General features: G+C 35.8%; 4 protein-coding genes across 4 annotated transcripts; 2 read left to right on the top strand and 2 right to left on the bottom strand.

Moving 5' to 3' along the window:
* The first annotated feature begins 310 nt into the window (after nucleotides 1-310).
* LOC132557203 (uncharacterized) lies at nucleotides 311-1,174 on the top strand. Its single transcript, XM_060221733.1, has one exon. It carries the CDS (start codon nucleotides 311-313, stop codon nucleotides 1,172-1,174), a length of 864 nt encoding a protein of 287 aa, XP_060077716.1.
* Nucleotides 1,175-6,737: 5,563 nt separating this feature from the next.
* On the top strand, nucleotides 6,738-11,980 carry LOC132557104 (monocarboxylate transporter 9-like). Its single transcript, XM_060221625.1, has 6 exons — nucleotides 6,738-6,948; nucleotides 7,756-7,899; nucleotides 8,286-8,717; nucleotides 9,255-9,524; nucleotides 10,959-11,084; nucleotides 11,760-11,980. The coding sequence occupies exons 1-6, from the start codon at nucleotides 6,738-6,740 to the stop codon at nucleotides 11,978-11,980; spliced, it is 1,404 nt and encodes a 467-aa protein (XP_060077608.1).
* A 7,732-nt stretch (nucleotides 11,981-19,712) lies between these two features.
* LOC132557016 (protein shisa-5-like) lies at nucleotides 19,713-34,507 on the bottom strand. The gene is made up of 4 exons (XM_060221515.1): nucleotides 34,453-34,507; nucleotides 25,348-25,510; nucleotides 20,691-20,848; nucleotides 19,713-20,068 (listed from the first exon to the last, which is right to left on the bottom strand). The coding sequence occupies exons 1-4, from the start codon at nucleotides 34,505-34,507 to the stop codon at nucleotides 19,713-19,715; spliced, it is 732 nt and encodes a 243-aa protein (XP_060077498.1).
* A 1,686-nt stretch (nucleotides 34,508-36,193) lies between these two features.
* Nucleotides 36,194-53,040, bottom strand: LOC132554376 (uncharacterized). The gene is made up of 6 exons (XM_060218721.1): nucleotides 52,644-53,040; nucleotides 47,563-47,694; nucleotides 43,691-43,794; nucleotides 43,072-43,128; nucleotides 41,017-41,236; nucleotides 36,194-40,764 (listed from the first exon to the last, which is right to left on the bottom strand). Exons 1-6 carry the CDS (start codon nucleotides 52,706-52,708, stop codon nucleotides 40,677-40,679), a joined length of 666 nt encoding a protein of 221 aa, XP_060074704.1. The 5' UTR covers nucleotides 52,709-53,040; the 3' UTR covers nucleotides 36,194-40,676.
* Between the last annotated feature and the right edge of the window lie 7,908 nt (nucleotides 53,041-60,948).

Below are 60,948 nucleotides of genomic sequence, written 5' to 3'. Positions count from 1 at the left end.
ATCGATAAAAGTGATTTTAATCGATAACAAGTCTTGTTATTGACCAGATTTCACTGTGATCATATTCAGACCCATATTTAGACTAATATTGATAGAAAATATCAGCTATACATATAGTTGTACATTATACGACGAGGAAACATGTGGCCATGAGGAAGGGAGGGGCTATCTAGTAGTGGAGAAAATGTTTAAATATTTGGGTTAGCCGTAGTGAGCTCAATGTTATTTTTCTATACTGCTTATTTTCATAGGAGGAGGATGTTTCAGATATGGAGAAGGGGCTTAGGATATTGTAAACAGAGGGTCAGAAATGGCAAAGGATATTGTGAACAGAGGGGCAGAACTTGTTAAGGATATTGTAAACAGAGGGTCAGAAATGGCAAAGGATACTGTGAACAGAGGGGCAGAAATTGTTAAGGATATTGTAAACAGAGGGTCAGAAATGGCAAAGGATACTGTGAACAGAGGGGCAGAAATTGTTAAGGATATTGTAAACAGAGGGTCAGAAAAGGCAAAGGATACTGTGAACAGAGGGGCAGAAATTGTTAAGGATATTGTAAACAGAGGGTCAGAAATGGCAAAGGATACTGTGAACAGAGGGGCAGAAATTGTTAAGGATATTGTAAACAGAGGGTCAGAAATGGCAAAGGATACTGTGAACAGAGGGGCAGAACTTGTTAAGGATATTGTAAACAAAGGGTCAGAAATGGCAAAGGATACTGTGAACAGAGGGGCAGAAATTGTTAAGGATATTGTAAACAGAGGGTCAGAAATGGCAAAGGATACTGTGAACAGAGGGGCAGAACTTGTTAAGGATATTGTAAACAGAGGGTCAGAAATGGCAAAGGATATTGTGAACAGAGGGGCAGAACTTGTTAAGGATATTGTAAACAAAGGGTCAGAAAAGGCAAAGGATATTGTAAACAGAGGGGCCGAAATTGTTAAGGATACTTTGAACAGAGGGTCAGAAATGGCAAAGGATACTGTGAGAAGAAGGGCAGAATTTGTTAAGGATACTGTGAACAGAGGGGCAGAAATGGCAAAGGATATTGTAAACAGATGGGCAGAAATTGTTAAGGATACTGTGAACAAAGGGTCAGAAATGGCAAAGGATACTGTGAACAGTGGGGCAGAATGGTTTTATACGGTGAAAAGTGGGATAGAAAGGGCTTAGAATACGGTAAACTGAGGTACAGAGGTTGAGCAATAACTCTACACACTGTACACGGACGTAGTATGCTACATCATGAAGTACTTCAGTTGATTAAAAAATATTAATGCCGGGGCTCTAACCTTTTTGTGATATTATGTGTTGTATAATACCTTTCATTTTTTTAAATAGATAATCCAGATCTCCGAGTTAGTTCATCCATGTAGTAGTCACTAGGGTAATGTAACCTGGAACGCTTTTCATTGGCTGCGTCGAAAACCGCTTCCGCTGTTCGATTTCAGTTTTTACCTAAAACCCTGTCAAAATGTAACTTTTATAAGTTATGTAATAAAAGATTTTTATTCATCGATCTATTTTTTCAAAGTAAATATATTTCTTCAAATTGACATTAAGAAGACAAGTTAAGCATAACATGCAATAGATGATTCTTACATTTATTCACGGGCTCGCAAAAAAATCAATCAATCAATCAATCAAAGACTCAAAAATCTGTATGAAAGGAAAACTCCTGTAAAATCCTTTATATTTTCGTTCGTTACATTTATACATATATGTATATAAATATATATATCTAATAAATGTATATTAATTTCTTTGTTGTTGAATTTATTGGCTATCTACCTATTTTTTGAAGCAGCGATATGATCCTCTGTTGAATGTCCCATCAGTCTTCACAAAAGCAAAATATCCGTTCACCTTCAATGTTTAAAAAACGACCTGCACCCAAACTTTCACATGATATCACGATAACAGCAGAAAAGAAATTATGAGGACCAAGGGAGGCGACTCCACTTCTACAAGAACGACAGTTTCTTATTCATTACTTTAATCGCATCGCATCCGAACTTGGCAACTACTCTGCAACAACATGATTTGTAGATGACCGAAGAACTGCTCTGCCATCAGCTTGTTCCAACCCTGCTCATAACCGTGGTCCAACAGGGGAAACATATTAAGCATTATCCAAAATATTTAAGCTACGACGGAGCTTTTCATGAAGGGTCCTAAATATAGTGCACCCCTGTCCGTTAACTGGAAAAAAAAAACATGATACCTATGGATTCTGTTGAAACCCATGTCAGAGAATGGGTGAAAGAGATCATCCTGTGTTGGATTCGCTTCTTGAGTAAGTTAAATCCACTCGATCCATCATTCGTAAAAAAAAAAATAGACGCTTGAAATTTAACATGAAAACAAGACACGGGTCAGCGCTTCCCGATCCTGATATTAAATCCACATTTCAATGTTTGCGTGACAGGTATGTTATCGTGCCTCCAGATAAAGCGTCCAGTAACTTGATCATGGTCTGCCGTAATTGTGATTAAAAGGAGACGACTATGGAAACCGAAAGGTCAAAATGAAGATCGGGAGATATACTAGCTCCATACTGGTATCTCAACACAATGATTTTTCAAATAAGTAGTTCTGGAAATTTGAAAAATGGATAAAAGAGATTGAATCTTATACCTTGATCCAGGAACACCCCAACCCCCAACTACCTAGATCTTAAGGCAACTACCATCTTCAGAATGACTTGGATAATTTACCCTCCATAATGTATTGAAATATTTACTTAAGTCAAGGAGAAGCTTTACAGACAACGCTATCATGTCGTCCATTTAGTGAATACTTAGTTCCAAGTCCTCTTGTCTGGATACTGAAAGATATACAGGGTGGGTAGGACCCAATAACAGTCCATTGGACAAGCTCATGATGACATTACTTACCTAGCTGAACAGTTTCACAAGGGCTTCTTCAGGTCCTATAATACAATTCAGTGGTAGAAATCGTTGTACAATATTTGTCCCGGAGAAGCCAAATGAGAGGAAGAAACAATTGAATGATGCAGTTCAATTCATAATATGGCATTACTTTATCTAATTCGAAATTTGAATTGAAAGGTGCATGGACTTTATGAAGTTACATAAGAGTAGCTATAAGGTAAAAACTACAAGACACACCATTATCACTTGTACCTGTTAAGGTATGGTCTTTTCAAGATGGCAGACCTAGACGGCCTCGAAAGGTAGGTGCTCTCTTTAAGCTACAAACTCATTGGTTTATGAATATAATCTGACCGTGACAAGTACCTCGCGAAACTCAGATATACTCAATTTTTTTGTGTTACAATATTTGTATGGTGCTATCATGGTCATAAATAATTGTGAGCCCTTCACGAAATTGAACGAACTGTTGAATTTTGGATATGCTGTGACATGTTGCTCATATAGAAATATCTAAGCAGTCTATGGTATATATTTGTCAGGTCGACACATCGATAACAGCCGCTTTTTATCATTCATGCTCATCGCCCTATAATATTAACAAAAACAAAGGAAGCAATCGTGTTTACGTTAAGGACTGGTCCTCAGATATATATAGCAACTTTGACAGAAAATGTTACTGAATGGTTCTTAAAACAGTTACATTTCGGAACCGTCGCGAAGGGCTTACACATATCTATGACCATGACAGCACCATACGAATATTGTAATACAAACTTTTCATGTGATTTATGATAATAACAAAGTATGAATTTCTAAATTTAATAAATATCGATAGAAGATTGAAGATCAAGTACGACAAAGTGAACCTCACTGATAACTATAGATTTATTTTCAGTTTTGTATCTTGTCAATTCAACTGTTGTGTGTCTTGTCAATTCAACTGTTGTGTCATGTCGATTCAACTTTTGTGTCTTGTCAATTCAACTGTTGTGTCTTGTCGATTCAACTGTTGTGTCTTGTCGATTCAACTTTTGTATCTTGTCAATTCAACTGTTGTGTCTTGTCGATTCAACTTTTGTGTCTTGTCAAATCAACTGTTGTGTGTTGTCAATTCAACTGTTGTGTCTTGTCAATTCACCTGTCGTGTCTTGTCAACTCAACTGTTGTGTCTTGTCAATTCAACTGTTGTGTCTTGTCAACTCAACTGTTGTGTCTTGTCAATTCAACAGTTGTGTCTTGTCAATTCAACAGCTTGTAGGATATCAAAGATTCAAAATGACAATTTTTCAGGTAATGTTACATTGCGTCGAAATGTAAATCCACTACACGGTCTTACCTAGAACTGTCGCCAAGAGATACCCTCTCCTCCCCAGCATTCAGTGCTGCAAGACTTTACTGTAGGAGCTAATGAAATTAGTAAACATACAAAAAGTATTCATTTGTCAGCAAATATGACTTTGTTTGCATCAATGTGAAACACTCTTAATTGATTACGGTTATAAGTGTGAGATATTTTGACCAAACATTATGATGTTTGCATGATTTATATTGATGTTTAAGGAAAATAACTGTTAGCAGTTAAGACACATCCAAAAATGCTCCAGTGTGTCAGCGGCTGTACAAAATGGATGGATGCTCTTATTTCAATTTCAGACAATTTTATTGACTTATTTATACATATATGATCAAGGATTCGACATTAGGCAGAGCCTATTTAAATCCTCTCCCACAAATAACATTACAGTGGTACAAGATAAAGTACGTTACCATACAACATAGTCATTAGATAGTGATAGTAATAAATTGGCACCTAACACACAAAGGAGGTACCTCTTATCTTTCTGAGTAGGACTTATTGAATTTCTTCTCAAATGTTTGTATGTATATGTATAATTAAATAAAATGTTTAAAACATCACGCAGTCTTCTATTGTTCAAGGCAGTCTGGTTTCTGCTTCAGTAAACATATTTAGACCACCGTAATACCAATGACAAACGTTTTAGATAGGTTTTGAATAGTTTTAGGTTACATCACAAAACGCACACAGTAAACAAAATTATTTAGAGCGCATACGTATTCAGGTGACTACATAATCCTGACAATGCTTATTATTTACAAGTGAATTACTATGGTGTAGCTTGTAGTTGACTGCAGTTTGATATCACATTTGGTAAGTATTAAAATTTTGTATTTTGTATCTCATCTTTACCAGTTTGTATACAGAAATCCGTGTTTGACAATAAAATCATTCGACTGGATTTTTTTAATCATTTTTATTCTCGTCTTCAAGTGTAAGTGTTTGTGCAAATGATCTTTAAAGTCAAGTGAATGTAATGACCATATTTTCCATTCAAAGTCAAAAATATATAATTTCATGATTATTGTTTGAAACAAAGGGTGACTTTCTTTTGAAATTGGCCTTGAGACAACCAGATGATGACATTTATTTAACATTATGTCTAATTACGGTTACCGTGCAGCTTCTGTTGAAATCGTTTATTATAATTAGTTGCACTTCATGTGGGACAAAAAACCCGAAGCGAGTACAAGTAAGGGTATATATTAGTCAATGTCGACAATAGTGTTACCAGGACCAGCTTGGTTACCACAAGTTTGTGACCTTATCTTATGTACTTACACATGCAGAATAAGAATGAACTATGTTATACTAGCCTCCTTTTGTGAGTCATGTGTGTATCACATGAGCTTTAACCGATCACCTTGTTGTGCTAAATATTATATGGTTCCTCGACGATGGAATCAGTTGCTTATACTCTCTTCCAAAATAAGTATATTTTGTAACCGCATATATTATCGGACTGTGGCATCCCGTGACCGTGTTCTATAGTATGGATGTGAGAAGAGTAGCGATAAAAGACAAAATGTCACTATCGGTGTTTCTTACATATGGGGTTATTTGTGTCTGCTCAGTACAAAATCTTCTATTGTTCAGGACAGTCTGAGTTCTGCTCCAGTAAACATATTTTGACCACCGTAATAGCAATGACAAACGTTTTAGATAGGTTTTGAATATTTTAGGTTATATTACAAAACGCAAACACTAAATGAAATCATTCAGAACGCATACGTATTCAGGTCGTTATATTTACGTTATATTTAACAAGTGAATTACTAATGAGTAGCTTGTGGTTGATTGCAGTTTTATATCATCTTTAGTAAGTTTTTTAATTCTGTATTTTGTACCTCATCTTTACCAATATCACCAAACAATATTACATATCATTTACATAAAGCAATGTTTGTATACAGAAATCCGTGTTTGACAATGAAAACATTTTTTAATCATTTTATTCTACTCTTCCAATGTAAGTGTTTGTGCAAATGATCTTCTTTACAGTCAAGTGAGTGTAATGACCATATTTGCCATTCAAAGTCAAAAATATAATTTCATGATTATTGTTTGAAACAAAGGGTGACTTTCTTTTGAAATTGGCCTTGAGACAACCAGATGATGACATTTATTTAACATTATGTCTAATTACGGTTACCGTGCAGCTTCTGTTGAAATCGTTTATTATAATTAGTTGCACTTCATGAGGGACAAAAAACCCGAAGCGAGTACAAGTAAGGGTATATATTAGTCAATGTCGACAATAGTGCTACCAGGACCAGCTTGGTTACCACAAGTTTGTGACCTTATCTTATGTATTTACACATGCATAATGAGAATGTCCGATGTTATACTAGTCTCCTGATCGTAACTTTGGTATTTGCATGTAAATATAAATCAAAGTGAAAAAATAGCACGTTACCTTAACATTAAAGAACATTTCTATGTTGATTATATAGGTAGAAGTAGAGACTTGTCCCTAGCTGACATGGTATATCAGCACCAAAGGCCAGCCCACGTACCTGACGGTGGAGTGGGTTGGGTGGTCACATTTTCGTCCTTCATTGTTAGCTTGTTGGTAGAAGGAGTGAGTTTTACATTCGGAATTTTCTTCCCGGAATTCCTTAGATATTTTGGTGAAAGTAAAGGAAAGACACAGATGCTGCACTCACTGATGTTTGGAAACTTTTTCATACTTGGTAAGAACGGAATTAATCATTTTGAAACTCATGACATATGCAAAACTAGTATTTATATATTGCACAGTTCAAGGGTCACTAAAGATTACTCAGAAAGGCTTACTGAGATAACAAAACGATAGCAATTTCTCATGAACATAAGATATAACCATATTATGTACCCAGCGTCATTGTATCGAAACAATTTTATTTTACAACTACTGTAAAACAATATGAAGTAAAGTTAATCACTCTTGCTGGTCAAAATTAAAGCGTAGAAGAGACCTTTCTGTGGAGGGAAACACAAGTATCCATAGAAATCCCATGTGGCAAGCCGGTGACAGAATATATTTCACGTCTGATCTGGAAATCGAACCCACTTGTCTACAAGAAAGGCATTTTAGCAATTTAACAAACCCCTGCAATCCTGTTTCCAACGGGGAACGTTGTTTTCTCCAATTGTCCTTGTAATTCTTTCTTTCAATGTGAAAATTACAAAATTTCAATGATGAAAAACATGTTATACTATCGACCATGCAATCATTTTTGAAGAATATTCCTACAACATGTTTGCTGAAAGTGTTAAAAGAAAATCGATATATTCAGGAACTGTTGACCTCGTTCTACGTGTACCGTGAAACGATAACGTTGCAATCGTTTAATCAAAGCATTCATATCTATAAGATAATTGATAATTTTCAGGATATATTTTTTTAAGAAATCCATTTAGTAATAAGTATGCGTTATGTTGATAACTTTTATTTCAACTTATTTTAAACTATCTGAAATTCAACTGTACCTCAGGTAACTATACCTGCTGTATCTTAGGTCCTTTTGCAAGTGCCTTAGTAAACAAGTATGGCTGTAGGATAGTTTCCGGAAGTGGAGCATTCATCGTAAGCGTTGGACTTTTCCTGTCATCATTTTCGCCGAATCTGGACGTGATGATCTTCTTCTACAGTATTGTTGGAGGTACACGCATTTTTAACATAGCCTATAATTTAAGTATTTGTCGACATTATGTACAAATCATGTTAAATGTTTCCATTTTGAATAGTGCTTTCCTTATGATCATATTTCCGTCCGTTGTCTACAAATGTGTTCGACTGAAAATACACGACACCGATCTTTCATAAGAAAATTTCAAACTTTTTCTATAAGACTGCTGGTGTTATAGTCAATTTTCTTCTTCCAACACAGGCAGGGGGTAAATGCTAAAATATGAAATGTATATGTATTGTAACAACTGGACATTTTTCTTTAGAAAATAATTCATTTCGCGCAATTTAATATACAAAGTAATAAAATCCGAAAAAACATTTATTTTTGATAACTTAGCATTCGTTTTTTCAATAAAGGTATCGGATTTGGCCTCTTTTACTTACCGTCAATCGTGATAATTAGTGAATATTTCGAAAAACGAAGAGCACTGGCCACAGGAATAGCAGTTTGTGGTGCTGGAGTTGGCGGTTTTGCATTTGCGCCCTTGTGTGAATTTCTGTTGGAAACATACGGGTGGAAAGGTACTCTGTGGATTATGTCAGCTATCCTTCTCAATGGAATTGTCGTTTCTTCGTCTTTCAGATCATCAAAAATCCATTTTAACAAAAACGTTTTGAAAACTAAAAAATCTCAAATTGAAAATGATAAAATTGTTGGAGCTGCTGAGAAGAACTCAAACAGATGTTGCCATCAAATATGCCTGGCGATGAAAGACATGTTTGACTTTACACTTCTTAAAAGTCCCACCATGATGTTGTATGGGATATCCTGCTTTTTCGTCATGTTTGGTATGTGTACTTTTCCACTTAGAAAAAATAAGATAATTTCAAAACTTTGATACTTTGTTTGACAAAAGGCTGAGATTCTTTTATTACATGTTCCAGCAAGCATTTTGTTTGTGCTTATGCGAAAAGTTATTTCGTAGTTTTTGGCAGCGATTCTACAACATCTTCGAGGCGTTTTTGTTACACATTTGATCAGTGTTTTCATAACGCTTTCATGTTAAGCTTCCAACTAAAAAATAAAATTCAAAACGTTCACCTCTGGCAACTGGTGTGATAAGAAGACTTTGTTCTGTTTTGACTAATAAATCGTTATTTCTTAAGCACTTCCGTATTTGCGTTTGCGCTTAGGACTTAAAATTAAACCTGTCTAGGCCAATAAACTTGTTACAACAAAGACAAGAGATCTTGAAGTTACATTTGAAGACAATATTTCAAAAAGATTTTGTAACGTGTGACCAAAAACCCGGACAGATAAGTACAAAACATTTAATAGATGTTTAAATATCTACTAGGGTTAGCAGGTTTATATTTTTATTCCAGGGTTTTTCATCCCTTCAAACTTCATTCCTGTTTGGGCTAATGACGTCAACCTGTCTACCGATGAAGGAGCATTGCTGATTGTATTCATGGGAGTGTCTAGCACTGTAACACGTGTTGTGATTGGGTTCATAGCGGACAAGCCATGGGCCAATAGCTTTATTATAAACAACATTGCCCTCTTGATTGGGGGGATATCTACATGTTTTGTGCCATTCTACACTACATTTGCTACGCTAGCGATCTACTCAGTTGTGTTTGGATTTGTTATCGGTAAGGTAAACGTTTCATTGCAAACTGAAATAAAAGTCTGGTTCTTCATGATATCAGCTGAACTTTTGATATTTCATCTAAATCTTGTTACGTTTCACAAAACCCAAAGAGGGGGGCTACTTCAATTGAAGCTTCCTTACAATCTTTAACACCCTCTTCTGAAAATAATTTCTTCTGTAAGGACATTTGTTTTTTTTTCTACTCACTACCATTCCAAATTATATACTGAAAGAACACATTTCTCTTTTCTTTTCTAAGAAAGGCAAGGAGTTTGGCGTTACAATTATGTGGTTGTGAACTTAGTTTGCCTGATGGTTCCGTTTGTTGTGTACCTTGTTCTCATTTGAGAACATGACATTACTTATTAAGATTTACCAACATTTACATAGCGGTTGTCATCGATCAAGCAGAAGACGCTTACACTTCCTAATTTTTACTCATTGTCCTTTTTTCAGGCGTCGCCGAGTAGATCTATCTTTTTGTCAATGTAACCCATGTGTCCACATGTGGTATTTTAATAACAATGTAGCATAGATGCATACTCAGGTATCATATTGTAAATGTCCTTGTTACTGTTTTGTGAATGTGCACGTGACGTTACTAAGTATATGTACACGTGACATGTTGTTTACGTCTCATGTATTGTCCAGTGGAATGTGTGGTATGTGGCCGAACTAGTCCGACGTGACATGGACTTCAACGTGAACGCAACTCAGCACTTCTAACACCTGCATTTGTACTGCATGCTAATTGAGTTCTCCACACCTGTTTACGTCACTTCCTTTGGTTTTCTTTCTATCTGTCTCTCTCTGTCCTGACACTCTACTGCTGGACGTCAGCGCGAGCGGTCCAGCAAGATCATATATCATACACATATACTATACGTATCACTTCGTATGGTGCGGGGCCAGTGAAGCCTGGTTTTTTTCCCTTCAGAAAGGGGCCAGTGAAGCCTGGTAAGTTGACAATGCTGTGGAAGTTGATTGTATCCGGCGCGTTCGTGATTGGTGAGTGTTTGTTTCGAAAGAGGCTTGGAGTCTAAATGTTTGTCTTGTCTTTTCAGGTTTTTTTTCCCTTCAGAAATAAATCATCGAACAAATTTGAAATCAGAGTGATTTGTATCTATATATATATACCCAACCACACCCCGGTGACATCAAGATTTTATTAAAGTCGTGTTTGGATTATGATTTTGTTAATATGTTGGTATTTTCTTGTTGTTTTCGGAGTAATGTGTTTCTGAGCCGTAATCATTATATCATTCGTATAGGGTCAAATTCGAACGTGAAGCATTTGCTTGTGTTGGCATGAAATGTAAATCAATTTTATGATTTCCTCTATATCAAAATTATATTATTTTTTTGCTTTTTTTTTAGAAACATTGTGTTTGTGTATCATTATGCACTGCATTATAATTGATTTATGTTCGCACAGCTACCTTTATCCTTCTAAGAAGTATACTGCTGGCAGAATTACTTGGAATACAAAGACTCAACAGTTCGTTTGGATTGACAGGGCTGAGCATGGGACTATCCACGTTTGTTGGGTCACCTATCGCAGGTAATCTATCTGTTACCTACATAGGATCATAAAGGCTCTTCATTTCATGCAAAATTTGATGAAACCAAATTTAGAAGTGTTTATTTTTGCGAGACGAGTTTCATAAAATCATAGATTAAAAATGTACTACAAAATTTTTAAGTCAAACCTGATAAATTTCACATTATGGCAGGTTTTGAAGTAAAATGTTAGATGTCAAAATCAAACGGGGCAGCCATTTTGTTGTGTTATTATTAACTTACGACTTTATTTCATTGTCAGTATTGTGACATCACCATCGATGTGTGATGCAGCCAATGAAAAACGCTTCAGGATATATTACAACAAGGACATATTCGCAAACGCATGGGAAAACAGCATCGGAAATTGGCTTATCTGATAAGACTTATTCTGTTGCATACAGGCTATTTGTTGATTTGTTGAAATAAAGCTATTCAGCTTTTAGAAAAGCACAATCAAGTGACGCAGACATTAACCCCAGTTTTGTTTCCTTTGCATTTCTTTAATAAAAATGTCCATGATTGGTCAATAATTATTCAAATCCTCCCAAGTAATGAACTCTTATAGTATCTTTGCAGATATTATTTAAGATTAAATACAAGATAAATTTACGAAACTGCTCTTGTTAAACATGTAACAAAACGTTAATTTAGTCTTTTTTATTTCACTTTCAAGGAGCGTTGGCTGATATCAGTGGTAACTATGACATGACTTTCTACTTCGCTGGGATCACTCTTGGACTAGGTGGCTTAATCTGTCTTCCATTAAGGCGGATTTCACGATGGGAAAGAAATAGAAACGCCACTTTTAATCTAGCTAAAACATCAGAGATAACACAGAAAAAGTACAGAACAGATATGATCGAACCATCCGTATACACTATAACAGTGGACTGATTCATTCTTGAAATAAAGCTGTTGGCACGACACGAATGTCATTGTGGGCAATCGGAGAGAACCTTTGAGTTTTGTTGACTTTGTTACGTGTTATTAGAAAATTCCCACCATAGTTTGGCGTTTTGTGAAATATTTAAAAACAAAATACTGAAAAATAAAATGATTATAATCAAAACAAACTATATCTGCTTGTTATCTTTTTATAACTACAAACCAAATTGCAGTTCTATGTCTATGTCTGTTAGTGAGTAAAAACGGTAATGTTACCTTCCACATACCACGAAATAGCCTCCAAATTCGATTAAATAGGGAAGAAATAAGAACATATTTACAGGATGACTCTTGCCAAAACACAAGGATCAGACCAGGTGTTTTTAACGAATAAGCGTCATCTCGTTCCTTGACGAGACCCGCAAAGAAAATTTTGTTCACAAGGCATATGCAACAACAGAACCAACATATTTACTAACGAGCTTCAAACACGTCCATCTTTATATCAAATAAGGAAATGTTTCCCACTGAGATCATTATGACGCCCGAATGACATATCTTTATGGTTTTAATCAAACTAAAATTCAATGTAAGCGTGTAATCATCATATTAAAGCATTTGACTTAGTATAGCAATTTGTGTGTTTTGGATTGGTTATGTATGCCCGGCATGATTTCAGGGAGTACAACTTTCTATCAGAAGTGGCTGACGGTCTTTATAAATATTTCTTGGGAAGACAGTTTAATTTTTTTATTGAAATGTTTTCGTTTTTCTTTGTTCAAATGATGTCGATGACTTTAGTTGTGGTTAGGATTCTTTTTCGATATGACATTGTGTATAACATAATGGATTCTTGATCGATATGACATTGTGTATGACATAATGGATTCTTGATCGATATGACATTGTGTATGACATAAAGGATTCTTGATCGATATGACATTGTGTATGATCTAATGGATTCTTGATCGATATGACATTGTGTATTATCTAATGGATTCTTGATCGATATTACATTGTGAATGACATAAAGGATTCTTGATCGATATGACGTTGTGTATGACATAAAGGATTCTTGATCGATAAGACATTGTGTATGGTCTAATGGATTCTTGATCGATATGACATTGTGAATGACATAAAGGATTCTTGATCGATATGACATTGTGTATTATCTAATGGATTCTTGATCGATATTACATTGTGAATGACATAAAGGATTCTTGATCGATATGACGTTGTGTATGACATAAAGGATTCTTGATCGATAAGACATTGTGTATGGTCTAATGGATTCTTGATCGATATGACATTGTGAATGACATAAAGGATTCTTGATCGATATGACATTCTGTATGACATGAAGGATTCTTGATCGATATGACGTTGTGTATGACATAAAGGATTCTTGATCGATAAGACATTGTGTATGGTCTAATGGATTCTTGATCGATATGACATTGTGAATGACATAATTGATTCTTGATCGATATGACTTTGTGTATGACATAATTGATTCTTGATCGATATGACGTTGTGTATGACATAAAGGATTCTTGATCGATATGACATTGTGTATGATCTAATGGATTCTTGATCGATATGATTCTTGATCGATCGATATGACATTGTGTATGATCTAATGGATTCTTGATCGATATGACATTGTGAATGACATAATTGATTCTTGATCGATATGACATTGTGTATGGTCTAATGGATTCTTGATCGATATGACATTGTGTATGATCTAATGGATTCTTGATCGATATGACATTGTGAATGACATAATTGATTCTTGATCGATATGACATTGTGTATGGTCTAATGGATTCTTGATCAATATTACATTGTGAATGACATAATGGATTCTTGATCGATATGACATTGTGTATGACATAATTGATTCTTGATCGATATGACATTGTGTATGGTCTAATGGATTCTTGATCGATATGACATTGCGTATGATCTAATGGATTCTTGATCGATATGACATTGTGTATGACATAATGGATTCTTGATCGATATGACATTGTGTATGACATAATGGATTCTTGATCGATATGACATTGTGAATGACATAATTGATTCTTGATCGATATGACATTGTGTATGACATAAAGGATTCTTGATCGATATGACATTGTGTATGGTCTAATGGATTCTTGATCGATATGACATTGTGTATGACATAATGGATTCTTGATGATATGACATTGTGTATGACATAATGGATCGATATGACATTGTGTGTATGACATAATTGATTCTTGACATTGTGTATGGTCTATATGACATTGTGTGTATGACATAATGGATTCTTGATCGATATGACATTGTGTATGATCTAATGGATTCTTGATCGATATGACATTGTGTATTATCTAATGGATTCTTGATCGATATGACATTGTGTATGACATAATTGATTCATACATTGTGTATTCTTGATCTTGATCGATATGACATTGTGTATGATCTAATGGATTCTTGATCGATATGACATTGTGAATGACATAATGGATTCTTGATCGATATGACATTGTGTATGACATAATGGATTCTTGATCGATATGACGTTGTGTATGACATAAAGGATTCTTGATCGATATGACATTGTGTATGGTCTAATGGATTCTTGATCGATATGACATTGTGTTTTATCTAATGGATTCTTGATCGATATGACATTGTGAATGACATAATGGATTCTTGATCGATATGACGTTGTGTATGACATAAAGGATTCTTGATCGATAAGACATTGTGTATGGACTAATGGATTCTTGATCGATATGACATTGTGAATGACATAAAGGATTCTTGATCGATATGACGTTGTGTATGACATAAAGGATTCTTGATCGATAAGACATTGTGTATGGTCTAATGGATTCTTGATCGATATGACATTGTGTATGACATAATGGATTCTTGATCGATATGACATTGTGTATGACATAATGGATTCTTGATCGATATGACATTGTGTATGACATAATGGATTCTTGATAGATATGACATTGTGTATGACATAATGGATTCTTGATCGATATGACGTTATGTATGACATAAAGGATTCTTGATCGATAAGACATTGTGTATGACATAATGGATTCTTGATCGATATGCCATTGTGTATGACATAATGGATTCTTTATCGATATGACATTGTGTATGATCTAATGGATTCTTGATCGATATCACATTGTGTATGACATAATGGATTCTTGATCGATATGACATTGTGTATTATCTAATGGATTCTTGATCGATATGACACTGTGTATGACCTAATATTTTCTACGATATCTAGTTCTGTGGTGAATATGATTTCATGAGCTTTCCAAAATCTTTAAAAAAAAATGTAAAAAGTGAAAAGAAGAATGAGATACAGTATAGCCAAATAATCAATTAAACTGCGTCATATTTTTAACTAATCTAAAAATAATACCAAAAAGATAAATAAACAACAAATCTTTATTACTCATGTTTAAAACAATGCTCATAATGTTGAATGGTGGAAAAAATATGAATATTTCGGTGTAAGAGTATGTTTGTTGTTTACGTTCGCAATCACAGGAAAAATTCGACTTTTATGTCAAACCAAAGGTAATAAGGATGTTTATTCAACATTTCTATGCTGATTTGTGCTGTTGCAACTCAGTACTAAGTTATTGTTGCTGTGTTCGGCGTCGTCTTCGTCGGCGTCTACGTCGTTGTTGTTGGTTTCCAGTTCGTCGAACAAAACAGAAAGGTTGAATTCGATAAAGTGATTCCTGCAGTTACTAGTTAATCTAGCTTTGACGGTGTTTTCTTCTTTAGTGTGATTTGTAAGCGTAGAAAATAGTATGCACACACACAAAAACTTAGGCATACAGTGAAAAGCATTAACTTATGTACGCAAACTTGATTTGCAAATAATCAATTCACGACATAGTCATTAAAACTACATAGCAGAAAACGTCAGTAAAATATTACTGGTAGTTTTGATTAAAAAACATCAACAGCAAAAAAACAAAAAAAAAAAACAAAAAAATAAATAAATATCAACGAGTATGGTTATTTGAGAATGAAAACTACAAGGAAAATAACATGTGAACAGAATCATAATCCAAACTCAAACAAGGGAAAATATGAACAAAAGATTTACATGGTGTATACTGGAAATATTACAAGGACTACTGCATCATCGACGACAACCACCATGTAATCTAAGTATGTCAATAAAGTACAAGGTATACAACAAAGGAACCAACAGGCAAACCAACGAGCATAACACATTCCCACCTCCATATCACACAGAGAAATAGAGTCTTTTATCAAAAATATCTCTATGACGACCAGAAAACCTTCCTTCGTGATTCTATTATTATGTAGCTGAAAACTATAAAGCAAGCTATATATATATAAGAACGACATGCTGGTAAATGACTCTTACTTTCAGCATTGATATGGGTTCATTATGTCAAACATTAGGTTAATTGTGTTCTTTAGTAATATGTGTCACTGTTGATCAATGATCAGTTTAGGTTACACACACACACACACACACACACACATATATATATATGAGATTTTTTTTATTCCTTGCTTTTTATACAGCAACCAAAAACTGAAATAATTTGAAAAATAATTAAATCCTTAATTTGACTATATTCTTGTATCTAACTTTTTTAAGACCTTATATTTGGATAGAGAAATTTTCGATGATACATAATGCATAATTTAAAAGGAGGGAATCATTGTGCTTTTTCCCCCGAACGAGACACTTTATTCAAGATCAAGAAAAAAGATGAATTATTTGTTTCTGGTCCTAAAACCCTGGAAAGTGATCCACCAAGTCGGAATTCAGGAATTTAAAATCTGTGATTTGTGGTGATAATTCATGCCAAATTTAGTTGAAATTTATCTTCGATTTCCAGAGTTATACACAAGAGAACCCCTTAGTAACCAGGAAACGTTAAAATTGTTGACGCTATTAACCGAATCACGCCCTCATAGTGTATAAGCCTACCAAAGTCCACGATATTATGTTGGAATTCACTTTTATATTGAATTATGTCTTACTTCGGGTTAAAACATCAGAGGAGTACATCTTTAATTAGATACTTTAGGAACACTAAGAAAATTGCATATCAAATAAAATTGTCATATCTCAAAACCATGAGAAATAGAAGATAACTTTTATTTCATAACTGTCAGATAGACGAATTATCTTTAAACGAACAGACATTTTTTTCTTAGGACAAAACATAGATGTATTTGATTCTGACACAATTCGTGATAAAGCAGACAATTATGAAGTTGAGATTTTTCAATATACAGTTAGACAGTAGTGGATGAATACAAATCTATTATCACACTTCATCTAAATACATATATGAAATGAAAATCATGTATATACAAATGATATCAAGTTATAAACATGTATATACATACTTATATTTTGCAGTGACAAATACAAAGTTGATCGCCATTGAAAAAATAGAATGCATATAAGATTTGGGATTAATACTGTTTAAAGTAAGTTACCTGTGGACGGATTAAAACTGGTATTGTAAATGCTGCAAACTTTTTCAAAAATATCACAAACAATAAGAGTATATAGACTTATCAGTCACAATCGCATTTAAAATCAATCGAGACTTTCTTAAAGTACAGGGACAAAAAAATGGGCTTACAAAATGTCAAAACAAACGGTACAGTAATAAAAAGCAGAATGTTTCTTGTAATATAAAGTTTTCAAAAACAGAACTCTAAACGTACTTTATTTGGCCCTACCATTTTATTCAAATTATGATCAAATGGCACATTTACAATTATAGCTACATAAACAAATCTTTTTAGCATGAAACGCGTTCAAATAAAATCACCGCTAATATTTGTACGTTTACAGTATCATTATATCAATGACCCCCTTCTGCTATCTACTTTCACTTCATGCTGTACCCATTCCTCTCACATTCTGACTTTTTGACGTCTGTTAAAAAGGCAGAAAGGCCGTAATAGTGAATGTAAAGCTAATTAGATAAAAATATCCACTTACACCATCTCGTTATTCATCAGAGAGTGACAATAAAAATCCGAAATAGGGAACAAGACAAGGACTTGTGTTTATAAAGACTAATTCTAACGCTTTTGGAAGTATAGGATGACACGCCGAAGTAGGGGTAGAGTTGGTTACCAATAACTGGAAAAAATATCGTTATTGGTAACTGATAATAGTCGGTAAATTATCAATATAAATAATTGTGTATTTCTTGACATCAAATATGTTAATAACACTAACAAGCGGCTACTGACTAAAACATTACACACACGGAACTTAGGTGATGAGTATCTTTCAATACAAAGATAGAACTAGATATGGTACAGTCACATAATGAACAAACTGTATCATACAGTTGTGTTGTCCTACTAGAACTCGTCAATAATGTTAAGGGTATAACTTAAACCAAAACTGAAGAAAGAAAATGTCAAAATCATGCTGTATTTGAATGATAATATCTGAAAATTAGTGTTTGTATACAGATAAAATTATATTGATGTGAATAAACTAGCGCTCCCTCATCTCGAAACACGTGTATCATCCTACTATTATACACCGATTTAATCATCAATAGATAAAGTGTATTTATGATATTGATAAACCCCCTCATCTCGACACCGTGTATCGTCCTACTATTATACACCGATTTAATCATCAATAGATAAAGTGTATTTATGATATTGATAAACCCCCTCATCTCGACACAAGTGTATCGTCCTACTATTATACACCGATTTAATCATCAATAGATAAAGTGTATTTATGATATTGATAAACCCCCTCATCTCGACACACGTGTATCGTCCTACTATTATACACCGATTTAATCATCAATAGATAAAGTGTATTTATGATATTGATAAACCCCCTCATCTCGACACACGTGTATCATCCTACTATTATACACCGATTTAATCATCAATAGATAAAGTGTATTTATGATATTGATAAACCCCCTCATCTCGACACACGTGTATCGTCTTACTATTATACACCGATTTAATCATCAATAGATAAAGTGTATTTATGATATTGATAAACCCCCTCATCTCGACACACGTGTATCGTCTTACTATTATACACCGATTTAATCATCAATAGATAAAGTGTATTTATGATATTGATAAACCCCCTCATCTCGACACCGTGTATCGTCTTACTATTATACACCGATTTAATCATGAATAGATAAAGTGTATTTATGATATTGATAAGCGTCCCCTCCTCTCGACACACGTGTAAATAACACATTCTCAACAAGAACGAATCTTGACTTTATAAAAAACTGAAATAACATTAAATTATAACAAAAAACAAATCGGGACTTTTAGATATATCGACCAATGCATAAAATAAGTTTGTACATAATCTTATTCTCTCTACTAACTAAAGTGGCACAAATACGTCACGCAACTACATGCTTTCAGCGGTCGCCATTTTAGAATGTAAAATTATCGAAAAATACAATCTTGATAAGAACATTATATTTAGAAAATTACAAAATCCAAGTAAATAATTTCATCGGTGTGTTTTGCTGCCGATAAAACGTTGTATGTAGGTTAAATGCAATTTCGCTTTTTTCAACCTCAGGACATATTGTGGGACTTTGAAGAAGAGAATATTGCGTCCGAAAATTCCCATGACTAATACATATATAATTAGATCTGGTTCTAGAATGCCAGCGTTCTATCGGGTAACTTGTGTTGATGCCGGTGGAGCGTTATTCAATCCAGATGGGGCGAGATCCGGTACTTCAAAAGGTGTCATTGGAGTTTCAGGTTCTTCCACAGCCGCAGATGGATGATAGTTAGGCGGAGGAGGTGGACATTCAGCGGGCGGTGGGGTAGGATAGTCCGGCGGAGGAGGTGGACATTCAGCGGGCGGTGGGGGAGGGTAGGCTGGCGGGGGACACGTTGGCGGTTGCGGTTGTGGATACGCCACAGATATGTGCCCAGTGTTGTAGGCCGGAGGTTGAACTATTTGGGCTGGCCGACTGTGCATTTGGTAGTACTGTTGAGGCTGCATGTTCAGGTGAGTGCTTACTGTGTATAAACAAAGGATTACGCAAAATAGTTATAAAGTAAAGTAACAATTGTCACAACTGCTATTCCATGACGGTATGATATGTTATGTTAGGATGATTAGAATTTAGGATTAAATAATCAAATAAACACTAATCATCGTTATTCTCCAGAGGTAATATATGCCGCTATCTTCCGAAACTAATCAAAACCTTAAACAATAGATAACTTACGTTTAAGAGTAATAAGGGTTAATCATAAGACTGCTTCTTAATTTATAGAAGAAACAATCAACAGCGAAAATTTGATACATAAACAATAGACTTTACAGTTGTCTAGTAATACTATGATTTCGTGAACTCTTCAGCAAAATGCCACCATATAAGGAAACTACCACATCAACCCCTTTTCTAATTTCAAAAACCTGCAAGTACAGACTAGTGTATTGTCAGTTTTAAAACAAAAAAAAACTTACGCTCAGTGGGTAGTTGTCTTCCTTACAAAGAATGTAAATGTTCGATAAGTATATATTAAAATAGAAGTACCGTCCACTTTCAAACTTATTACAATTTTGACGGGTTTGGTTGATCCGGAATGTCGTAGATCAACCTTAAATAAAGTAAACGACAAGTTTCTGACGTACCTATGGCGACACCTTGGGTCCCTCCTGTCGCTGGAGCTACCACAGCTCCACGATTCGGTTTTCGGTCGGAACATTTGCAGATACAACAAATCACAACCGTTATCAGCACGCCGAGGAAGACGAGACCACCAATGATGCTTCCGACGATTACACCAACTCTGTCAAGAAACAAGACAAATACAAGTGAATAACACACAACAAAATTAGAATCAGATACACAGGGTAACACATATCATTATATATCTAGGATGGAAAACTGTTTGATCTCTCTTCACCGTCATCATTTCTATATGTAATTTGTCTTTTAAGATTCTTTACAATTGATTCTGATGGTTTTATTATAGGTTTTTTACCATAAGTTGTTCGGACAGAACTACAACTTTATTTCATATTCTTTACCATAAGTTGTTCGGACAGAACTACAACTTTATTTCATATTCTTTACCATAAGTTGTTCGGACAGAACTACAACTTTTTTTCATATTCTTTACCATAAGTTGTTCGGACAGAACTACAACTTTATTTCATATTCTTTACCATGAGTTGTTCGGACAGAACTACAACTTTATTTCATATTCTTTACCATAAGTTGTTCGGACAGAACTACAACTTTATTTCATATTCTTTACCATAAGTTGTTCGGACAGAACTACAACTTTATTTCATATTCTTTACCATAAGTTGTTCGGACAGAACTACAACTTTATTTCATATTCTTTACCATAAGTTGTTCGGACAGAACTACAACTTTATTTCATATTCTTTACCATAAGTTGTTCGGACAGAACTACAACTTTATTTCATATTCTTTACCATAAGTTGTTCGGACAGAACTACAACTTTATTTCATGTTCTTTACCATAAGTTGTTCGGACAGAGCTACAACTTTATTTCATATTCTTTACCATAAGTTGTTCGGACAGAACTACAACTTTTTTTCATATTCTTTTCCATAAGTTGTTCGGACAGAACTACAACTTTATTTCATATTCTTTACCATAAGTTGTTCGGACAGAACTACAACTTTATTTCATATTCTTTACCATAAGTTGTTCGGACAGAACTACAACTTTATTTCATATTCTTTACCATAAGTTGTTCGGACAGAACTACAACCGCCAGGTTTACTAATGACCTTTAAACATGTCCAACTTCATATCGCGTAGGGAAATAGAATATTTTTTCCTGATAAGATCATTGTAGATGTCTAACACTTTCCCAAAGCCTTTATTGACATGTGTTAACCAAATTCTGTGTTATATGTTAGCCTTCACAGATCGGTTTCTAACAATTTCTGTGTTGTAAGTCAGCCACCAGACACCTGTATCTGTCGAACCCTGTATTTTGTGTTAGCCTTCAATGTACCGATATTTGGTGAATCCTGTGTTGTCAGTTTGCCTTCAATGGGCCTATATTTGGTGAATCCTGCGTTGTCAGTTTGCCTTCAATGTACCGATATTTGGTGAATCCTGTGTTGTCAGTTTGCCTTCAATGGACCGATATTTGGTGAATCCTGTGTTGTCAGTTTGCCTTCAATGGGCCTATATTTGGTGAATCCTGCATTGTTTGTTTGCCTTCAATAGACCTATATTTGGTAAATACTGCGTTGTTAGTCTTCAATGTACCGATATTGGGTAAATCCTGCGTTGTCAGTTAGCCTTCAATGTACCGATATTTGGTGAATCCTGCGTTGTCAGTTTGCCTTCAATGGGCCTATATTTGGTTAATCCTGCGTTGTCAGTTTGCCTTCAATGGGCCTATATTTGGTTAATCCTGCGTTGTCAGTTTGCCTTCAATGTACCGATATTGGGTAAATCCTGCGTTGTCAGTTAGCCTTCAATGTACCGATATTTGGTGAATCCTGCGTTGTCAGTTTGCCTTCAATGGACCGATATTTGGTGAATCCTGTGTTGTCAGTTTGCCTTCAATGGGCCTATATTTGGTGAATCCTGCGTTGTCAGTTTGCCTTCAATGTACCGATATTTGGTGAGTCCTGCATTGTCTGTTTGCCTTCAATGTACCTATATTTGGTGAGTCCTGCATTGTCTGTTTGCCTTCAATGTACTGATATTTTGTGAATCCTGCATTGTCAGTTTCCCTTCAATGGGCCTATATTTGGTGAATCCTGCGTTGTCAGTTTGCCTTCAATGTACCGATATTTGGTGAATCCTGCGTTGACAGACAGACAGACAGTTTCTTTATTTCCTCCATACAGAGATCACATATCATGTCCTATTTTACAATTTCAATAGAATAAAGGTATAAATGGAATTAAGTGGCAATATATTATACAGTCATTACTGCAATTATTGACAGTTTTACACGTAATGTACATATTGACGTCAACAGTTACGTCATCTAAGATATGTCAATTCGCAAGAAGAATGTTTACTTCACAAAGCATGTGTCCCACACATCGTGCGACTCCAGCAATGCAATCCTCCCATTCATCGTCTTCCACCTCTATTATTCATCTGCTCCCTAGTAGAAACAAATACTGATCGTCTTCATCTAACAAATCAAATTTGACATAATTGTTTACTGCATATCTCTACTACTGAATAAGGCTGGGCATTGGATAAGAAAATGCTTTGTAGTGTTTGTTGTTGATTTTTGACATAGTTTACAAATTACACACTCTGTCACTGTCCTATAATAGAGCTTAACAAACTCAGCAATTGCCCATGTCAGCTTTGGATACTTTAAGCTAAGCTTTCATAGAGGATTCGCGCCTATATGAGGATGTATACGTCTATAATGTTCCAGAAACACACTGTTATCACACCTATTACACCACTGAGTGAAATAATACACTTCGGTAACGTTCTTGATAAAACGCTTCCATTGCCCCGCGCTGCATTTCAAAGAAGAAAATACAAATTCCATAAAGAACGAATGTTACCAAATTTTGGCATTGTCTCCGATATATCTCTGATAAAACTAGCTTTGTGGGATGTGTATTGTCCAAACACGAAGCTACATAATCGAACAATAAATAGGGTTTTCCAAATGAACTCACTGCTAGCATTACATAATTTATTCCAGAAAAATAGTTTGCGTTTTTCAACCTCACACCAAACATTTGTTTGCCCAAGAGCCCTTGTAGTTATTGCTGATGGCGTTGTCTTTTTGAAACCCTGATATCTCCTCGCGGCGTATTTTTGCGTAAGTTCTAATTCTACCATTGATGACTTGACTGGTGCTGCCCACAGTTCACATCCGTACAGCATAACTGGAAGAACAACTGAGTTGAAAATTCTTAAACTACTTTGTGGGTTGATGCCATCCTGGTGCATCCCAATATTTATAAGGCTATTAACAATTGCACGCCCCTTTCCGCACGAATTTACGATATGCTTGTCGGGTTAAGGTTGGAACATAATGTTATTCCCGCGTATACTTTTGATGTTTCCCAGAGTATTGGAGTATTTCCTAAACAACACTGAAACCCTGGTTCCTTTGGAAGACGTTTCCGACATGTAAACTGCATCAATGTTGACTTTAATGAATTGTAGTTTAGTCTCCAAGTTTTTGCATAATCATGCACAATGTCTAACTGCAATCGTATATTCCGGATTGAAGCTGTTAATAATAAGGTATCGTCTGCTAGGAAAACACAAGGGATGTGTGGATTTTGAATACCGAGTCCAAGACCGCTTACCTCTAACTTAGTTGCTAAGTTATTAATCATGACGAGGAATAGCCATGCAGAGACAGTCCTTCCCTGACCGACCCCTTGTTCAATAGGGTACTCCTCACTCTTTTGTCCATTGTATAATACACAAGCTGTCACTACATGAAACGAATCCTTTAGTATCCTCCAGAATTTTCCGTTAAAGCCTAATTGGTATACCTTGTACAGCAGTCCCTGTATCCAGACGCTGTTAAAGGCTTTTGCATTGTCAAGAAACGCTGCAAAAACTTTAAAGTTACGTTCCAGATAATGACATATCGACCCCTTAACAGTAAAGGCGGCTGTTATTCTGCCACATTGAGGCCGGAATCCTTGTTGAAATTTGTGCGGAAATTTAATTTTTGAACAACGCTTCACTATTCGCCTATACAAAATCTTCTCAAGAAGCTTTTGCATCACTTATGCTAATGTTATATCCCTGTAATTATTCATGTCCAGTCGGTCTTTTTTCCCTCCTCTGAATAGTGTTATAACTGTTCACTGTGACATACAAACGCCATAGGTTAGAGAAACAGGAAAAACGACTTCTTTGTGATACCGAAAACAAGTTGCTGGTGTGTGTTCTTTATCACATAGTGATAATGATATTTGTCTCCCTTATTAACACTCCAATGTCGTCAGGCTTGATGCCTTAGATAAGGCTCATAGACTCAATCAATTTATGCTCATTATAAGATAACAATTACTTTGGACATCAGCCCTTGTCAACCAATATCGACCGTAATATGAAAAGTTGTGAGAAAAAAATACCAACAGTATTCCTCATTTATTAGTCACAAGGGTGCTCGTGCCTAGCAGAAGAATATTGCATTAATATACCACACAGTAATCAAAGTAAGACAACATATTATAAGGCTTGCATTCAATAAACTGAGCAAGTGTAGAGAAACCATTTAGTGGAGTAATACTTCGACACTGAAACAGAAGTAAACTTGTCGTTTCTGAAGTAATACTTATACTTACGATATTGATACAGAAGTATACGCGTCATAATACGCGTAGCAACAGTAGCGTGAGGTCGTGTAACCACAGCAACCGTAACTACAGTAACCATAGTAGGAGTAGTAGTAATTTCCATAGAAGATGTTGTACTCTCGTTCGTAACAAGAGCTCCCACAGAGATAACCTGCAAAAAAAAATGATGTCAAAGACAAAATGAAGACAATATGCACAAAACTATTTTCATTACAGTAAACTTCACATATTTATATTTAACTATGATACGTGTGATTTAGACTCGACAGAATAAAGAATTTGTCTATATTCAATTGCGGAAATACCATTGTAAACGCAATAAAACATAGTTCATTTCCTATAAGAAATATCATCAAAAAATAATATTATTGTATAAAAATATTAAGTATCTTATATAATTTGTTTTTCACTGGATCAACATTTTTCTTACCCTAGACAGGTAAAACGCGTTTTCCTTTTTGTTATTTTTAGTTTTGCAGATTTACACCAATGAAAAGAGAGAACACAAATCATCTGATAAAACTGACAAATCATAAAGCCCGGTGCAAAAACCCAAACATCTGATGGGGTTGTTTACTTGTGACACGGCTTTCATTTCCATGGTAACGTTCATTTCCATGAAAATCAGCAAACAATACAACGCAAATAACCGTATCAGGGATCAAATCTAATCCCCAGCTGAACCTTTTGAATGATGAGCTAATACGTTAGACATTCCGAGGGGATTCGTGTCATCAACAGTGACAACTGTAGGTTGCCGCCATGTTTTCAGCCGCGTAGTAACTGTTCACAGGTCAAAATCTCTTCAAACGTTTTACAGCAAATTTTGTCTCAATGTGAATATGAAAATTACATTAAATTTCATTTTTGTGTTAACTTATGTTTAATGATACCTTATTATATATATATATGAAACCCCCACGTTGGTGAGATGGGGTACTCTCAATCATCGGGAAAAGATGTTTAAGTTCCACACATTCGGCAAGCATCGTGATTGCTAACTTAGTTATATTTCCACTTATGTTGAGATTCACCTATCTCGCTTCCAAGGAGGTGGAAGATTTCTTTCGGTAGAAAACTTTCCAGTGATTGGTCTGTTTATATAATGTCTATTTAAGTATAACAAATAAATACCCGTACATTGGAAATTTTTTTTATTTTTCAATCCCCTAACGATATAAATTGACTCCGCGAAAGTGTGAAATTTCTTAGAGATGGGTGTTTCACGTATTTTCCCCGTAGTACTGCATGGTGATTTGTATTTTACTGAGATTCATAAAGTCATCAATCTATAAATAACCATGATGTAATTAGGATTTCAGAAATACACAGGAATTAAAATGTTATATTTTCTAGGACTCTATCTGTGAAGATATGTTAATGATATTTATTTAAAAGGAGGAACTACTCCAGGCCATCATTAGATATAAATTGTATTTTATCACGTGTAAGACTTAACATATCTATATTTATTGGTGCAATTATACTTAACAAATTAAAGAGCTCATTAAATACACAAAGTACATTAAAGTGCACATATAGTAGAGTTACCACGGGGTGTCCTTGTATGAGTAGGTCATATATATGACGCAATGAAGACAATAGACATCTACCTATTTCTCTGTGTTTTGTATTCAGTGTATTATGTAAAACATACATGTAAGGAACATATGTCCTTGGTTATAATACATTAATTCAAGCCAAGTGATAATAACGAAAATTTTCTCAGTGTCTCATAAAACACTATTTAACCTCGTCGCGTATATTTTCATCAAAGATAAATACAATGTATTTATACTTTTAATAACGAGTACCCGTAACAATTTAAAGTTTAAAACATCACAAAAGTTGATTGTCGTGTCGAATTAAATCTAATCATAATAAGACAGCTCTGCTGTAAGCTTAAATGGCCGCTCTTTTAATCAACCCCTGGCTCCTAACAAAGAACTATAACTCTTTTTTACCAGACACTTACTACTGAACTAGATTGGAAGCACGAGTTACTTCCCCTGTTATTCTGAACTATAGCTATTGAACACTACAGTGATTAAAGTACAAGCTGTATCACCTGTTTACCTCTTCAAAACTTGTTTCTTAGTAAGTCCCACTTCCACATCTATACCAACAAGATCTAGGCATTGAATTTGATAACATTATCCTAACAATGTTAAAAATTAAGCCTGCATCAGTGTGCAACAGTTGTACGGATGTTCAGTTTTTTTATTTTTTATTTTTTATTATTTTTTTTTTTTTAATATGTTTTTTTTTTTTTTAGGTGGTGCTAAGTGTTCATTTACATATATCACTGACGATAATGCAGTTTAATTGATGATTCGGGTACACTGATTCTACAACTAGTGTGTCTTTTATCACATATCCACTCGGTGTAAAATATCATTGTTTAAACCAGGAAGTGTAGGACTGGTCTAAAAAATGACCTTTAATCTACTTGGATTCGTGGACTTTAATAAAACTATACAATGAATGTTTCATGCATAGAACGAAACCCGCTCTTCACAATACCTATTAGGCGGTAGTGCTTGTCTTTATACCAAGTTACTAATGGCAACTTGTGACGTCATGATGTTTTAGGCATATTATAGGTACACTTTCTTTCACGATAGATATACGGGAACATTTCTGTGGTGTAACGTATACAGGGCAATTACATACAAAGAGATTTTCTACCTAAGAATAATCTGTTTGAAAAAGGTGTGTGTTTCAATAGACAGTTTAACTACTATTTTCTCTCATATGATCAATACATACAGATACAGTACAGATATCTGTTGATAACATATGTATACGTTCGCGATTAACATTGCGTAAGAGATTCCAAAACGACTTATTTATCTTCATTCTTTCAAAGTTGTGTATGTGTTTATGAAGGACACTCGTTTGAGGGATCCGTTCCTGACAGATCTGGTTTCACTACGTGTAAACAATATTTTTTTACGTTTATTCATTCCAATACAGCGTCCTCTTTGTGTCTATTGATACTTGCTAACAAATTGGCGGTATCCTAAAACATCACAACCGTGTCAAATCAACGAGAAAAAGGAAGGCTTTGAAAACTAAGGTATATCGAATGTTGAAACGAGTGAAACGAGATGTGTTACCACGGGAAAAACACGTGTGTGTGTGTGTGTGTGTGTGTGTGTGTGTGTGTGTGTGTGTGTGCGTGTGTGTGTGTGCGTGTGTGTCTTATTTACCGATACCGTGCACGACAAAGCTCAACATATCACCAACAAAACTGGTCGAGAAAGACAAAGTCCAAACGCCATCATTTGAAAACATGGAATATCATCTCATCACAGACAAGGAGGAAAACGTACATACTATCACCCCCAACACAGACCACAGGTATGGAATGTACATACTATCACCCCCAACACAGACCAGGGGTATGGAACGTACATACTATCACCCCAACACAGACCACAGGTATGGAACGTACATACTATCACCCCAACAAAGACCACAGGTATGGAACGTACATACTATCACCCCAACACAGACCAGGGGTATGGAACGTACATATTATCACCCCCAACACAGGCCACAGGTATGGAACGTACATACTACCACCCCAAAACAGACCACAGGTATGGAACGTACATACTATCACCCCAAAACAGACCAGGGGTATGGAACGTACATACTACCACCCTAACACAGACCAGGGGTATGGAACGTACATACTACCACCCCAACACAGACCAGTGGTATGGAACGTACATACTATCACCCCAACACAGACCACAGGTATGGAATGTACATACTACCACCCCTACACAGACCACAGGTATGGAACGTACATACTATCACCCCAACACAGACCACAGGTATGGAACGTACATACTATCACCCCCAACACAGACCAGGGGTATGGAACGTACATACTATCACCCCAACACAGACCAGGGGTATGGAACGTACATACTATCACCCCAACACAGACCACAGGTATGGAACGTACATACTATCACCCCAACACAGACCACAGGTATGGAACGTACATACTATCACCCCAACACAGACCACAGGTATGGAACGTACATACTATCACCCCAACACAGACCACAGGTATGGAACGTACATACTATCATCCCAACACAGACCACAGGTATGGAACGTACATACTATCACCCTAACACAGACCACAGGTATGGAACGTACATACTATCACCCCAACACAGACCACAGGTATGGAACGTACATACTATCACCCCAACACAGACCACAGGTATGGAACGTACATACTATCACCCCAACACAGACCACAGGTATGGAACGTACATACTATCACCCCCAACACAGACCACAGGTATGGAACGTACATACTATCACCCAAACACAGACCACAGGTATGGAACGTACATACTATCACCCCCAACACAGACCACAGGTATGGAACGTACATACTATCACCACAACACAGACCACAGGTATGGAACGTACATACTATCACCACAACACAGACCACACGGTATGGAACGTACATTCTATCATCCCAACACAGACCACAGGTATGGAACGTACATTCTATCACCCCAACACAGACCACAGGTATGACCACAGATGGAACGTACATACTATCACCCCAACACAGACCACAGGTATGGAACGTACATACTATCACCCCAACACAGACCACAGGTATGGAACGTACATACTATCACCCCAACACAGACCACAGGTATGGAACGTACATACTATCACCCCAACACAGACCACAGGTATGGAACGTACATACTATCACCCCCAACACAGACCACAGGTATGGAACGTACATACTATCACCACAACACAGACAGATGTATGGAACGTACATACTACCACCCAAACACAGACCACAGGTATGCATCCCAACACAGACCACAGGTATGGAACGTACATACTACCACCCAAACACAGACCACAGGTATGGAATGTACATACTATCACCCCAACACAGACAGAGGTATGGAACGTACATACTATCACCCAACACAAACCACAGGTATGGAACGTACATACTAGGGTATGGAACGTACATACTACCACCCCAACACAGACCACAGGTATGGAACGTACATACTATCACCCCCAACACAGACCACAGGTATGGAACGTACATACTACCACCCCAACACAGACCACAGGTATGGAACGTACATACTATCACCCCCAACACAGACCACAGGTATGGAACGTACATACTACCACACAGACCACAACACAACACAGACCACAGGTATGGAACGTACATACTATCACCCCAACACAGACCACAGGTATGGAAAGTACATACTAACACCCCAACACAGACCACAGGTATGGAACGTACATACTATCACCCCAACACAGACCACAGGTATGGAACGTACATACTATCACCCCAACACAGACCACAGGTATGGAACGTACATACTATCACCCCAACACAGACCACAGGTATGGAACGTACATGCACCCCAACACAGACCACAGGTATGGAACGTATCACCCCAACACAGACCACAGGTATGGAACGTACATACTAACACCCCAACGTACCTACTACCACCCCAACACAGCCCACAGGTATGGAACGTACATACTATCACCCCAACACGGACCACAGGTATGGAACGTACATACTATCACCCCAACACAGACCACAGGTATGGAACGTACATACTATCACCCCAACACAGACCAGGGTTATGGAACGTACATACTATCACCCCAACACAGACCAGAGGTATGGAACGTACATACTATCACCCCAACACAGACCACAGGTATGGAACGTACATACTATCACCCCAACACAGACCACAGGTATGGAACGTACATACTATCACCCCAACACAGACCACAGGTATGGAACGTACATAGTATCACCCCAACACAGACAGAGGTAAGGAAAGAACATAATAACACCCCAACACAGACCACAGGTATGGAACAACACATGTACATACACCCCAACACAGACCACAGGTATGGAACATACTATCACCCCAACACAGTATGGAACATACTATCACCCCAACACAGACCACAGGTATGGAACGTACATACTATCACCCCAAAACAGACCAGGGGTATGGAACGTACATACTATCACCCCAACACAGACCACAGGTATGGAACGTACATGCTATCATCCCAACACAGACCAGGGGTATGGAACGTACATACTATCACCCCAACACAGACCACAGGTATGGAACATACATACTATCACCCCAACACAGACCACAGGTATGGAACGTACATGCTATCACCACAACACAAACAGAGGTTTGGAACGTACATACTATCACCCCAACACAGACCACAGGTATGGAACGTGGAACGTACATACTATCACCCCCAACACAGACCACAGGTATGGAACGTACATACTATCACCCCAACACAGACCACAGGTATGGAACGTACATACTATCACCCCAACACAGACCACAGGTATGGAACGTACATGCTATCACCCCAACACAGACCACAGGTATGGAACGTACATACTATCACCCCAACACAGACCACAGGTATGGAACGTACATACTATCACCCCAACACAGACCACCCCAACACAGGTATGGAACGTACATACTATCACCCCAACACAGACCACAGGTATGGAACGTACATACTATCACCCCAACACAGACCACAGGTATGGAACGTACATACTATCACCCCAACACAGACCACAGGTATGGAACGTACATACTATCACCCCAACACAGACCACAGGTATGGAACGTACATACTATCACCCCAACACAGACCACAGGTATGGAACGTACATACTATCACCCCAACACAGACCACAGGTATGGAACGTACTATCACCCCAACACAGACCACAGGTATGGAACGTACATGCTATCACCACAACACAAACAGAGGTTTGGAACGTACATACTATCACCCCAACACAGACAGAGGTATGGAACGTACATACTATCACCCCAACACAAACCACAGGTATGGAACGTACATACTATCACCCCAACACAGACCACAGGTATGGAACGTACATGCTATCACCACAACACAAACAGAGGTTTGGAACGTACATACTATCACCCCAACACAGACAGAGGTATGGAACGTACATACTATCACCCCAACACAAACCACAGGTATGGAACGTACATACTACCACCCAACACAAACCAGGGGTATGTAACGTACATACTACCACCCCAACACAGACCACAGGTATGGAACGTACATACTATCACCCCAACACAGACCACAGGTATGGAACGTACATACTATCACCCCAACACAGACCACAGGTATGGAACGTACATACTATCACCCCAACACAGACCACAGGTATGGAACGTACATACTATCACCCCAAAACAGACCAGGGGTATGGAACGTACATACTATCACCCCAACACAGACCACAGGTATGGAACGTACATGCTATCACCCCAACACAGACCAGGGGTATGGAACGTACATACTACCACCCAAACACAGACCACAGGTATGGAATGTACATACTATCACCCCAACACAGACAGAGGTATGGAACGTACATACTATCACCCCAACACAAACCACAGGTATGGAACGTACATACTATCATCCCAACACAGACCACAGGTATGGAACGTACATACTATCACCCTAACACAGACCACAGGTATGGAACGTACATGCTATCACCGCAACACAGACCAGTGGTATGGAACGTACATACTATCACCCCAACACAGACCACAGATATGGAACGTACATACTATCACCCCCAACACAGACCAGGGGTATGGAATGTACATACTATCACCCCAACACAGACCACAGGTATGGAACGTACATGCTATCACCCCAAAACAGACCAGGGGTATGGAACGTACATACTATCACCCCAACACAGACCACAGGTATGGAACGTACATGCTATCACCCCAAAACAGACCACAGGTATGGAACGTACATACTATCACCCCAACACAGACCACAGGTATGGAACGTACATATTATCACCCCAACACAGACAGAGGTATGGAACGTACATACTACCACCCCAACACAGACCACAGGTATGGAACGTACATACTACCACCCCAACACGGACCACAGGTATGGAACGTACGTACTACCACCCCAACACAGGCCACAGGTATGGAACGTACATACTATCACCCCAACACGGACCACAGGTATGGAACGTACATACTATCACCCCAATACAGACCAAAGGTATGGAATGTACATACTATCACCCCCTACACAGACCACAGGTATGGAACGTACATACTATCACCCCAACACAGACCAGGGGTATGGAACGTACATACTATCACCCCAACACAGTCCACAGATATGGAACGTACATGCTATCACCCCAAAACAGACCAGGGGTATGGAACGTACATACTACCACCCCAACACAGACCAGGAGTATGGAACGTACATACTATCACCCCAACACAGACCACAGGTATGGAACGTACATACTATCACCCCAACACAGACCACAGGTATGGAACGTACATGCTATCACCCCAACACAGACCACAGGTATGGAACGTACATACTATCACCCCAACACAGACCACAGGTATGGAATGTACATACTACCACCCCTACACAGACCACAGGTATGGAACGTACATACTATCACCCCAACACAGACCAGGGGTATGGAACGTACATACTATCACCCCAACACAGACCACAGGTATGGAACGTACATGCTATCACCCCAAAACAGACCAGGGGTATGGAACGTACATACTATCATCCCAACACAGACCAGGAGTATGGAACATACATACTATCACCCCAACACAGACCACAGGTATGGAACGTACATACTATCACCCCAACACAGACCACAGGTATGGAACGTACATGCTATCACCCCAACACAGACCACAGGTATGGAACGTACATACTATCACCCCAACACAGTCCACAGATATGGAACGTACATGCTATCACCCCAAAACAGACCACAGTATGGAACGTACATACTACCACCCCAACACAGACCACAGGAATTAAATGTCTATCAACACATTGCGTCCATTTTATAACAATTATCTGACCAGTGAAATTGCCAGACAGAACACAATCTACAACTTATCAGCTTACCCCGAAACTGTAACAGCAGAGTTAGGACAAACAAAAGTCCGGTGTAGTAATCCATCATAATGGCTGTCCAATCTGTACTTGTTTCTTCGCCAGGTACAGTAAAATACCTTATGTTAGATCTATTGATAAAATGACGTCAACCTGATATTGTGTCGACCCTGTACACAGGTACTCTTTGAGTATATACCCGATGTAGTCGACTTAATACAGCCAGCTATTTATGTAGTCTATCGATCACACAGGTATTGCTCTGTCACCAGACAGAAAGGTTATTGTCAGTCCCACCAGTACCAACTTTAAATTATCTCGAGTTTCATTTCCTGTACATTGTTGCATTGACTTGACAGAAATTCGTGTTCAATATCGTACAAATCACACAAAATTAATATTACATTAAAGACAAATTTAGAATTACAATATAGATAGGGTAAAAACAGTAAGTACACAGCATTTAACTGCCTCTAAAACCGGAGACATCTCTCTCTGGGCTTAAACTCGTTGTGGTCAGGACCACGTTATACCTTATAAATAATCTATGGACATTAATCCGGTAAAAATGAGACCTTTTACTAAAACTTGATAGAATTGAATATTCGAAATCCCTCAGAAACTTTTAATACGCAGAAACAGTATGAATCCCACATACATAACTGCAATTTCACCTATTCGATCTAATAAAGTGCAGAAAAGTGATATCAGCTTGTAACAGAAATTCATCTCCCATTTCCAGCGTTCTATCTCCACGCTGTGTGGCCTTTGTGGACTGTTAATAAGTTTGCCTCGTGGTGTTTACGTACGTAATCAATAACAGGACAGCTCAAGTAACATCGATCATTTATCCTCAATTTTAAAAATATCTTTAGCAATTAAATGCGCATGTTCTGTGCGCGACGCGTGTCCAACATTACATAATTGATCTTATATTCATTAAAAAATTATATCGAAGGTTCGGAAATACTGACTGTAAGCCTAACATTACTTCCTTTGGATTGATCACAGTTTACATAGCGGATGTCGTCGATGGAACAGAAAACGCTGACTCTTCCGAATCACCAACAACATGTCCAAATTCCACTTTTCAGAGAAATAATGTTCTTAGTTCACAACTTTAACCTAGGACTAAATCCCACCATCCTAGTACATATATATAATTATATACTAGAACAACACTGGCAACACCGACGTGCCTCCATTAGCCCTTAAACGTCCACGTACGCTCTGGGAATACGTGATAAAGAGACTGTATTTTTCATCCATTGAGCCAATCCAGATTTTACCTATTATGATCCGGGTGTCATTATCACTTTTCAGTATTGTAGTACATCTTTCAAAAACAGAATTCTGCTGAATAACAGTCTCATATATCAATTATTTCCAAGATCACAACTTTTGGACATGGCATTGCGATTGACTCTTTGTTTTTAATCTTTACAAAACTCCATCTAAGAAAATTTATTTCTAAGATATTTCTCTTTGGGATATTATCTTATCGTCCATTTTTCATGTGTGTAATTCCAGCTCTGTATGTTTATCTGTAATGCAGCACTATTTCCTGTCTCGTCTTCTGTAAATGGAAAGCACTTTATAATGATCAATGTGTAGCGGAGTTTTTCTGTGTATAGAACTTAGTCTCCTTCCATATTTGGATATTACTTTATTGAGATTTTATCGGTCTTGTTTGAAAGAATGATTTTTTTTCCCCAAAAATCAAATCTGTCAAAAAAAAAAAAAAAGATTTTTTTAGAGAAGACTTTTATTTTTCAATTTGAAAAAAAAATCAATAAATAACTTTATATACTTGGTACATGAAATATTCGAACATTTCAACATCACTTCACACACTCATCTCATCACCAGATACAAACCTAATTAGTAACACACATTCCCGTGCTAATCATACTCGTCATTGTTTCATAATTTTCATAGTATTAATGTTATTTTAAAGTTATTAAAACAAATCAAAAGATATTTTAAGAATGTATCCCCCATACTGACAAACAGAACAACTAACAAGGAATGTTCAAAAAAATTCTTGTCATATTTAAACACGGGATTTATGTACAAATTTCAGAAATTCTCAGAAATATTACGTCCGTACTAAAAAAGCACCATACATTTGGGACAACAGTAGAAACTCAAATATTTGAATTAACCAACGTAAAGATGTACAATAAATATACCAGCATAATGAACTGATAATGGGGCTCTATCAGGCACACGACTGGAGCTAGATAACACCCGACATTCCAAAGAGATGTCACAATAATAACGACCCATATTAAAGATTTCCATGATGGTGTCTTTCCGGTCCTACTTTCTGTTTTAAGTAATTTATGGTTATTCCGAAAACATGGGTAACAGAAATAATTCAACAATGAACAGTTCATCAACTAGTGAAGATTTCGGTGTGTTCAGCCTCTCAATCAACATTTTATTGTCTACACATTTTGTTTGTCATTTGCAAAATCAAATTTTGGTAACAGAACCTGTCATTTGAGTAACGCATTAGAGTCATGGTAATTCAAGGGAGGGAACTCTTACAGAAACTGAGCATTTCAATTACCTTTCATTCAAGCTGACTAGAGACATTCAAATTGATGAATATCATCAATAATGAAGATATAATGATCAGTCATGAAAAAAAAACCCATCTTATTTTGAAATCTAAAAAAAAAGAAACATCTGGTGTCCATTGCATGCAGTTGTATGATGTATTAAGTGGCTTAAAGCCTGATCTTTTATTGTAAAATGATTTTAGATGTTAAAAGTAAACCTCATGGTACATTTCTAACATCAGCATTTCATAGCTGTGTACTTATTGAGAAGAAAATAAAAGTTCAAAGTCCATGTTCTAAGCTTTAAAAAAATGGTTGGGGAATATAGTACTGCACCATTTACATAGCCTGGAAAAGTTGTTTCTATAACACAAGAGGCCAAGTGGTCTTGACGGTCACCTGAGATAAGCAATATTGAATATACTAGGTAGTTATCATGGGTCATGAGACAGAAATTGTAACATCGAATGTAGTAAGCCAGTGTCAATACATGTATACCATGAAAACTGTTGTCCTGTGCTGATAATTCTTACGAAGTTAATTCAAGTAGGAAATAACCATTGTAATGCTCAAATATGCAATTTTTTATGAAAAAAAGTTTTAAAAAAGTTACTCCCCAGGAAGAAATATGAGACCCATTTTGGTAATTAAAGCACCTGAAGATTCTTCCATTCATACAGAGCAATTGATTATACCAAATCTGGGTGTTGAGAAGATTTTTGAAATTTAAGTCAATTAGACCCATTTTTTAAGATTATTTAGAGAATTTGATTCTACCATATCTGGGTGTTGAGAAGAAGATTTTTGAAATTTGAGTAAATTTGACCCCTTTTGGCCCTGCCCCTCAGGCCCCCATGGAGTGGGGAATGTATAATTCACAATTTTGGTTCATCTTAGGCCAGGGAAGGTTTCTGCAAATTTCATTGAAATCAGCTCTGGAGTTTTGAGGAGAAGTTGAATATTTTAAATTGTTTACAGATGCACGACACCAGTGAAGATGATTACAATAGGTCACCACAAGCCTTTGTCTCAGGTGATCTAAAAACCCACCAATAACATATGGCATTACATAAATTACCATAACCTAATGGTAATAGCAAAAACTTGTATAAAATCAATCGTTTCCCTGGAAACACCCAAACAAAAGAAGATTTCGTTCAAACTCATAATATGAGTGACTCATTTGTTCCTTGTCGTAAAATGGCGATTGAGCTCAGTAATGAAAAATTATATTGCAAAATCTAGTAAAATACTAACATACATGTACAGGTAATGCAAGGTAACTTTCTACATAAACTTTAAATAAGGAGAAATATATATAATATTGTTGTATTATTTATATTTTGTAGTATTGAATCCCATTACCTCATTGTTCACCTGTGTAATCGGTAATATTGGCAGGAATTTCATTTTGCGATATTCACCATCAATAAAGACACCAGAAAAATGAATGAGAATCTCAGAAAGTATCTGTAATGCATGTACATATGTACACCAGTTCATCAACTTGTGCGAAATTGGGACAACCGTAAAATACTAGCCCAATAAAATTACACAAGCCCCATAAAATTAGACAAACAACTTCACATTACAACGCCTTAAAAAGAACTCATTTGAGTGTCATGTTGATCTTAATTACATCTGCACTTTAAAAATCACCACAAATAACAAATATGACTTTACAACATCTTATTATTATATATATACAATATCCAAAAAAACACAGGTAAATGAACTCAGGTGAAATATATGTTTAGTATGGAACTGACTACTTCATTTGCCATTGTCTTGATAAAACATCTTTCTTTGTATTATGAAAAGTGGAAAAATTGGGCATCTCCCCTTTACATGATTTATTTTTACGTTGCTCTTCCAGTAAATAATTTAATTAAAATGGACAAAACATTATTTCAAAATAATATCAGAATATCACATATAATTGCTGAACATTCGTCAGATTGTATTTATTGTCAATATGAATGCAGTTTGGTTGACATAGGTAGTCATTACATCAGGAAACCATTCAATCAATCAATTTGATGGCATTCATATTGGCAATAAATACAATTTGAAGATGGTTCAACAGTCAAATGTTGTGACTTTTCTTTCATGAATGCATGGTATATGTATTATTATCATATTTAATAGGAATGAGAGTAAATATTGTAAATAAACATAGGAGTATACTAAAAATTGTTCACATCCTGAGATCACACATATCTTGATTGTGTTCATGGTGAAAATACCTCACAGTAATGACTGGAGTTTAAAACATTTTCATTATAACATGTTAACATGTGAGTTCTGTTGAAATATTGTTATATATTAAGTATGTATAGCTGGTGTTAATAGGAGATTTCATTTAATTTTATAACAAATCAGTTCTGATGAAATATTTCTATCGCATTTATAGCTGGTGTTTATAGAAGGTTTTATATAATTATAAAATAAATGTATTCTGTTGAAGGATACTCAGTACAAATTCAACGTGTACAGAAAAATATCAACACTGTGAACACAGTTAACTTCCATTAACATTTTCAGGCTTATGGTCATCTTCGTAAGGCTCTTAAAAATGATAATCGACTGCATTCACCACTTTGACATGTGAAAACTATTGAATTACATGGACCTACCTATAATGCTTTTTTAAAACAAATATATCAAGACAAGGGAAAATAGTCAGTGGATAGGGTCAAGTCATCGTAATGTCAACAAGTCAGACTACATACCTGTATATCGCATTGTAAACATATTATACACCACGTATACACCATTGTTGCTGAACTGGAAATGTTTTCGAGAGAAAAAAGAAATAAAAGATGCATCACAAAAGACGTTGTTGTAGTTTCTAACAATCTGACATAGAACTCCATAATTAACACACATGATATATAGACCAATCAGAATCTCATTCATAAGGATACATTTAAAAGAAAAAAAAAAAACACAAAATTGAACAAATACTATAATAATCTCTACTGGAAATGAAGAACAATTAAATATTAAATATCAAAGTCAATTCTAGCATTATCATTCTTAATTGTAGTATATTGTATCATGATTATACTGGGCCTATTAAGAACTCGTGATTTTCAACCCTTTATCAACAGTTGTCTATGTTTTCATGATACACTAGTCAGGAAAAGCACACAATTTACAAGCATGTTGCTTTACAAAAAGTCATACAGAAATGAAAATTGTTTCCATTTAATGAAACATAAGGTCTGGACTTCAGTGATTGGAATAAATCAAGCTAACTTAGAAATGGAGTAACATTGATATATACAGACTAATTCCAGCTTGTTACTTTTTATTGTAAACTTAATCCAGAATTTACAAAAATAAAATGTTTTGTAAACAAGCTGTATCATTTCTGTGCCCTCAAATTGTCTTTGACCATCTACAAACCAAATTCCCAATGGCTTTGTCGCCCATCAGTCACTGTCTTTCCGAATAGCTTTCTTTATAAATGCTGGGAATCAAGGTTCTTTTCTTGACATTTCTGAAGCCATATGATACAAATGGAGTTACCTCCCTTTACACCCAAACAAATCAAAGCTCATAATTCAGTAAACAGGAACTCAGTGTAACCCCAGACAATGTAAGGCCACATTGTATGATTGCTTCCTGACAAGAAACTTAAATAGCCTGTGAAGAATGCCGTGATTATGTCTCTACGTGATCTTCTGTGGCCATGTGGATCGGAACTCTTTGTTCATTTGTAGACGATTTCTGCGCAGCAAATCTTCTTCTTCTGTGGTCAAAGGAGAATTAAGTAAACAATGAAATAATTTTAATGTTTGTGTTTCCAATGGCTTGACACATACAATCAACACTATAATACAATCCAAGGTGCTGTATTAAAATCTTACGACTGGATCAACTATAGATTTATATAAACAGAAATCATAATAATATTATGAATTAGTGTTTCTGTGGCTGAACTCACTACATACACATAGCGTTAAGATAAACAAATACTGGAGACAACAAAGCAGGAACTCACCTTTTCCGTACTCCTATAAATGTTAGTACTGCTATGATACCCAGAAACAGTAGTGCACACCCTATCCCCGCGTAGGCCCCGTGAGACAGTGTCATGCCACCACCCTTGTTGTCCACTTTGTACACCTTGCTTGGATCAACAAAGTCTGTGTTGTCAGAATCACCAATCTGTGGATTCTTTACTGGTTCATTCCCAATAGGATTGATCTGTACTGGAGCATCTGTGTAGGGACAATTTTATATCAGAGGCACAAAACGAGAGATCTGCCTTAAATTATAAGTATTAATACAGAAATATGATAAGTTTGGAAGGCAGTTTTTTTTTAAGTAAGAGGACAAACAATGACAAGAGGCCTAGTGGCCGTGATGGTCATCTGAGATAAGCAATATTGAATATAAAGATTCAATGATAGTTATAAAGTGTCATGAAACAGAAATTGTGACACTTAGGTCAGGGAAAGCCTTTACGGATGCACGATGCCAGTTAAAGGTGATTGCAATAGGTCACAATGAGACTGTGACCTAAAAATCCACCAATAACATGCATTACATGATTTAACATAATCTAATTGTAACAGTATGCAGACTTTGGATGATTTGCATTCAATCAATCGTTTCCTTGGAAACAGCAAAACAACAGAAGATTTAGTTCAAACTCATAACATGAAAAATTATTATGTGAGTGACATACACCACCATTTTGATTTGTAGCTTTCTCATGTAGTCCTGTTCCTACTCATGTACACTCTAGAACACTCATACTTACCTTTATTAACACGGCAATATTTAAAACCTGATATGCCCATAGGTGAATTATCGAACAATGTACGCTTCATAGTTATTATACATATAACAAAATGACATATATAATAGTCCTGAATCCATATGCAATCATAACAAAGGAAACACTCTTCAGTGTTTATATACAGAATGGTCTGTAATACTGCGCCATTTCCACTGCTGATCATTAACAAATATAGATGTTTTGTTACAATGTATTACAAATACCCACCAGAATCTATACAATTGTGCCATGTATGGTCCTCACTATGGTGTTAATTTTCAGTACTGACAAATCAGAATGTCAATTTCTATTCACTGCATCAAAACAGACAATTTTTCAGAAATTGTTTTACTAAATTTTTACTACACACAGTTGTTTTAACAGTTTGCATTTATTAAAAATTCCAAAGAATGAAAGAAAAAGATATAAAAAAAACAAGAGGCCCATGAGCCTTAGCAGTCATCTGACATAAAATACAAGATTTCAAATTTTGAACTTGAGAAGAAGTTGAAAATTTGTTTTCAAGATGGCCGCCATGTTGGATTTCGGACCAACCCAAAATTAACAAACCATGGTCAGGATCATGTCACGATCATTTCAGGTAAGTTTCAGCTTAATGAGACATGCAGAACTTGAGAAGAAGTTGAAAATGTTTATGCCCGACACCGGACAAAAGGCAATCACAATAGGTCATCAGACCCTTCGGTCAGATGACCTAAAAACCAGCATTGCATTGCTTAGGTTAGCTTGGCCATTAAGAATAGCACTATATATATACAGTTAGGCTTGTGATCATCTATATGATTGTGTTATATCATTAATGTATCACATGTCGTGTTTATTAAACTCATTTCCATTCTGTTTGATACTGATTTTCTACTGAATAATCATATCGTTTTCTGTTGAATATCATTTGTTTCATTCATGTTAAATATTTTTCACCTGTGCAGTTAACTTAAGATGGACAGGCTACCCTATGAAATAAATTTCAAGACCCCTACCCCTCAAGCCTGTTGAGATTGATTCTACTTCATTTAAGCTCATCCTTATTCACCAATACCCTGCATATCTTCAGGTATCCAGGCGACAGGCGCAGGGCCCATCTACTCCCTACTTCAAGCAATGACGGTATTGGCTCTATCTCAAGATACAACGCTTAAGTAAAAATACTTACATACATATTTGTATTCTGCCAATGAGTGAATGTGATTTCCAACAGTAAGCCATTTATTATCTTTCATTTACTCTTCTGTTTATATATTGTTTACTTACCTGTTGTGGTGTTTTGTTTCATGATATACCAATCGTCATTTTCAACCTTGGACAGGACTGTAGAAAAATAATATCATGTTTTCAATGTCTTTTAATCGTTTTTTCCAATTACCTTTATGTAAAAGAAGTGGCATTTTATTGATTTTATTGAAATTTATTGACAGCCAGTGTGTAAACCCACTGTGTATTTATGCTAGCTGCAGTAAGTCCGCCAACATATATAGAATATATAAATGGAAAGTAGCTAGGGGGTTATCAAAGTTTATCAAAGGGCATGTGTTGACACTTTAACTGGACTGATACATGTGAGCTTATCACATTGTACAGGTACAAATACCTTATATCAAAAAGCAGATTTGATCCAAGCTCAACCTTTACATCAAAATAACATATATCCAAGTGCTTTGCACAGGTCAATAGATATCGGGAACTTAAAGCAAAATGAAAGATGCAGGTAAACCCTGCCATATCTATCACTAGTTAAATCATTAATGAGCAAAAACTGAAACATTTTCTTGTAGTTAAGATTGCTAATAAGGGAAAAGTTTAGTGTACTCCATATATAAATTATATAAGATTTACACGATAGCTGGTGAGATAACTCCGGTGTAATACTTACGAATACAGGTACCATTGGGTGCTGCTACATAGGTTTTACAGCATTCTATCACTTTGATATACACAGTCTCTGATGTATTGTAGTTTTTATTGCAATATTGTTCACTGGAAATAAAGAAATCAAATTTCAGACATCATCAACATGATAAATCTATATATATTATACAGTGTACTGTTCCCATATTGTATGTACACATCATAAACATGATTAATCTATATATAATATACAGTGTACGGGGCCCATATTGTATGTACACATCATAAACATGATAAATCTATATATAATATACAGTGTACGGGGCCCATATTGTATGTACACATCATAAACATGATAAATCTATATATAATATACAGTGTACTGGGCCCATATTGTATGTACACATCATAAACATGATAAATCTATATATGATATACAGTGTACTGGGCCCATATTGTATGTACACATCATAAACATGATAAATCTATATATAATATACAGTGTACTGGGCCCATATTGTATGTACACATCATAAACATGATAAATCTATATATAATATACAGTGTACTGGGCCCATATTGTATGTACACATCATAAACATGATAAATCTATATATAATATACAGTGTACTGGGCCCATATTGTATGTATACTCATTATATACATGATAAATATGTATCCATTTATAATTAATAACTCCTAGCAAAGCTATGATCGGCTAAAAGTCCCCAACGATTCCACTATGAATTCATGGTATAGAAACATGTATATGGATTATATATGTGATGACAACACAGAAGGTACGGATAAGTAGACTCAGCTCCATTTGTATTTCTTAGGAAAATTATGTACCGTAGGTAGTTGTAAGTTCTTATATTCCTAAGGAAATTATAAGTACTGTATATATAAGTGTAAGGTTATGTGTTTCTAAGGTATCTATCAGTATTGTATATAATATATTGTATTTATTTCACCTTATATTTCTAAGGAAATTATCAGTACTGTATATATATAAGTATAAGACCTTATATTTCTAAGGAAATTATCAGTACTGTATATATATAAGTATAAGACCTTACATTTCTAAGGAAATTATCAGTACTGTATATATATAAGTATAAGACCTTACATTTCTATGGAAATTATCAGTACTGTATATATATAAGTATACGACCTTACATTTCTAAGGAAATTATCAGTACTGTATATATATAAGTATACGACCTTACATTTCTAAGGAAATTATCAGTACTGTATATTTATAAGTATAAGACCTTACATTTCTAAGGAAATTATCAGTACTGTATATATATAAGTATAAGACCTTATATTTCTAAGGAAATTATCAGTACTGTATATATAAGTACAAGACCTTATATTTCTAAGGAAATTATCAGTACTGTATATATTTAAGTATAAGACCTTATATTTCCATGGAAATTATCAGTACTGTATATATATAAGTATAAGACCTTATATTTCTAAGGAAATTATCAGTACTGTATATATATAAGTATAAGGCCTTATATTTCTAAGGAAATTATCAGTACTGTATATATATAAGTATAAGACCTTATATTTCTAAGGAAATTATCAGTACTGTATATATATAAGTATAAGGCCTTATATTTCTAAGGAAATTATCAGTACTGTATATATAAGTATAAGGCCTTATATTTCTAAGGAAATTATCAGTACTGTATATATATAAGTATAAGACCTTATATTTCTAAGGAAATTATCAGTACTGTATATATAAGTATAAGGCCTTATATTTCTAAGGAAATTATCAGTACTGTATATATAAGTATAAGGCCTTATATTTCTAAGGAAATTATCAGTACTGTATATATAAGTATAAGGCCTTATATTTCTAAGGAAATTATCAGTACTGTATATATATAAGTATAAGACCTTACATTTCTAAGGAAATTATCAGTACTTTATATATAAGTATAAGGCCTTATATTTCTAAGGAAATTATCAGTACTGTATATATATAAGTATAAGGCCTTATATTTCCAAGGAAATTATCAGTACTGTATATATATAAGTATAAGACCTTATATTTCTAAGGAAATTATCAGTACTGTATATATATAAGTATAAGACCTTATATTTCTAAGGAAATTATCAGTACTGTATATATAAGTATAAGGCCTTATATTTCTAAGGAAATTATTAGCATATAAGACCATAACGAAACTAGACAATATTAAGTTGGTTGTACGCCAATGATATTTATACATATCACAATATAACAAGAGACCTCTATAATGAACTACTATAAAGGATTCCTTAATCAAAACAATTATATGGTGGCAGAAAATATTCGATAAATGCCTTAGGTGTTCACTGCCCGGTCAATGACAACAAAACATAGCACCAGACTGTGTTACAGCTGTTACTAATGGCCTGACTGGTATAGCCTGATCACAGTGCATTACAGAACACACCACCTCAATGTCATTAGCCGTTACAACTTCAGGTAACCAAAACAGATCAAAATGCTATACAAAATATTCAATAGTATGACTAATATCATTTCAAAATTTAAAGTTCTCATATTGTACAGCTTACATTTTTAAGCTAGTTCCACACAGATTGTGAAAAAGAAAAATAAAGTTATCAATTTGACACTAATGTCAAAAAAATACTAAACATATACAAATCATGTATAAAATTAAGCACTTCGAGCTTTATCAGATACATGCACTGGTATATTAAGTGATCTGTACACAATCATCAGAGGATTAAAGTCCAGGGTCATACCACATACCCCGGTAGGTATTTGCATAAATCACAATGCTAATGCCTAATACATACAGCTGAGGTCAATACCACTACCAGGGGTCATTAAGGGCAAGTTCAAATTGTACCAGGACAGTAGCGCCTTCATTTCCCTAAAATATGAATAGGTCTAAAATCTACAATAGGCAAATTTTCCCTATAGAAGCTTAGCATCAAAATAAAAATTAGTAGTAGTATCTGCTATATGGGCTCTACATATATCCCTCCTATCTCTGGAACTTCATTTCCCCTCCCTCCTCTGGAATGGTCCTTCTCCTCCCTCCTCTGGAATGGTCCTTCCCCTCCCTCCTCTGGAATGGTCCTTCTCCTCCCTCCTCTGGAATGGTCCTTCTCCTCCCACCTCTGGAATGGTCCTTCCCCTCCCTCCTCTGGAATGGTCCTTCCCCTCCCACTGCTGGAATGACCCGAACCCTTCCCCTATTTGGAAGGGTCATATCCTTCCTAACTCTAGAATGAACATATCCCTCCCACCTCTTGAATGGTCCTACCCCTCCCACCTCTGGAATGGTCCTACCCCTCCCATCTCTGGAATGGTCATATCCCTCCCACCTCTGGAATGGTCCTACCCCTCCCACCTCTGGAATGGTCCTACCCCTCCCACCTCTGGAATGGTCCTACCCCTCCCACCTCTGGAATGGTCATACCCGTTCCATCTCTGGAATGGTCATATCCCTCCCACCTCTGGAATGGCTCTACCCCTCCCATCTCTGGAATGGTCATATCCCTCCCACCTCTGGAATGGTCCTACCCCTCCCACCTCTGGAATGGTCCTACCCCTCCCACCTCTGGAATGGTCCTACCCCTCCCACCTCTGGAATGGTCATACCCGTTCCATCTCTGGAATGGTCATATCCCTCTCACCTCTGGAATGGTCCTACCCCTCCCATCTCTGGAATGGTCCTACCCCTCCCATCACTTGAACGGTCCTACCCCTCCCATCTCTTGAATGGCCCTACCCCTCCAACCTCTGGAATATCCTATCCCTACCACTTCTAGTACACATTTCACTTAATGTCAGTTTGCAGTAAACAGAAAATTTCCAACTGCATATGATCGGTACACAGCATCTTCAATGGTTATACTTACTGGTAAAATGTACAATAATCTAAGCTGAACCAGGAACAGCGTGCTCGGTACGACAGCTTACATGGTTTATATACTTGTTCGTACTTAGTGATGGTCTTTGCCTTGATAAAAGTACATTTGTGATCACTTGCCCTGAAACAGATATTTGAAGTTAAATGGTCACGATGATGAAATTATAAAATAATTATGACAGGTGTATTTGCTGTATTTCAGGCATTTTAGGAAACACAACGATATAGAAACTGGCATTTCTTTATTAATTAACATCAATTAAATGACAAATCTTGAATGACCCCACAATGTATCATTGACTTTAAATCAGAGCATAAACATAAAGACATTTTCTATTCTAACAAATCATTTACAACACAGTGATCATGTATTAGCTCTAAATCTTACTCAGTACATCAAGGCATAGCAAATGATACAAATCACCTACCAGTTCTACCTTGACTTACACATAAGGAAGATGGCCAACAGTGTGAAAGATTGCCTGAAAACAGAACAGTGGCCTTGACCTTGACCTTAAAACCTTGAAAACCAAGCTAGTCCATGATATTATTGATATTATGGTCCTATATGAACTTGAAGTTTGATCTTGAGCTCAATTCCCCACCCCCCTCCCTAAAAAATCAAGCTGCGTGCATAGTGTCAACAAAAATTTTTTTTTCATAGTAACAGTGACCTAGACTGTACAATCTTGAAATTATGGCTTGTTTTAAATATGATGGTCCTTTTTATGGATATGAAATTTGATCTCAATCCCTCAAAAAAATGAATCTGCTAGTGGGCTGTAACAACTTTCTAACTCTGAAATCTGAACTCATCTAATATCAATGGTCTTTTTATAGGTGTGTAAAAATCCTTCAAGAAATGATGTTATTACATGTAAGAGCACTGATAATAATTTTCTTGAAATGATCATGGTGTCCATGTTCCAAGTAACCCTGATCCTATTCAATTCAATCTCATTTGAAATATAGTTGCCCTATATCAGTGCATTGAGGTTGATAAAAATCCTCCTAAAATGAAGACACTTATGTATGTATGCTGCCATTGATTTTCTAAATATAGTAAAAGTGACCTTGGCCTTCACCCTAGAGCTCTGAAATTTGGACCCGTTTGAGATACAATAATCATTTATAATTGTAAGAAGCTTGATGAAAATCCCTAAAGAAATTTATCTACTCGAGCATTGTCAAAAGTTTTCTTAAAATAGTACATTTAACATTGACCTTGACCCTATATAGCGCCCTAAAATGGAAACTTTTATCAGTGTGTGAGTTAAATAAAAAAATCTCTCCGGTAATGAAGCCACTATAATGTTAACAAGGGTAAATGTCAGGTATGTGTGTAAATACATGTATCTATATCCCCTCCAAAACATTCCCTGTGGGGGTATGATAAATTCTCACCCATCAGGATCACGTAATAGTTAAAACTGATTTTGTTTTATCTTTATCTGAATGACTAAGATTTCGAACTCTGAATATCAATGTTTCAAACTGGTCAAATAAATCTAAGAACTAATATGTTTGATGACTATATAGCTTTTGTTTACACGTTGTACTTAAGGTGCACCGAGATAAACCCTAGAGATTGTAATCATAATTACTACATTGTCTATGTCTGTAATAGATAACGCAATGTTAATATCTTCCATATGTCGGCATTAGGGTTAATCAGTACTTGGCACAATATATATACTAAAGGTGCTGGTTTTTCAAACAACTGTACAGTAACATGAAAACTTTACATTTTCAATATATATTATTGTAACCCTGGTAAAATACTAGCCACAATATACCACTCGGCTAGAGAGAACTTCTCTTTAGCTCCATTGGTAGAGCGTCAGACTAGTAAGTCAGGGGTCCCGGGTTTGATTCCTAGCGGAGGCATTGAGATGAAAAATGACCTCTGTTATATTATGTTGAATTTCCACAGATTATTATTAGCTATACATTAACTAAATTCTCAGAGTATTCAAACATGTCCTGTGTGTGGTCTGTTGAATGATATTCACAATTTTCAGGAAAATCCCTACGATATATCAACCTGATCCAAATATGTCATAGGATTTATATATGCTATTGAATTACAAGTGTATTGTATCAACTCATCATCACCCTGCATGTTTCCAGCCATAAGTTGATTAATGATAATCTTATAGAGGTCATGTCTGAACCAATTGTAACAAGAGTACCAAGACAGAACAATATATGCCTCTCCCAGGTCAAAGAAAGTTCAAATCCTGAATATTTCTTTGGCATTGGACAGGCGTATATATACATACAATAAATTAAAGTATACCAAGCCACTATATAAGACTTTCAAAATGCTATTCACAAGAACACCATCTCATGTTGTGGTTTCCAATCCTACCAAGTCCCAAAGAAATTGGTTGAAGACTGAGGAAGGACAAGATAAAATGTTGAACAAAAACTATGGGCAATAACTCTCTTTCCAAAATTGAAAAATCACAATGCCAGTAATATGACTGTATTCAAAAGTTATAAAATGCTGGCCAAATTTCAGAGAAATTGACGAAAAACTGAGGAAGGAGATCTATATACAAAATTTTTCAATCCTTGAAAAATCAAATGGTAATAATTAAACCGCCTTCAAAATTTGTTTAACTGAACTGCCGTGTAGCTGCAATTAGTTGACCCTGTTTTTTGTTTTTCAAGTAAAAGAGTTCCACTAAGGAAGAGTTATACATAATATTTTTAAATATTTCAGATACATGTATATATTCACAATGTGAAGAGGTTCTTTAACAAGTAATAACCATATGCAATGTATTTTCTCCAGAAATGAAAACTGATTAATTTTGGGTGTGTTGAATCTGTATTGAACACAACTAGGACACTTTTGCATAAAAGTGTGGCTGCTAATTAAATGCTACTTACTTTAGAGGGAAAATGACGGGATATGAAGTACAGTTAGATGTTTACCCAACAAGAATTTCAATGTTCTAAGGTTCTAAACATATCAAAAGCTAGTTATGATATAACATAGATGTAACATATTCAGTAACTGCTCTAGACAAGCAGAACTTTATGGAGTGTAAATACACTGAGCCAGTGTTTTTGGTAAAAACCCATAATACATATTTACAAGTTTTCATATGTATTTCAAACTTTTTTAAACTCACAATTTCCATTTTGCTATAAACAAGAGATGCCAAGACATCTCATTGTGTGCTTAAGATGTTGGTGAGTATCTTAATGTCTATTTCACAAAAGCTCTCTCAATATATAGCATCAGGGTAATTCAATAATGGCATCAGTACCCCAGATGGGATCAATATACGTTTTAGTCTGTTATAAAACTAACTTTCAACATTTCAAAAACTGTGTAATTTCAAGTCATTTATGGTAATTTTTTTTCAAATATTCATTTCAAGCACAGACTTTGATCTAATTCTGTTCTAACATTTAACAAATTTTTACATAGAGCGAAAATAAAAGATTCTCAACATTCAGGAACACTTGTTATTCTTGGACTAAATCGTCGACATGTTTCTACCGCTATGCGGCCGTCATCAGGACAAATTTACAGGATATAAAGACATATAAAAGATTCTCAACATTCAGGAATACTTGTTATTCATGGACTAAATCGTCGACATGTTTCTACCGCTATGCGGCCGTCATCAGGACAAATTTACAGGATATAAAGACATATAAAGACGTATAAAGTAGAACTTTGCCATTATAAAGATAATTTGTTTAACCAACTCTTGGTGGTATCAATACTCAAACCAACAAAATATCTGGAATCTTATAATCTACTTTATAAACTCTCCTAAAAGTTTCACAAGAATTGTATTTTTGAGGATATAAGAAATGTTATGTCTGTCCATTATTATGTCACAATTATCTTTATAACCGCAATATTTTACTTTATACGTCTTCATATTCTGTAAATTTGTCCTGATGACGGCCGCATAGCAGTCAAAACATGTCAACAAATTAGTCAATAAATAAAACTACAACAAGTGTTGATCCACTCAAACACGCTGGCGCCATAAAATATGGCCAAAGGGTGCTTCTCTACGAAAGAACTGAGCGACATCATAAAGGATATTGAAGATACGAATCCACTTGAACGAATAAGGAATGGAAAATGAAACTACTAACACACCGCCAATGGACATTTTATGGGACGATCAACCAACTCTTGGTGGCATAAATACTCAATCAAACAAAATATCCGGAATCTTATAATCTACTTCATAAACATTCTCCAAAAAAAATTCACAAGAACTGTAAAATTTACATCAGTATAAGAATTGTTATTTCAATACATTATCTTTATAACCACAAAGTTATACTTTATACATTTTTATATTCTGTAAATTTGTCCTGATGACGGCCGCATAGCGGTCAAAAATTGTCAACGATTTAGTCTACCATAAAACTACAACAAGTGTTCCTGGCTGTTGAGAATCCATTATTTTCTCATTATGCTGACCACATTGTATGGAGCTCTATAGAATACCTCAGGAATCCATTCAGGAACCTGGCCGCAATCTGAGACATAATGTCTTGGTTCTTATATATTGTTTTTTCTAAAATTTTAGAATTTTTGTATTGTCATAATTTACCCCATTTCCTTAACTGTTTTTTTTTTGTTTTTTGTTTTTTCAATTTTGCTTGCATGATTAAAGCGATGTATAAATGGTAGTAATAAATTTCATAATTTCCATTTCTAACCATTGAAATTCACTTTAATTATCAAATTTTCTAATCCTGCTTCGAACGTAGTACTGTATATATATGCGTATGAAAAGTTTCCCTATTCCGGTCCGTATGACGTTAGATGTAAAGTCCTATAGGTCAATGGGTCAATCCTAAAGAAAGAAACAATGTAATTTCAGAAAGGATTGTCTCTAACAAAGGGTAATATACATTGTTTATTGTAACCAGGTAATTACTGACATGATACAGTGTATTACCCAGCGTGATTGAAAAAACAAACCTTCACCTGGTAATAAAAATACCAATATCATACAAAATTTGGTCTGTTTCAAAGTGTCTCGTATCTCAAGTGTTGCTACTGCTTGCTACAGTACTTACCCAACACAAATCATCGAAATAAGGAAGCTGAACACAAGCACGGTTATCCATCCAAATACATCCATTTTGTTTGTGTTAGCTGTTAGCTACTATCAAGTTTATAACAGTGGATTTCTTAAAAGACACTCGGTTCCTAACCAGACGATTCGATCAAACTATCTACGCCTTGTCTACAAATTATCTGACCACCATCACAATACAGCAGGTCTTAAATTAACTCATGTCTTCCTAGCAGGCACCAACAGCCAATGGATGTTACGATATTTATCCACAACTTCACGACAAAGTCATATCCATGTTTTTGTCGTCATCCCTGTTTGTCTTTCTATCATATCCTAACACTTTAGCAGAACGATACCAAGTGCATGCGTTTCATGTGACAGATGGAGGCTAAAAATAACCGTGAGATCTCTCGACTTCGGACCTCAAAGTGTACACAAAGGGGAGGTAACTATGATATTATGCCACACCTGGTCATTTATTTTAGGTATCACACCACTATTTGTACGTGATTAATGCACAGAGTTTATCAGCATTATATTGAATACTGATCTACTTTACAAAAGAAATGTTACACTAACCGTCAACATTAGAATCTTTCAAACTACTTGTTAATATTTGCAACACGGGGACACAGGGATTTGGCACGGATTTCCGGCCCACAGTTCATACATATGCCACAGTGACAAGATATATATGGACCGTGGATTGGGAATTCGTGTTAACCCCTGTGCACGGGGACATATCCTATCGCACAATGTACATCTACAACCAGGTATATTTAGGTACTTAGGTATTCATGGAAGTCCGTGGTTAAGCCATCTTTGATGTTTTGAATCAGATGAATAACGTAGTATCATTATATATGGAAACTAAATAAACTCAAACATGTGATTTTGCTAGTCTATGAATGAAAAAACCTTTACTACCTCCTATGAGAAAAATGTAATGCCCAAATAATCTTTGGTGCCACTGTGAATGGCGAAGTCAAACAGTTTTTTTTTTTTTAACAAATTCACCAAAACGACCGATCACAAATGATGGAGTATGCTTCTTTGGCTCAATTTCTCGCAATTTAAGCCATTCCAGGCAATGTCATTCTTACCAGGAAAAACATTGGGGATACCAACAGTTCTGAATACACATATGTCCTATATCCACTGAAAAATGTAAGAAAAAAATACCAAACACAACATGTCCACATAATCACAAAGAAAAAAAGAAAGATTTACATGAAGACTTCTTGAAAAAGTACAAAGATAATAAGACCAGGTGTTCCGGAAGGGTAAGTGTCTTGTAAATCGTTATCAATCCAAGTAGGTAATGCCATGCTCTCATATGAGAACAAGGTATGCAAAAACGGAACCAACAGGTAAATTAACGAGCATCAAACACGCCAGCTACGGTTAATAATTCGAAATTTCGACTTACTAACTCAAAATTTCGGATTACTAACTCAAAATTTCGAGTTGCTATCTCTAAATTTCGGGTTAATATCTCAAAATTTCGAGTTGCTATCTCGAAATTTCGAGATAAAATAAAACATAACGAGGCCGGAATACGCTTCCGTGTTAAAGTGTATTGGATGTAGGTAGTTTACACCAGTGACATCCGGGCCCCAAACATCATATGTACGACACAAGTAGACAAAGCATAAAAAGGCTTGTAGAGTAATTTGATTTGATTGAAAAAAAAAAAAAAACGAACGCGTTCTGCGTGTATGACATGAATGACGTTTGTACCCATCTGGCTGCGACACCGTGAGCAACTAGTGTTTGTAAACATCATTACACGTCCATCCAAATGTTTAAGGATTTTCTTAATTTATCATATAAAAGTGTCTATAGAAGATATCTTGCAATTTTCAAAGCGTTGAACCATTCGTGTAAAATAAAATTGTTAATACACACATACGGTGAACTATGTTTGGTATAAATTTGTCGCAATAAGGAAATATCTCTTCATCCTTTGGCAATACCGCCACCGGAGAGCCTTAAGAGACTGATCTAAAAAGGTTTCATTCATTCGATAAGAAAACTAACTTTATCTTCAAATGTATTTCTAAATTTATATAACTTGTTGTTTACAATCCAATCATTAAGGGTAGTTTTGTATATCCAAATCAACTAACCTTATTTTTAACTAAGTGAATATACAGTTGGTGTGTAGCCAAAACGACCTATTGATTGATGTTCATGTTGTTTGAAAATTACATTGAATGTATTTACCGACCAAGTGCTTTATCTGACTGTGCCACGTGGAATTTTGTCCACAAAGCGATACATGAAATTATGTTCGTATCGATTTATTTGTTTCGTTTTGTAAATAATAGAGATTGGTAATAAGATTGCCAATGGTTTTATTTACCACAGCATAACCGTATACAGAAGAGATTGGTAATAAGATTGCCAGTGGTTTTATTTACCACAACATAACCGTATACAGAAGAGATTGGTAATACGATTGCCAATGACTTAATTTACCACAACTTAACCGTATACAGAAGAGATTGGTACAAAGATTGCCTATGGTTTTATTTACCACAACATAACCGTATACAGAAGAGATTGGTACAAAGATTGCCTATGGTTTTATTTACCACAACATAACCGTATACAGAAGAGATTGGTACAAAGATTGCCTATGGTTTTAATTTACCACAACATAACCGTATACAGAAGAGATTGGTACAAGGATTGCCTATGGTTTTATTTACCACAACATAACCGTATACAGAAGAGATTGGTACAAAGATTGCCTATGGTTTTATTTACCACAACATAACCGTATACAGAAGAGATTGGTACAAAGATTGCCTATGGTTTTATTTACCACAACATAACCGTATACAGAAGAGATTGGTACAAAGATTGCCTATGGTTTTAATTTACCACAACATAACCGTATACAGAAGAGATTGGTACAAGGATTGCCTATGGTTTTATTTACCACAACATAACCGTATACAGAAGAGATTGGTACAAAGATTGCCTATGGTTTTATTTACCACAACATAACCGTATACAGAAGAGATTGGTACAAAGATTGCCTATGGTTTTAATTTACCACAACATAACCGTATACAGAAGAGATTGGTACAAGGATTGCCTATGGTTTTATTTACCACAACATAACCGTATACAGAAGAGATTGGTACAAAGATTGCCTATGGTTTTATTTACCACAACATAACCGTATACAGAAGAGATTGGTACAAAGATTACCAATGATTTTATTTACCACAACATAACCGTATACAGAAGAGATTGGTAATAAGATTGCCAATGGCTTTATTTACCACAACATAACCGTATACAGAAGAGATTGGTACAAGGATTGCCTATGGTTTTATTTACCACAACATAACCGTATACAGAAGAGATTGGTAATAAGATTGCCAATGGTTCTATTTACCACAACATAACCGTATACAGAAGAGATTGGTAATAAGATTGCCAATGACTTTATTTACCGCAACATAACCGTATACAGAAGAGATTGGTACAAAGATTACCAATGACTTTATTTACCACAACATAACCGTATACAGAAGAGATTGGTAATAAGATTACCAATGGTTTATTTTGCCATGTTATTGAACCCACTAATGAAGATGTAGACTTGAAGGTATACCTAATAACGAGAAATTTACAATTTGTATAGATACACGTTTACCTACATGTACAAATGTTATTGTTGTTATTCCATCGATCTAATGAGGCTGGAATGGTATCTGGGTATCCCCCCACCCCTCCCCATTCGTGGTAAGAAAAGGGGTATGTTGACCTAAATCGAAGGTTGTAGTAGACATGTCTGTTAGCAGCAAACGTGGAAACATTAGGTAAGGTGACACTTATCTAATTAATAATTAAAAGTTAAAAAAATATCTCAGAGGTCACTTAACATGTACGATGTAACATCGCAATGGCAGAATTCAGCAGCTTTGGTAATCTTTATATCTTCTAGGTCGTTTTCTGTTGTGTCATTGTATTGTCCTATTAAAACACTCTCTATGGCGTGATTGTATCATTATTTGTTACGTATAAGTATTCATGCGAAACATTTTGATACAATGTACTGTGTAACGATTTCGAGATCATAGTCCAAACTTTTAATGAGCCAGGGATAATAATGCCGCTGAGTTCTCATTAAATGAGTGAAATACATCAACGGAATGTATTGACGAATTAGTGAAATACTCACTTTAGAGTTATGCCCTTATTTGGGAAATCATTCTGATCTTTCAGAGTTATATCCCTTTGTTTTACTATGTCAGTTCAGACGGGATAGACGATGGGGGCAGAAAAATATTCATGAATAAAAAAACGTAAGATATGTTTTCAAACAAATATCAAAACTGCATCATATAATTATAAAGTCCTAATTACAGAAATTGGATGGTAAAGAAGAAAAAAAACTCAATAATAAAAGACAAAAGGTTCATGGACCTTAACGGTCACCTGAGGTCTCCAGGTCTTTGGACAGTTTTAACATCTGTCCATCAGTCCATGCATTGGGAACGACGGAACAGAAATGAACAGTTTGAAGGCTTCATTTTCAACTAAACGGAACTGGTAACACTCTCTCTGATGTTGTAGTTTGTCATATTTGACCCTTGTAATCTTTAATATAGATCAAGGTTATTAATTTGAACAAACACGATAGCCCTTCATCCCAGCATACAACTGGCCCAGTATCATGACCCTGTGCCTTGTGGCTATTGTAAGAAGTTGTTTATAGATTTTTACATATTTGATACATGTGACTTTGAAAGTAGCGGTCAAGGTAATTAATTTTTACAAACTTGGTAGCCCTTTATCCAAGCATGCTACATGCCAAACATCATCACTCTGAGCCATTTAGCTATTGAAAATATGTAGTTAAATATTTCAACATATTTGACCTCTGTGACATTGAAAGGAGGTTAAGGTCATTTACTTTAACAAACGTGGCAACCCTTCATCCCAGCATGCTACATACCATACAGCGAATCAATGTCAATCTGCAGCTTTCAAAATGTAAAAGACACTTTCAATTCACAATCTCATTAAAATTACATATCAGTAACTGGGTCAGACGTGCACGCAGCATATACTGAAGAGCATTGCTAGCTGTAATATTCAGATTGTAAAATCCACTCTCTCACATCAGTATTAACTCCTTTCCTTATCAATAAATGGTGATAGTCGCTTGTATATATAATCTAGTAAGTAATATCGACGGTATGGTCCAATATTGGTACTGGATCCTAAAAAAATGTTGGATTCGTATTACTGGAATAGATATATAATCAATGAATTAAGTGAATTGTCAAATGTTCGAGGCAACCTGCCCCTTTATCAAGACACAAATATGACATAAGCTAACATCATATACATTTATAAATTGATGCCATGACTGTATAAGTAACACAAACCTCCACCCCCTCTCTTTTATCCCCCCCCCCTGCCCAGTGTGACAGTATTATGATTGTACAAAAAAGAATTGGTAAAATTTTGAATATAATTTTAGAAGTACTTACTGTTGAATAATGTCTCACATATAAATATGCATTGTCCTTGAGGACGTAAAACAATCACATTATGCATTGCTTTTTGTATAAGACCCGATGTCTATTTCACATACGTATGTTGTAAGAAATACTGGACTTAAAAACCAACAAAAATATACAACCTCGATTAAAGCTTCCCTGTCCTGGTCAATACACGCTGTACAGGAATGTTATTGCAAATAATGATGTCTTATATCATTCTTAAAACTTATAACAACTAAACGATGTTTAACGCTAGCTAATCATTCCCTGGTGCATCCGACATCAGGTATAATCCTTTCCGATCTGGAGCGAGGCCTTCATATCCGGATTTTATGTGTTTTCCTCAAGCACCTCTTGTTCCGGTTTTTTGTTTGTTTCTATTCTCTTGCTAACAGTGGCTGATAAAGGATTTTGGAAATCGGGACGTAGAGACAACACCAGGTATTCCGACTTCCTTCTACAAACAGTAAGACCCTTGCTCGTATCCATCTAAGAAGCTGATGTGTTTCGCAATTGTTGCAAATTATGTAAACTTGTTTTCATATTGATATTTAGCACGGATGATTGGGATGGGGTGTGGGAGAGGGGATGGGGCAGGACTATTTAATTTCGGTTTGTGCATTCAGGGAGACAGACCGACAGACAGACTGGTGAAATCTCTTGTCATCCTTTGTCAAAGTATAAACATCATTCACACTCCTGTACCACTGAGTTCTTGAACTTATTCCAAGGTGACATCATGAAGTCTATAGATAAAATGGGATTTTGTGCCTGTAGTTAACATAATTATCGACCAACCATTTTTCCTTCTCTGTGAACCATGCACAATGTCGTCACGTTGATTTATGTAAAACTTGTATGAGATAAGCTCAACCTATACGCAGGATAACTCACAAAATTGGTAGAAACAGTCATAAAAAGATTGAGTAAACAGACGGGGCACTATCACTGAATCAGGAAAAATAACAGAAATAATTTACATATTTTTTTTTTTGAAAAGTAAAACAGTTTTTTAAAGGAAATGAGTCACAAATGTAGCATATCATACTCGTTAATTGATCACATGATTAGTTAATCTTACATCTGCCACATGAGGTGGATATTCAACTCTCGAGGTTTCAGTTGATCATTGATATATACATACATGCTATACCACATGTGGTGTAACACTTTAACGTGTTGTGATTGGCTGACAGAGTGATCTTGGGCCAAAAGGGCACTTCATACAATCACAGAAATTCGATGCGCAATAAGTAAGTCACGACTGTTTTTTTGTAATAGTTTGATTTTTCTTTGGATTTCTATCTTTTTTGTAGGCATTGAAGATAAACCGATTTACGTCTGGTTGTAATTGGTAGTGAGTTATCATCTCCGTGTATGGCTGAAATTGTCATGGTTTTTCCATATTTTACGCCCCAACTGATGACGTAAACAAAACTCACGTGATTACAGAACAAAGCTCTATTCATCTTCGGCATATATTTTTTACTGGTCCTTGTACACTGTACGTGATATTTCTTGAACTTTTTTTTTTTTTTTTTTGGTAACTTACGGAAAAAATATCTAGTTCCGGTGAAAAAAAACACTACCAATATTATTAAAATACATATCTTAATAGAACGGAAAGTATTTTCTGTGGTATATAAGATTAAATAAGATGGAACTTTCCTTTTTATTTCTCTTCTATGATATCAGTAGAGTCGGCATTCATTCCGAGAGCCGTGAGAGTTACGTCCCTTACAGTGTGATTACTCTGATATTGTACAGGTACAAAGAGTGGTAGTTAGAAGTACGGATAAAGATTAGTTTGAACATCTAGACAAACGAGTAATAAAGCGCCGTTTAAATATAAAATTCCCTATTTAAAAATTCCAATGTTAACGAGAGAGGTCCGTATTCTTACCTTAATGAACCTGTTGTGTATTTCAGCTAGCATTTAAAAGGGGGTACATAGGAATAAGACAGAGGGACTGGGCTTGAATTCTAGATGAGGCTTTGAAACACTTGAGGCACACGTGGGGTGTTTACGAAAATACTTAACAGTGCCCAATAAGCATGGCTGCAACCAATGGAAACATAAGGACGAATTCTTTCTTGTGGAGGGAGTACATAAATCTTGATACATACTAACCGCAATATACTGCCTCGGTTCGGATCCTGGCGGAATGAAAGGGCAGAGTGAAATAAAGGGAAGAGGGAGATCAGCATTTCTATATTGTGACATGTATTTGTAATAAAGATCATTTCATCTCTCTCTCTCTCTCTCTCTCTCTCTCTCTCTCTCTCTCTCTCTCTCTCTCTCTCTCTCTCTCTCTCTCTCTCCACTTAAGATATCATTTGATATAAATTACATTATTATATTTTGTTCGAAACTGGATACATACCGACTTTCTTCCACTGTCCGAGAAGTCTATTTGTATTAGCTGAAAACAAGTACCTGTCATGATCGCCTATTTTTCGAGGTTATATCAAACATGTCTCTTTTGATAAATCTGAGTTATATAACATTGACATTCATATTAAGGGGCCCTAGATCATACATTATATCGACAGGATGCAATTCACAACAAATGATAAAAAGTTAAACAAACGAATTAAAGACAGAACCTTTTGTAATCAAGCATTTTCATATAGATAAACTTTCTGCACAGACAATTACGGAAATTCATTCATATATCGTACCGCACATGGCACGACCGCATTTATATAAGCGATTAAGACGGGGCACCAGTGGAGCACGTTTTCAGCCTAGCTTTGTTCATGTGACAACCC

The sequence above is a fragment of the Ylistrum balloti genome, unplaced genomic scaffold, assembly GCF_031769215.1.
Source record: "Ylistrum balloti isolate Yb309-2 unplaced genomic scaffold, AGI_CSIRO_Ybal_v1 Utg369566, whole genome shotgun sequence".
Classification (NCBI taxonomy): Eukaryota; Metazoa; Mollusca; class Bivalvia; order Pectinida; family Pectinidae; genus Ylistrum; species Ylistrum balloti.
Note: the sequence above shows the minus strand (reverse complement) of the source record. Positions and strands in the feature narration are given on the sequence as shown.

What these genes read in the sequence shown, in the direction of transcription:
- LOC132557203 (XM_060221733.1), top strand. Translation starts at nt 311, where the DNA reads ATGGCAAAGGATATTGTGAACAGAGGGGCAGAACTTGTTAAGGATATT.
- LOC132557104 (XM_060221625.1), top strand. Translation starts at nt 6,738, where the DNA reads ATGGTATATCAGCACCAAAGGCCAGCCCACGTACCTGACGGTGGAGTG. An exon ending in CTGCTTTTTCGTCATGTTTG is followed by an intron (nt 8,718 to 9,254) that starts GTATGTGTACTT and finishes TTTTTATTCCAG; the next exon opens with GGTTTTTCATCCCTTCAAAC. An exon ending in TGTGTTTGGATTTGTTATCG is followed by an intron (nt 9,525 to 10,958) that starts GTAAGGTAAACG and finishes ATGTTCGCACAG; the next exon opens with CTACCTTTATCCTTCTAAGA.
- LOC132557016 (XM_060221515.1), bottom strand. Translation starts at nt 34,507, where the DNA reads ATGGATTACTACACCGGACTTTTGTTTGTCCTAACTCTGCTGTTACAG. An exon ending in TATACTTCTGTATCAATATC is followed by an intron (nt 20,849 to 25,347) that starts GTAAGTATAAGT and finishes GTTTCTTGACAG; the next exon opens with AGTTGGTGTAATCGTCGGAA. An exon ending in GACCCAAGGTGTCGCCATAG is followed by an intron (nt 20,069 to 20,690) that starts GTACGTCAGAAA and finishes GTTTATACACAG; the next exon opens with TAAGCACTCACCTGAACATG.
- LOC132554376 (XM_060218721.1), bottom strand. Translation starts at nt 52,708, where the DNA reads ATGGATGTATTTGGATGGATAACCGTGCTTGTGTTCAGCTTCCTTATT. An exon ending in GATTATTGTACATTTTACCA is followed by an intron (nt 43,795 to 47,562) that starts GTAAGTATAACC and finishes CTTTATTTCCAG; the next exon opens with TGAACAATATTGCAATAAAA. An exon ending in TTTATAGGAGTACGGAAAAG is followed by an intron (nt 40,765 to 41,016) that starts GTGAGTTCCTGC and finishes CTTTGACCACAG; the next exon opens with AAGAAGAAGATTTGCTGCGC.